The sequence below is a fragment of the Salmo trutta genome, chromosome 6, assembly GCF_901001165.1.
Source record: "Salmo trutta chromosome 6, fSalTru1.1, whole genome shotgun sequence".
In the NCBI taxonomy this organism is placed as follows: Eukaryota; Metazoa; Chordata; class Actinopteri; order Salmoniformes; family Salmonidae; genus Salmo; species Salmo trutta.
This window is the reverse complement of record NC_042962.1, coordinates 8,866,873-8,938,961: the sequence shown is the minus strand read 5'-3', so window position 1 is coordinate 8,938,961 and position 72,089 is coordinate 8,866,873. Positions and strand designations below refer to the sequence as shown.

The 72,089-nt window shown below is 44.4% G+C and overlaps 1 protein-coding gene across 1 annotated transcript in view; it reads right to left on the bottom strand.

Moving 5' to 3' along the window:
- Positions 1-70,405: 70,405 nt before the first annotated feature.
- LOC115195372 (mitochondrial import inner membrane translocase subunit Tim21) overlaps positions 70,406-72,089 on the bottom strand; it is a 2,593-nt gene continuing 909 nt past the window's right edge. The window contains exons 3-6 of the mRNA XM_029755168.1: positions 71,966-72,063; positions 71,645-71,718; positions 71,426-71,531; positions 70,406-71,290 (exon numbers count right to left, since the gene is read on the bottom strand). Of these exons, the coding sequence (XP_029611028.1) occupies positions 71,198-71,290; positions 71,426-71,531; positions 71,645-71,718; positions 71,966-72,063 (371 nt within the window). The 3' untranslated portion in view covers positions 70,406-71,197. The remainder of the gene's footprint in view (positions 71,291-71,425; positions 71,532-71,644; positions 71,719-71,965; positions 72,064-72,089) is intronic.

The following is a 72,089-nucleotide window of genomic DNA, read 5'->3' as shown; positions in this document are numbered from 1 at the left end:
ACAGTTTGTGGGGACCGTTTGTCACCGTTATAGTCCAATTAATGTATTATTTAGTGTTGTGTTGTGTTTGTAATGGCTTTGCTGGCATGCATAATTTTTTTAAATACATTTTTTGCGGCACCAAGATTTACATGCTGAAATCGCCACTGAATACGAGTATGGTCATTTCGGCACACCCCTAGTTTCAACGCCTCAATTTGAAAACAGCTCAAATAAAATACAAACAGACTCAAATTGGGTGAGAGAGAGAGTGGTTTGAAGTCCCTCTATTTTCACCTCGTTTCCATCCTGGTTTATCAGACAAACAGCTACCACTGTAATGAGGAAATTGCTTGTAAAATGTCATCTGCCAGTGTGTGTGTGTGTGTGTGTGTAATCACCTCAAATTAGACACATTTTGATTTTCAGTGCAGTTCGTAAAAAAAAATAAAAGCAGGTGCAAAACGACATGCAGCCAAAGTTTACGTCAACAGAGAAACGCAGAGCTTTCTAACCCTGACATCTAGACTGTGAATGTTGGTACTTTCTCTTGCGGGGACCCCTTTCCCTTCCCTTGACAATGACTTATTCTTCTGTAGATAGTCTGTGTGTATATGTATATGTGTGTGTATATGTGAGCAAGTGTGTCCCTGTCTGTGTGTGTGAGTGAGTGAGTGAGTGAGTGAGTGAGTGAGTGAGTGAGTGAGTGAGTGAGTGAGTGAGTGAGTGAGTGAGTGAGTGAGTGAGTGAGTGAGTGTGTGTGTGTGTGTGTGTGTGTGTACCATTGGGATGATTGTGCTATATGAGTGTGTCTGGAGTTCTCATATTCTCCTCCACCCTTCACTTTCATGATGACTGCAGACTTTCACACCCACAACGTCCACAGCAGTGTGTGTGGGCATACATGTCGTCTCCAGGTGTACAACGCCCTTCTACCTGCATACACACACGCACACACACACACATTCGAGCGCACACACACGCTCAAACAAACAGACAGGGACAGACACACACACCACATACGACACACACACACGCGCAAACACACACACGCACACACACACTCCTACAGTATAAGTACTTTTCGAGTCCGGTAGTCCAGTGGTCCAGTAGTCCAGTGGTCCAGTAGTCCAGTAGTCCAGTGGTCCAGTGGTCCAGTAGTCCAGTGGGCCAGTGGTCCAGTGGGCCAGTAGTCCAGTGGGCCAGTAGTCCAGTAGTCCAGTAGTCCAGTGGGCCAGTGGTCCAGTGGGCCAGTAGTCCAGTGGTCAGTGGTCCAGTAGTCCAGTAGTCCAGTGGTCCAGTGGTCCAGTAGTCCAGTGGTCCAGTGGTCCAGTGGTCCAGTGGTCCAGTAGTCCAGTAGTCCAGTGGTCCAGTAGTCCAGTGGTCCAGTGGTCCAGTGGTCCAGTAGTCCAGTAGTCCAGTGGTCCAGTAATTCAGTGGTCCAGTAGTCCAGTGGTCCAGTGGTCCAGTAATTCAGTGGTCCAGTAGTCCAGTGGTCCAGTGGTCCAGTAATTCAGTGGTCCAGTAGTCCAGTAATCCAGTGGGCCAGTAGGCCAGTAATTCAGTGGTCCAGTAGTCCAGTAATCCAGTGGACCAGTAGGCCAGTGGTCCAGTGGCCAAGTGGTCCAGTGGTACCACGTGTATACAGCCATGTTATTACCTCGTACCCCTGCACATCGACTCACTACTGGTACCATGTGTTTATAGCCAAGTTATTACCTCGTACCCCTGCACATCAACTCTACTGGTACCCTGTGTATATAGCCAAGTTATTACCTCGTACCCCTGCACATTGACTCACTACTGATACCCCGTGTTTATAGCCAAGTTATTACCTCGTACCCCTGCACATTGACTCTACTGGTACCCTGTGTTTATAGCCAAGTTATTACCTCGTACCCCTGCACATTGACTCTACTGGTACCCTGTGTTTATAGCCAAGTTATTACCTCGTACCCCTGCACATTGACTCACTACTGATACCCCGTGTTTATAGCCAAGTTATTATCTAGTACCCCTGCACATCAACTCTACTGGTACCCTGTGTTTATAGCCAAGTTATTACCTCGTACCCCTGCACATCAACTCTACTGGTACCCTGTGTTTATAGCCAAGTTATTACCTCATACCCCTGCACATCAACTCTACTGGTACCCCGTGTTTATAGCCAAGTTATTACCTCGTACCCCTGCACATCAACTCTACTGGTACCCTGTGTTTATAGCCAAGTTATTATCTAGTACCCCTGCACATCAACTCTACTGGTACCCTGTGTTTATAGCCAAGTTATTATCTAGTACCCTGCACATCAACTCTACTGGTACCCTGTGTTTATAGCCAAGTTATTATCTAGTACCCCTGCACATCAACTCTACTGGTACCCTGTGTTTATAGCCAAGTTATTACCTCGTACCCCTGCACATCAACTCTACTGGTACCCTGTGTTTATAGCCAAGTTATTACCTCATACCCCTGCACATCAACTCTACTGGTACCCCGTGTTTATAGCCAAGTTATTACCTCGTACCCCTGCACATCAACTCTACTGGTACCCCGTGTTTATAGCCAAGTTATTACCTCGTACCCTGCACATCAACTCTACTGGTACCCGTGTTTATAGCCAAGTTATTACCTCGTACCCCTGCACATCAACTCTACTGGTACCCCGTGTTTATAGCCAAGTTATTACCTCGTACCCCTGCACATCAACTCTACTGGTACCCTGTGTTTATAGCCAAGTTATTACCTCGTACCCCTGCACATCAACTCTACTGGTACCCTGTGTTTATAGACAAGTTATTACCTCATACCCCTGCATATCAACTCTACTGGTACCCTGTGTTTATAGCCAAGTTATTACCTCATACCCCTGCATATCAACTCTACTGGTACCCTGTGTTTATAGCCTAGTTATTACCTCGTACCCCTGCATATCAACTCTACTGGTACCCTGTGTTTATAGCCAAGTTATACCTCATACCCCTGCATATCAACTCTACTGGTACCCTGTGTTTATAGCCAAGTTATTACCTCGTACCCTGCACATCAACTCTACTGGTACCCCGCTGTTATAGCCTAGTTATCGTTACTCATTCTGTATTTATTATTACCTTTTATTATTATGTGTTTTACTTTTCTATTAATTCTCTATTTTCTTTCTCTCTGCATTGTTGGGAAGGACCCATCAGGAAGCATTTCACTGTTAGTCTACACCTGCTGTTTACGAAGCATGTGATGAATATTTAAATAAATATCTGACTTACCTTGTCATTTTCCTTTGTGGGTGTGTCAGTGGGAGTGAGAGAGATCACACAAACACGCACACACTGAAACTAACGCTGACTTCTCAGGCAGAAATAACAGAACATGCTTCCTAATTGTTTCTGTGGAACATTCTGTCGCTTAGAAATGGTTGTTACAAAGAGAGCTTGTGAACGTAACCCCAATTATTCCCCTCTACCCTCTCTCTCCTTAATGATCAGCCATGCCTTTGTCAGCTTGACTTAACTACCTGTTCTCTACCTCTCTAGAACATTCTCTATGTCTCCGTCATACTCACTATGGAGCTGTCTCTGTTCTCTACCTCTCTAGAACATTCTCTATGTCTCCGTCACTACTCACTATGGAGCTGTCTCTGTTCTCTACCGCTCTAGAACATTCTCTATGGTTCAGTCACTACTCACTAAATGACATGAGACTCAGTGCTTAACATCTACTAAAATCACACAAAGGTAAAAGGGCTCTTTAGTTTCATCAGTGATCAAGGTTGAGGGGGATCAGACATTACTACATTCATAGTTGGATGAGTTTTTTTAAAGGTTCGAAAAACCGAAAATGTACAGAAATTACAATCAAACAGTGGAAAAAGGAGGAAAAGGTGAACTTTAAAATTACAATAATTGCTTCTCGTACTGTATCTGGCCGCCCATGATGACACACACAGGCTGCGTTTACACAGGCAGTCCAATTCAGATCTTTCTTTCAATAATTGGTATTTTGAAAGATCTGATGTAAACAGATCTGATGTGATTGGTCAAAAGACCAATTAGTGGGAAAAATATCCGAATTGGGCTGCCTGTGTAAACGTCAGCCACAGAGACACAGCACATGCAAAGCCAACAATTACTGTGAGTCATTAATACCTCTTCATATCTCAATGGCCCAGGCCAGAAAGTAACCTACATTTGACTTACTTACTATTTAGTTGATGATTTGTGACTCAGAAGAGAGGAGAGAGCAGGAGTGTGGGAGGGAGAGGGAGTAGAGGGGGAGAGGGAGGGAGAGGAAGGGAGAGGAAGGGAAGGAATAATAAGGGAGAGGGGAGGGAGGGGGAGGGAGGGAGGGTAAGGGAGAGTAAGATAAGGAACAGAGAGGGAGAGGAAGGGAGAGGAAGGGAGAGGGAGGGAGAGGAAGGAAGTGAGAGAAAGGAAGGAAGGAAGGAAGGAAGGAAGGAAAGTAAGGAAGGAAGGAGAAGGAAGGAAGGAAGGAAGGGACAGAAGAAGGTGAGAGAGGGAGAATGAGAAGGAGAAAGTGGGGAGTGAGCCGAGAGAGAGAGAAAGAGACAGATCGAGAGAACGGAAATACAGAGTAGGCGTTTAGTTCCACAGATAACGACGACAGGTCTGAGTTTTTGTCTCTATCAAGTTGAGAGAGCTCAATTGAACTAGCTAGCTGAACCCAAGTGATCTAGCTAGCTGAACCCAAGTGAACTCGCTAGCTGAACCCACAAGTGAACATCACTAGCTGAACCCAAGTGAACTAACTAGCTGAATTCAGGCCCACTCACCCTTAACATATTATAACGACACAGCTTTTGGTTCAGGCCCACTCACCCTAAAATATGATGATTACTGAAGGAAGTGTTTATAAGTAAAACAAACACTTCCTCTCTGTCCTCAGCCTCTTTCTACGCCCTTAACCACTGGTGCCAGGAGACTTCTTTCACACCCACAAAACAAACAGAGAGAGAGAGCAACAGTGACAAAGACAATGAGAAAGAGAGAGAGGCAAAGAGAGAGAGACAAAGAGAGAGACAGAGAGAGAGAGAGAGAGAGAGAGAGACAAAGAGAGAGAGTCAAAGAGAGACAAAGAGAGAAAGAGAGAGAGACAAATAGATAGATAGAGAGTCAAAGAGAGACAGAGAGAAAGAGAGAGGGGAGGGGGAGAGTCAAAGGAATCACACACAACATGAACTTTGTTTCATAGGGATGCAGGTCTCCTGCTGGGGCGGGGAAGCTATTTCTAGTGGCACCAGTAAGGTGGTGCAGCAGGAGAAAGGCCCCCAGGTGGACAGGATATGGTTCCTCCTGAAGGACTTACTATTATTACACTACTATGCAATCACAACAGGTGTGGGAACCTTCTGCGGTGGGGTATAAAACACTCCAAAGTCAACCATCTCAAGGGTAAACCCAGTCTGGGGAATACCCAGTCCTTGTCCTCTCAGTACCATGGTCAAATATAGCCATGCCTGGGAAGTGGGAACCAGACTCTGTTGAAACCTGAGGCTGTCCTCCTGACCTCTCTAACCCAACCGTGAGACCTCAGGACCTCAGGATAACTGGTACAGTAAACAACTCTGAAAACAGAGACGCATGGGAAACAAACAGGATCTCTTTTAAAATGCTGTGTCATCGTCTGTACATCAGGCTTGTTTCAGACCTCTCAATGACACTGATAACACTGTGTTCTTACTGTAGCAGAAGGGAAAATGATGCATTAAGGGAATCCATTTCATTCAGCTATAGGTTATTTATATTCTTTTCATTTAAACTCACAGAGAGTTTAAACTGCATTTCACAGAAACACACCGGGATAGATTTACCGCTGGAAAACTATTTTCAGTCCTGAAATATAAGACAACGCCTCTCTGGAGAACAGATCTGGTATTGACTTTCTACATCAAATCAATGTTATTTGTCACATTCTTCGTAAACACAACAGGTGTAGTAGACTAACAGTGAAATGCTTCCTGAGGGTCCTTCCCACAATGCAGAGAGAAAGAAAATAGAGAATTAATAGAAAGTAAAACACATAATAATAAAAGTAATAATAAATACAGAATGAGTTAAGATAACTTGGCTATAAACACAGAAAGATAATAAAACAATAGCAGCAGCGTATGTGATGAGTCAAAATACTTAACCAAATTGCTACACTGACTATCTGCATTGACCCTTTTTGCACTAACTATTTAACTAACTATTTAGCAGTCTTATAATTTGGGGGTAGAAGATGTTCAGGGTCCCGTTGGTTCCAGACTTCGCTTGCCGTGCGGTAGCAGAAAGAACAGTCTAGATTTGGGTGGCTGTAGTCTTTGCAGCTGTAGAAAACTTTTTGAGGTCTTGAGGGCCCATGCCAAATCTTTTCAGCCTCCTGAAGGGGAAGAGATGTTGTCATGCTCCTCTTCACGACTGTCTTGGTGTGTTTGGACCATGATAGATCCTTAGTGATGTGAACACAGAGGAACTTGAAGCTCTCGACCCGCTCCACTACAGCCCTGTCGATGTGAATGGGGGCGTGCTCGGCCCTCCGTTTCCTGTAGCCCATGATCAGCTCCTTTGTCTTGCTGACGTTGAGGGAGAGTGTTTGTTGTCCTGGCACCACACTGCCAGATGTCTCCCTATAGGCTGTCTCACAGTCGTCGGTGACCAGGCCTCCCTGTTAGTGCTGTCTACGTGCTTTGTCTCTCCCAGAATCACACAGCTAGTGAAGTCACCTCTATCTACTGAGCTAAAGTCTGTTTTACATTTGAACTCTAATGGTTACGATAGCGATGGTCAACTGATCCTAGATCTGTGCCTAAGGGCAAATAGTAGCTACAGAGCCAGTCACAAAGGGGATTAGACATGTTTTGATAAGGTCCTTTCTGATGGGGCTGATCTGTGTGTGATTGCTTATGTCTGGAGGCTTTGTTGCAATGGAAAAGTAGGGCTGTTGATGATAGCATCAGAGTCATGCCGGTCATTCTGTTGGATTTGGATCAAATGTTTGGATAAGGGTTGGATGGTGTTTTAGCATAGTTTACACAAAACAGGAGAGCATATCTCTTTCGTTCTCTCTCTTCAATCTCCTTCTTATCTCCCTCCTCCACCACTCCTCCCTCCCATCCCTCCTCCCTCTGCCCCTTCCATCCCTCCTCCATCCTCCTCCCCTCCCTTCTCCATCCCCCTTCCATCCCTCTCCCTCTGCCCCTTCCATCCTCCCTCTCTCATCCTCTCAGATCTCCTCTGACTACTCTGTGGCCTAGGGCCTTGGTTCTGTTCAACCTGTCAGATACCAAGACAACTTGTGTGTTGTGTGTGTGTGTGTGTGTGTGTGTTGTGTGTGTGTGTGTGTGTGTGTGTGGTGTGTGTGTGTTGTGTGTGTGTGTGTGTGTGTGTGTGTGTGTTAAGAGTATGACAATCTCTCCAGCAGTTGTCAGAAAAAATGAAGAATCCCTTAAATAGCCCTGTTCAGTCCCTCAGCCACCCAGGTCTAGGACAGAACAGCAGAGGAAGCTTTTCAATGCATCTCCATCCAAATCTCAGGAGGTTTTAACTAGATTCTGAAACCAAAATAAAAAGAATAGGGATCCACATTCCTCTAGATACTTGACTGGAATTACTTGACTGGAATACTGACTAGAATACTGCCTGGAATACTTGACGGAATACTGACTGGAATACTGACTGGAATACTTGACTAGAATACAGTATATACATATGAAGTGAGTTAATAAACAAGTATGTAAACATTATTAAAGGTGATCAGTGTTCAATGACTCTAAGTATGTAGACGGGCAGCAGGTCTCTAAGGTGACAGGGTAGAGTACCGGGTGGTAGCTGGCTAGTAACAGTGACTAAGGTTCAGGTCAGGGTACTGGGCGAAGGCTGGCTGGTGGTGACTGTTTAACAGTCTGATGGCGTGGAGATAGGAGCTGTTTAAAAGTCTCTCAGTCCAAGCTTTGATGTACCTGTACTGACCTCGCCTTGTATATAGTAGCAGGGTGAACAGTGGCTCGGGTGGCTGAGGTCCTTGATAATCTTCTTGACCTTCCTGCGACACTGGGTGTTGTTTAATGTCCTGGAGGGCAGGCAGTATTCCCCCGGTGATGCTTTGGGCTGACCGCACAACACTCGGAGAGCCCTGTGGTTGCAGGCTGTTTAATTTCCGTACCAGGCGGTGATACAGCCCGACAGGATGCCTTCAATGGTGCATCAGTAGAAGTTTGTGAGGGTCTTAGGGGCCACACTTAATTTCTTTAGCCTCCTGAGGTTGAAGCGGTATTGTTGTGCCTTCTCCACACTCTCCGTGTGAAGGGACCCGCCAATATGAATTGGGGCGTGCTCTCTCTGCTTTCTCCTGAAGTCCACAATCAGCTCGTTCATTTGTTGACGTTGAGAAGTTATTTTCCTGGCACCTCTCTGCCAGGGCTCTCACCTCCTCTCTGTAGGCTGTCTCATCATTGTTGGTAATCAGGGCCTACCACTGTTGTGTCGTCAGCAAACTTAATGAATTAATTGGAGACGTGCGTGGCCACACAGTCATGGGTGATCAGGGAGTACAGGAGGGGGCTGAGCACGCAGCCCTTGTCTGGCCCGGTCTTGAGGATTAACGTGTGTGTGTGTGTGTTTCTCTTCTCTCTGTGTGTGTGTGTCTCTCTCCCTGTGTGTGTGGGTCTCTCTTTTGTGTGTGTGTGTCTCTCTCTCTGTGTGTGTGTGTGTCTCTCTGTGTATGTGTGTGTGTGTGTGTGTGTCTCTCTCTCTCTCTCTCTCTGTGTGTGTGTCTCTCTCCCTGTGTGTGTGGGTCTCTCTCTTTGTGTGTGTATATCTCTCTCTATGTGTGTGTGTGTGTCTCTCTGTGTATGTGTGGTGTGTGTGTGTGTGTGCTCCTCTCTCCTCTCTCTCTGTGTGTGGTGTCTCTCTCCCTGTGTGTGTGGGTCTCTCTCTTTGTGTGTGTGTATCTCTCTCTCTCTGTGTGCTGTGTGTGTCTCTCTTTGTATGTGTGTGTGTGTGTGTGTGTGTGTGTCTCTCTCTCTCTCTCTGTGTGTGTGTGTGTCTCTCTCCATGTGTGTGTGGGTCTCTCTCTTTGTGTGTGTGTGTGTGTTTATTAAAAAAAACTGCAACCAGACTACAGTAGCATTCAACTCCACATAACTATTTATCGTGAACGCAGCTCCCTATACTAACATCCTGTCAGTGAGAGGTGCGTTCCACACTGAGATGTGTATTCTCACAGTTAAAAATCCCCATGCCCACATGCAGAACTGACAGCAGTTCTTTCAGGGCAGAATATAGAAAGTGTTATCAGAGCCATTAATTCAGACATGCATCCTGCCTGTGGTTCAACCTTCAGGACAGAGGACACGCACACACACACACACACACACACCGCAGACATAGACCAATAAAGGGCATGACACACAGGAGCCTCTGTCTGGAGTGTGTTTGTAGCGTTATGTGTGTGTGTGTGTGTGTGTGTGTGTGTGTGTGTGTGTGTATATGGGACAGTGTGGGGAATACAATGGGAGGGTGTGTGTGTGTGTGTGTGTGTGTGTGTGTGTGTGTGGGTGTGTGTGTGTGTGTGTAGTGGTGTGTATATGGGACAGTGTGGGGAATACAATGGGAGGTGTGTGTGTGTGTGTGTGTGTGTGTGTGTGTGTGTGTGTGTGTGTTGTGTGTGTGTGTGTGTGTGGTGTGTGTGTGTGTGTGTGTGTGTGTGTGTGTGTGTGTGTGTGTGGTCTCTGTGAAGTATGCAGGGAGTGTCTGGTGAAGTTTGCAGGGAGAGGTGTATAAAGTATGCAGGGAGTGTCTGTGTGAAGTTTGCAGGGAGAGTGTGTATAAAGTATGCAGGGAGTGTCTGTGTGAAGTTTGCAGGAGAGTGTGTATAAAGTATGCAGGGAGTGGTCTGTGTGAAGTTTGCAGGGAGAGTGTGTATAAGTATGCGGGAGTGTCTGTGTGACGTTTGCAGGGAGAGTGAGATGTGTATAAAGTATGCAGGGAGTGTCTGTGTGAAGTTTGCAGGGCTGAGTGTGTATAAAGTATGCAGGGAGTGTCCTGTGTGAAGTTTGCAGGGAGAGTGTGTATAAAGTATGCAGGGAGTGTCTGTGTGCCCTGAGAGTGTGCTTGTTAGTAGAGCAGACTTTATTTAAAGCCAGACCACCTGCCACCTGCCCGCTCCCTTCATTAATGAGTCTCTCTAGACAAGGATTTTACAAAACTGGGTCCTCGGGACCACCAGGGGTGCACGTTTTGGTTTACGTAACTTACACATCTGACTAAAGTAATCCACTAATCATCAAGCTGTGATAATTTGAATCAGCTGTGTAGGTTGGGCAAAAACATTGCTCTAGAGAGAGAGCTACTCCCTCCCTCCCTCACACCTTTCCTCCATCTCTCCATCCCTCCTTTTCTTCCTTCCTACCGCTCCCCTCTCCACCAGTGTGGGTTTATGTCAGTGATAGATGGAGGTCTACAGACAGAGATGGGCCCCTACCGAGCAAGCTGGGGCCCCCTTCCCTCCCTCTCACCATCTTTATCCTTTTCTCCCCTGACTCCCCTGACTCTATCCCTCCTGAGGAAACTACAAACACCCCCTGACTCTATCCCTCCTGAGGGAAACTACAAACACCCCCTGACTCTATCCCTCCTGAGGCAAACTACAAAACCCCTGACTCTATCCCTCCTGAGGAAACTACAAACACCCCCTGACTCTATCCTCCTGAGGAAACTACAAACACCCCCTGACTCTATCCCTCCTGAGGAAACTACAAACACCCCCTCGACTCTATCCCTCATGAGGAGGAAACTACAAACACCCCCTGACTCTATCCCTCCTGAGGAAACTACAAACACCCCCCTGACTCTATCCCTCTTGAGGAAACTACAAACACCCCCTGACTCTATCCCTCCTGAGGAAACTACAAACACCCCCTGACTCTATCCCTCCTGAGGAAACTACAAAACCCCCTGACTCTATCCCTCCTGAGGAAAGTGGGGGGAAGAGGGGGCAGGGGTGGGGTGGCACCAAAACAATGTCATAGCACGACTCACTTCACATCAGGGGAAACCTCAGAAATGGAACACTGGTACCCAATCAATCAACATGCATCTTTACTTCTCCTTTCCCTCTCTGTCACTCCTTTTCTTCCTCTCTAACTCTATCCCATTCCACCTATTTTGCATAAACTGCTCCCTTATCCACTGCCAGAACAGAATCTCAGTATTTTACTAAATATCCTTCATATATTCACAGACATGCTGATTTTCTTCAAATAGCACTTGTGGCCGTAGAATTATCATCATCCGACCTTGACTTGAATGAACCACGTGTTGTGCCATCCATATGACAACAATAGGTGTTGGCAGTGTATGGACGAATGCCAAACAAAACAAACAAGTTCACACAACATGTATTCAGCCAGGATCACAACAATAGAAGGTACTCAGAAAACAACAAGAGGCTGACAACATGTTATTCAGGCCAGGATCACAACAATAGAAGCACTCAGAAAACAACAAGAGGCTGACAACATGTTATTCAGCCAGGATCACAACAATAGAAGCACTCAGGAAAACAACAAGAGGCTGACAACATGTTATTCAGCCAGGATCACAAAATAGAAGCACTCAGAAAACAACAAGAGGCTGACAGCCTGTTATTCAGCCAGGATCACACAATAGAAGCACTCAGGAAAACAACAAGAGGCTGACAACATGTTATTCAGCCAGGATCACAACAATTAGAAGCACTCAGAAAACAACACGAGGCTGACAACATGTTATTCAGCCAGGATCACAACAATAGAAGCACTCAGAAAAACAACAAGAGGCTGACAGGCATGTTATTCAGCCAGGATCACAACAATAGAAGCACTCAGAAAACAACAAGAGGCTGACAACATGTTATTCAGCCAGGATCACAACAATAGAAGCACTCAGAAAACAACAAGAGGGCTGACAACATGTTATTCAGCCGGATCACAACCAATAGAAGCACTCAGAAAACACAAGAGGCTGACAACATGTTATTCAGCCAGGATCACAACAATAGAAGCACTCAGAACAAACAAGAGGATGACAACATGTTATTCAGCCAGGATCACACACATAGAAGCACTCAGGAAACAACAAGAGGCTGACAACATGTTATTCAGCCGGATCACAACAATAGAAGCACTCAGAAACAACAAGAGGCTGACAACATGTTATTCAGCCAGGATCTGTCACGGTTGTTCTAAAGGAGCAGACCAAAGTGCAGAGTGGTTGTAGTTCCACATATTATTTAATCCGTGAAACTTTGCAATACATAAATAACTGAATCGACAAAACAACAAACCGTGACGCAGAGAGAAAACAAACGTACTCAAAATATAATAACCCACAAAAACCCAGGAAGAAAACCCCTACTTAAATATGATCTCCAATCAGAGGTAACGAGGACCAGCTGCCTCCAATTGGAGATCAACCCAAACAACCCCAACATAGAAATAGAAACACTAGAACTTAAACATAGAAATAGAAAACATAGAAAAAACACAAAACACCCCCTGTCACGCCCTGACCTACTCTACCATAGAAAATAACCTCTTACTATGGTCAGGACGTGACAGGATCACAATACTGGAAGCACTCAGAAAACACCAAGAGGCTGACAACATGTTATTTAGCCAGGATCACAACACTAGAAGTACTCAGAAAACAACAAGAGGCTGACAGCATGTTATTCAGCCAGGATCACAACAATAGAAGCACTCAGAAAAACAACAAGAGGCTGACAACATGTTATTCAGCCAGGATCACAACAATAGAAGCACTCAGAAAACAACAAGAGGATACAGCATGTTATTTCAGCCAGGATCACAACAATAGAAGTACTCAGAAAACAACAAGAGGCTGACAACATGTTATTCAGCCAGGATCACAACAATAGAAGCACTCAGGAAAACAACAAGAGGATGACAACGTGTTATTCAGCCAGGGATCCACAACAATAGAAGCATCAGAAAACAACAAGAGGATGACCAACTGTTGCATCCTTCTGCAAGTAAACTATGGTAACCACTGACCAGCCACTCCAACAATGCTGGCCTTTAGTCAGGGAGTGACGGATGGTGAAGTTTCATTCTGTCAACATTTCCATTTCCCCATTGTATCCCACGGAAACCGCAATCACCTCCCCGACCCACGGGGGGGTAGTCATGGGAACGTGCACATCTCGGAAATTGATAAATAAACAAGGGTGATGAACAGAAGAGAGAAGAAAATAATCATGGCTTATATTTTCACATTTTACTTTTCGTGACAAATACAATTGAAAGTAACGGTGCTTTATCAGGTCAGGTCATGCCAACCTGTCTCTACAGTCTTATAGTTAAAGTTAGGTTTTAGGGGTGGGGGGAAATGCTGCTAGATCCGTGCTGATGTCTACCCAGATCCACAAAGATGGTTTCTCCATCACCCATCTTTACCCAACATCCCTAGGGGTAGGATGTCTGTGCCAAGGTAATAAGCCACTAGCCGGACGGCTCTTTGATACTTCAGTGTGTACTGGTATCATCCTACAGAAGGACCTGTACTCTAGCCAGAAGAGGCTACAGGACAGGGAAGAGAGGAGATGGGGACTAAGTAGATCTACAGTATATCTAAACTAAAAGGGGGGGGGGGGGGGAGTGTGATAGAAACAGATCACTAGAGGGTTGGGGGGTCAGGGAGGAAGTAGGTGGTTTTTAGTGGAATATAATGTTTTGCTTCGACAGCATTAAATCAATGCCTGGGAGAATGTGTGTGGGATTAAAACCCCATTTCAAACCAATGATTACAAACTCATCTATTATGTTATTGGAAGGGTTTTCTATGTAAGGTCAGTTTCTTTTAGTGGTCCTCTCCAGCCCGTGTCAGTCGAATTAGTAACACAAGAATTTTTAAGAGCACTGAGGAACAGAGGGTAATGTCCGTTTAGATCACAAGCAACATGCACAATGTCTTCTTTTAATCCTAAACAGCATTCGTCCTGCTCCCAACCCAAGTCCCTTCCCAAGAGATGCACAATCACAAAGCGGCGTCAACAATGGTGCTGTCGTCAATCTGTCTCTATAGTGACCGCAGAGAACGCCGTGGTCCGTGAGGTCACTTCATTCCGGAATTCTCCAAACAGCCCGACTAATTGCTTTGTTTGTGCTGGGGTTCCTTGTCAGCGAGCAGGCAAATTCCCAGCACAGAGCAAATATCAATCACACCAGCTAATCATATGTTGCTATTCACACCCAATGACTGGAGAGAGAGAAGGAGCGGGATAGAGAGAGAAAGAGAGAGAGAGATGGAGCGAGAGAGAGGAAGGAATTAGCTGAGAGCGAAAGACAGAGAGAGAGAGAGAGAGGAAATGAGATGAGAGGAGAGAGAGAGATGAGAGAGAGAGAGAGAGAGAGAGCTTGAGAGAGCTGATGAGAGAGAGAGAGAGAGAGGAGAGAGAGGGGAGATAGAGGATACCCACAAAGAATTCTAAACAAATCCAATTTTGATAAACTCCCATATCTATTGGGTGAAATACCAGTGTGCCATTACAGTAGCAAGATTTGTGACCTGTTGCCACACCTGAAAAGGTCAACCAGTGAAGAACAAACGCCATTGTAAATACAACCTATATTTATGTTTATTTTTTATTTTATTTTGTACTTTAACTATTTGCACATCATTACAACACTGTAAATAGACATACTATGACGTTGGAAATGTCTTTATTCTTTTGGAACTTTTGTGAGTGTAATGTTTACTGTTCATTTGTATTGTTTATTTCACTTTTGTTTATTATCTACTTCACTTGCTTTGGCAATGTTAACATATGTTTCCCAATAAAGCCCTTTGAATTTAATTTAATGACATGAGAGAGAGAGAGAGAGAGAGAGAGAGAGAGGCTCAGCTGCTCTACTTCTCTGTAAGTAAGTTCACACTTCAGTGGTTATCTTTGTGATGGTGCTTGGGAGTAGAAAAGGAAGGAGGTAGGGTTGTTTTTCAGCATATATTGTGTTTTCTCTGTCTAGTGAGTTTTCCTTGTTGAAACAGCTGTAATATAAACCCAGTAACTTTGCAGAGCGGTATCCCATCAGATCAATTTTCCCCCAACCCCTTATCTCCCACCGTCTCCCCCTCCACTCTCTCTTCTCCCTTTATCTCTCCCTCTACCTCTCTCTCACTTTCTATCGTGTTTTCAGGGATTTTAACGGGCCGAGCCGAGCAGGCCTTTCTGAGAGGTGAACTCTGGGAACTCTGCCAAAACTCTCAGAGTAATTCAGCCATCTGGATGGAGGTCACTGTTAGTCGTGGGGTGCAGAGTATGAGACGGCAGCATCCGCACAGCAGAAAGGCTCTGGGATTACAGCAGGCCTATTGCCGTGTTCATCACTTCCTTCAGGACAAAAGATACATTCAGAATTATTTGAAACATCCATCATTATGACAAAGTACAGTAGAACTGTCACAAAGACCTGTATATTGTTGAGTTGCGATATAAAGAGATATTTCTGAGGTAATTTCCACAGCCGCATTCATATTCATGTTGGTCTGAGGGTTTCTGAATGCTCTCAGCAGTAAAATACAGCGGATAGCTCATCCTCCTACACCACCTAATATGATGGAAAGAGACACTCAGGATGAATCAGATGTAGGGATGGAGGCCAATAAGGAGCTGATGTCAGGAGATAGACGGTTAGGTTCTGAGGTGAGGTGAACTCACGCAGTCACACACTGAACAGGTCATACACACTGTCACCTCTTTAAAACAGCCCACCGTTGGGATGCGTCTTATAGACAAGGGGTATTCAACTCTGACCCTACGAGGTCCGGAACCTGCTGGTTTTCTGTTCTACCTGATAATGAATTGCACACAAATAGTGTCCCAGGTCTAAATAAGTCCCTGATTAGAGAGGGAACAATGAAACAATGCAGTGGAACTGACTTGCAAGTCCAGAGTTGAGTTCAAAGATTACAGGCTAAAGCCTGTTTCGTAAAAGACAATGTGTTGGAGTGAATAGTTTGTCTTCAAAAAAGTATTGAAGCACAAGTGTGGACAATGAAATCGTTCATTATATCTCCTTGTCTTTGTTTTCTTATGAAGCTTTAAATTTGGCAATACAGACCTACTGTAAGCGATTCCAGTCTCAATATGAATGCCCTTTATACTACCTAAAGGTTAGTATAACGTAATGGGCTGACAAGACATAATCTGTGGTGTTGAATTAGAATGGATAGCAATGTAGAGTACTGTTACTGAGGACTACAAAGGTAAAATGTTCCCACGCAGCAAAAGTGCCAATCCTGATGCATCAAAGTCAACAGAATGGAAACACCTGCTGTATATCATCAAATAACTGGCAAGTAGTCAACAGTAGTCAACAACAACAAAACTGATATCCAGGGTTCCATAACAAAACAAGACCTTACATCCACCTCCTGTTCCCATTTGGAAACATTGTCCAACAGGATAGTATCCTGGCAAAAATCCTATAGGATTAGTGATTTTCCAAAAGAATCCTATAGGATTAGTGATTTTTCCAATAGAATCCTATAGGATTAGTGATTTTTTTCCAAAAGAATCCTATAGGATTAGTGATTTTTCCAATAGAATCCTATAGGATTAGTGATTTTTCCAAAAGAATCCTATAGGATTAGTGATTTCTCCAATAGAATCCTATAGGATTAGTGATTTTTCCAAAAGAATCCTATAGGATTAGTGATTTTTTCCAAAAGAATCCTATAGGATTAGTGATTTTTTCCAAAAGAATCCTATAGGATTAGTGATTTTTTCAATAGAATCCTATAGGATTAGTGATTTTTCCAATAGAATCCTATAGGATTAGTGATTTTTCCAATAGAATCCTATAGGATTAGTGATTTTCCAATAGAATCCTATAGGATTAGTGATTTTTCCAATAGAATCCTATAGGATTCCAATGCAACAATCCAATTGAAAAATACTATCAGATTTTGGAACCAGTCCCATTAGACTCTAATGGGATTATATCCTTTAGGATTATATTTTATAGGATCCTATAGGATTCCAATACAGGAATCCAAATTAAAATCATATAGGATATGTTCCAAAATATGATTTTCTATTGGATTCTAATCAGATTTTTTCTAGGATATTTTTTTACTAGGAAATAGTTTCTTACCAAAGTCAATTACAATAATTCACACAAAATCGAACTACATTTCACACCAAATATGTTGTAACTAATGAGTTACTGTGCTTCAATTAAAGCTTAATTACTTGACTGTTGATTTGTACACATGTAATGGGGTCGATAGGTACAGAGAAGAGGCAGAAGGTAAGACTGCCAGTGTAATCATAGGATGGGACAAGTAGGCCTACCTATGTATTTGCACAGACCAAAACACCATGACAAACGAGCCTTCACTACCAGTGGATATTTTATTATACAAATGAATACTTGAATCGCAATGTATCGACCTACATAGCGCAGAGGCGAGAATGTCATGAAGCGCGTGTGAGGGGGACATAATCACAGCGTCAGCACCACCAAGCGGTACTAAAACCTTTCACATAAACACTGCAAACTCTACACCCCGGATATTCTTATTCTTTTGTGAATAATAATATAATTATTGTTAAATGGTGAAAGTGTTATATATATTATTGTAGGTATTTAAACAGCTGAATTGTGCACAACAATTAGAACAGAGCAGGTGGAAACGTTTAATCTTTCTCCAGTAAAAAAACTCCCGAGGTTGCAGTATTTAGACTGCAAGACTGCACTTTAATACCCAGTTCAGCATGTCCAGTGAAAGGTATAATTCGGAAAGAAGAAAATATAGTCAAGGTAATGCAAGTCAGGCGCCAAGATTTGTAAACCACTCACCAAGTTAAGTCTCCAACTACTCCGTTCATCTAGCAGGAGCGAAGCAGCGAGTTTCAACCAGTCTGAAGAAGAAGATGAGCGTTGGCGTGGCTCAGGGAAATGAAGGTAAATATAGAGTAATCACAGTTTGCGTTCTCATATTCAAAACGTCCAGTAACTCAGGTCTCTCTCTCTATGCGTCTCTCCAGGGTTGTATATTTTTCTGTCCTCGTGTCTCCTCGCGCAGCGCGCTATGTAACTGGACACTGCGCCGCACTGCTGAGCTCCGCTCCAGCTCACAGACAATAGCCTCGGTCACTGAGACAAGGGACCAGGACGCAAACCAAGCGACGCGTACGCTTTAAACTTTGTTATAACTGTAGCACGAAGGGTGATCTGGCGGCGCTTTGCAGAGTGCGCGGCTATGTTGGTTGCTGCGTGCAAAGCAAGAGCTCTGTGATAGACATGGGGTTCGCAGGATTTTTAAAAGGAACTGAAGGACCAGTGCGCCCCTACTTTGCTTTTTAAAAATGTTTACATTGAAAACCATACATCTCCGTTTCGTTTCTCTTGAGATACAGACAGTTGTTTGCCTCACCTCTTGATTTTGTTGTTGTTATTTTTACTTTAATATCTTATTTAATATATCCTCTGTCGGGTGGCCCTTTACATTCCCTTTGCATACTGAGTTGGCAGACATATATTTCATCATGATCATGAAACTTGTTGGGAACACATAGGCTGTCATAGCGTTCCATAAGTATGTTCTCTAGATGAAGTCAAAAGCCATCTTTTGGTCAAGAGCACTTATGTAAAAGCCATGTTCTTCTTCTTTGTTTTTTTGTTTTTTTTGCTCAGGATCTCTGCCTCCATTCATTTACATTTAGCATTTTAGTCATTTATCAGATCCAGAGGGACTTACAGTTAGTACATCCTAAGATAGCTAAGTGAGACACCACATATCACTGTCATAGAAAGTCCATTTCACCTCAATAAATGCTGTGGGATTATTTAAGATACTGTTTGAAGAGGTAGGGTTTCAGATGTTTTGGGAAGATGGGCATGATGCTGTCCTAACTTCAGGGGGGAAAGATGGGCATGATGCTGTCCTCAACTTCAGGGGGAAGATGGACATGATTGCTTGTCCTAACTTCAGGGGGAAGATGGGCATGATGCTGTCCTAACTTCAGGGGGAAGATGGACATGATGCTGTCCTAACTTCAGGGGGAAGATGGACATGATGCTGTCCTAACTTCAGGGGGAAGATGGACATGATGCTGTCCTAACTTCAGGGGGAAGATGGGCATGATGCTGTCCTAACTTCAGGGGGAAGATGGACATGATGCTGTCCTAACTTCAGGGGGAAGATGGTCATGATGCTGTCCTAACTTCAGGGGGAAGATGGACATGATGCTGTCCTAACTTCAGGGGGAAGATGGGCATGATGCTGTCCTAACTTCAGGGGAAGATGGACATGATGCTGTCCTAACTTCAGGGGGAAGATGGGCATGATGCTGTCCTAACTTCAGGGGGAAGATGGACATTATGCTGTCCTAACTTCAGGGGGAGATGGACATGATGCTGTCCTAACTTCAGGGGGAAGATGGACTGATGCTGTCCTAACTTCAGGGGGAAGATGGGCATGATGCTGTCCTAACTTCAGGGGGAAGATGGGCATGATGCTGTCCTAACTTCAGGGGGAAGATGGTCATGATGCTGTCCTAACTTCAGGGGGAAGATGGTCATGATGCTGTCCTAACTTCAGGGGGAAGCTGGTTCCACCATTGGGGTGACAGGACAGAGAAGAGCTTTGACTGGATTGAGCGGGAGCTGCCCTCCCATAGGGGTGGGAGGGCCAAGAGACCAGAGGTAGCAGAACGGAGGTGCTTGGGTTAGGGTGTTGTAAGGTTTTGAGCGTTCGTTCACACTGTGGATTAATTGGTCATGGAATAGTGGGTGGCAGAGCACAACAGCTCTCCTCTAGGTCATGTTCGTACTGCAGACGGACATTATAGAGAAACATTGACCCATGAAATCCCAATGTTTTTGTTGACTATGCTAACATTTATTATTTCATATCTAGTCTCTACACTCAATTTTACCATGCCAAGTCCAAGTTGGAGACATGTCGTGTGCCAGGTAGCCTTGAGTGAAACAACAGTTCTGTGAATATTTTTTATTTATTTTATTTTATTTAACGTTTATTTAACTAGGCAAGTCAGTTAAGAACAAACTCTTATTTACAATGACGGCCTACCCCGGCCAAACCCTGACGACACTGGACCAATTGTGCGCTGCCCTGTGAAACTCCCAATCACGGCCTATTGTGATACAGGATAACGGCTCCTACTTTTGACAGATATTGTTTGGGTGAAAACAGCACCATGTTTAAAAAGGCCTTTCAGAGAAGCAGCAAAATACAGCCTACCTCCTTGTGAATAGAAATATCAATAAAACCAAAAGAAATACATTTCTACTCATTTTAATTCTGTCAAAAGTAATAATCAACTTCTCAGACATTGGTCCATTTCAAATCTTACCGCACATCCACACCTTGCCAATCAGCATGTAGCAAATACTATGCCCATATAAACTGTCAAAATGTGTATACATGTTCATGCCTTGAGCGTGACATCTTCAATTCAAGACCTTATTTGTCTTTTTTTTTATCCCTGCAGCCAAATGAACATGTCAGTCAAGCTGTTCACAGACACGGCCTATCTATGACAGTCATCCTGTGTTGAGACTTGACAGAGAGGTGACGTCTGCTGCTTTGACAGATGCATTTAGTTATTAAGTCAACAACAGACTGTTAAATAGACCTCTGCCTCTTCCTGTACTGGCCTAGCTGAACACAGATACAGTAGGATAGTCTCTTTGTACCCACACATCTACATTCAAATCAGGAAACTTTCATAAAAATGCAAACCGCCCACAATAGAGGATAAAGTAAAGCTGAGATTTACATTTGAAGTGGCAATCCTCCAACTCACTAGCTTTCGCTCTCTTTCTATTTCTCTTTCTCTCGCTCTCTCTTATCTCTCTCTCTCACCTCTCTCTCACCTCTAACGCTCATCTCTCTCTCTCTCTCTCTCTCTTGATATGGGAAGTGTGTGGGTAACCTTTCCCTCCTCTATCTGCCAAGCGATGCACTGGGAGCAACCCTTCTTTCTTTAAATACGGAAAAGTTCCAACGCAAAATGTCAAATTTGTCAGAGAACGTTAGCATATTTACAAGGCTGAGACTTGGCATGGTTTTAGGTAGTACAATATGTATGATGCATTTGTTTGATGCCAGGGAAGGACAAAGACTAGACAGGACACATGGGGAGCCTGTGTTTCATCCTATACATCCCATGGTGACTTGTACATATTACTCACTTCACCTGTCGAATAGTTTCTAAGAACTTACTAACTCAACATCAGTGAATTCATCTTCAATTGTGTCACGCTGGCTGGATGTCCTTTGGGGTGGTGGACCATTCATGTTACACACTGGAAACTGTTGAACGTGAAAAAACCCAGCAGCGTTCGCCCTCTGAATGGCACACACACACAATCCATGTCTCAATTGTCTCAAGGCTTAAAAAAATAATTATTTAACCTGTCTCCTCCCCTTCATCTACACTGATTGAAGTGGCATCAATAAGGGATCATAGCTTTCACCTGGATTCCCCTGGCCAGTCTGTCATGGAAAGAGCAGGTGTTCTTAATGTTTTGTAAACTCAGTGTACATTTTGACATGTTTACATAACGTAGAACCTAGAATGATTTGAATTAATATCGCAGCTATCACAAGGTCTAACATTTTAGATTTTAGTCATTTAGCAGACACTCTCATCCAGAGCGACTTACTGGAGCAATTAGGTTGAATTGCCTTGCTCAAGGGCACATCGACAGTATAACCAATGCTCTTAACCGCTGGGCTAAAGCACATGTAGGTAGTAACTCTCTGGATTCAGCACCACTGTGTGTCACCTACTGTTTGATTCCATCTCAATCTGGATCTAGCTCTTACTCCAACTAAAGCCTCTCCACTTGGAGATCCTAAAACCCCCGGAAGTGTTATTTACATCGGCTTCAAGTTAGATTCCAGACAATGGTGGGTCTTGAGATAAATAAGCCAAGTTAGATTCCAGACAATGGTGGGTCTTAAGATAAATAAGCTTCAAGTTAGATTCCAGACAATGGTGGGTCTTAAGATACATATTGGATGGCTGTGCATCAGGGTATGGATGGTAGATGGAGAGGGGAGGAATCACCTCTGGTGTGTGTGTGTGTGTGTGTGTGTGTGTGTGTGTGTGTGTGTGTGTGTGTGTGTGTGTGTGTGTGTGTGTGTGTGTGTGTGTGTGTGTGTGTGTGTGTGTGTGTGTGTGTGGTGTGTGTCTGTGTGTGTCTGTGTGTGTGTGTGTCCCTCTCCTTAAACAGCAGACATACTGTATTCCATAGGTGCAAGAGTCAGTCAAATAAACTGGAGTTGCCAGGCAACCCACACCAAAAATCTAGGCTAGGCATAAGTCCCTTTCTGCTCTTCGCTCCATCCCTTCCTCCCTCCATCCCTTCCTCCCTCCATCTCTTCAACTGTCCCCAAATGTGTTTGCTGTTGTGAAGAGAGTGTGTGTGTGTGTGTGTGTGTGTGTGTGTGTGTGTGTGTGTGTGTGTGTGTGTGTGTGTGTGTGTGTGGGTACATGTGTGTGTGTGTGGGTACATGTGTGTGTGTGTGTGTGTGTGTGTGTGTGTGTGTGTGGTGTGTGTGTGTGTGTGTGTGTGTGTGTGTGTGTGTGTGTGTGTGTGTGTTTGTACCTCTGCCTTCCCTCCTACAGCAAACAGTCCATCTGTCATACTGCTGTTGCTACAGAGACGCTGGTCAGCTCAGGACTGGATGGCCTCTGGGAACCCTAAGAACAAACAAGCCCATGCATGTATGCCACACACACACACACACCACACACACACACACACACACACACACACACACACACACACACACACACACACACACACACACACACACACACCACACACGCACACACACACACACGTGTACACACACACCGAGTTTAAAGCAGCTGACTCAATCACCTAAGAAAGACTATCCTCTGGGGATGGGGTGTGTGCATATATATGGACTGAGGGTCAGTTTGGATAGGGTGATGGAGAGGAGGTGATGGAGAGGAGGTGATGGAGAGGAGGTGATGGAGAGGGGGTGATGGAGAGGGGGTGATGGAGAGGAGGTGATGGAGAGGGGGTGATGGAGAGGGGGTGATGGAGAGGAGGTGATGGAGAGGGGGTGATGGAGAGGAGGTGATGGAGAGGGGGTGATGGAGAGGGGGGTGATGGAGAGGAGGTGATGGAGAGGGGGTGATGGAGAGGGGGGTGATGGAGAGGAGGTGATGGAGAGGGGGTGATGGAGAGGAGGTGATGGAGGAGGGGGTGATGGAGAGGAGGTGATGGAGAGGGGGGGATGGAGAGGGGGTGATGGAGAGGGGGATGGAGAGGGGGATGGAGAGGGAGTTGGAGAGGGGGTGATGGAGAGGGGGTGATGGAGAGAGGGTGATGGAGAGGAGGTGATGGAGAGGGGGATGGAGAGGGGGTGATGGAGAGGGGGATGGAGAGGGAGTTGGAGAGGGGGATGGAGAGGAGGTGATGGAGAGGGGGTGATGGAGAGGGGATGATGGAGAGGGTGTGATGGAGAGGGGATGATGGAGAGGGTGATGGAGAGGGTGACAGAGAGGGGGTGATGGAGAGGGTGACAGAGAGAGGGTGAGGAGGGGGTGATGGAGTGGGTGATGGAGAGGGGTGATGGAGAGGGGGTGAGGAGGGATGACAGAGAGGGGTGAGGAGGGGATGATGGAGGGGTTGTGAGGAGGGGCTGAGGAGTGGGTGATGGGGAGGGGGTGATGGAGAAGGGGGTGAGTAGGGGGGTGAGGAGAGGGGTGAGGAGTGGGTGATGGAGAGGGGGTGATGGAGAAGGGGTGGGGAGGGGGTGATGGAGAGGGGGTGATGGAGAGAAGGTGATGGAGAGGAGGTGAGGGAGAAGGGGTGAGGAGTGGGTGATGGAGAGGGGGTGAGGAGGGGTGATGGAGAGGGGGTGGGGAGGGGTGATGGAGAGGGGGTGAGGAGGGGTGATGGAGAGGGGTGATGGAGAGGAGGTGATGGAGAGGAGGTGATGGAGAGGGGGTGATGGAGAGAGGGTGATGGAGAGGAGGTGATGGAGAGGGGGATGGAGAGGGAGTTGGAGAGGGGGTGATGGAGAGGGGGATGGAGAGGAGGTGATGGAGAGGAGGTGATGGAGAGGGGGTGATGGAGAGGGGATGATGGAGAGGGTGTGATGGAGAGGGGATGATGGAGAGGGTGATGGAGAGGGTGACAGAGAGGGGGTGATGGAGAGGGTGACAGAGAAGGGGTGATGGAGAGGGGGTGAGGAGAGGTGACAGAGAGAGGGTGAGGAGGGGGTGATGGAGTGGGTGATGGAGAGGGGGTGATGGAGAGGGGGTGAGGAGGGATGACAGAGAGGGGTGAGGAGGGGATGATGGAGGGGTTGTGAGGAGGGGCTGAGGAGTGGGTGATGGGGAGGGGGTGATGGAGAAGGGGTGAGTAGGGGGTGAGGAGAGGGGGTGAGGAGTGGGTGATGGAGAGGGGGTGATGGAGAGGGGGTGGGGAGGGGGTGATGGAGAGGGGGTGATGGAGAGAAGGTGATGGAGAGGAGGTGATGGAGAAGGGGTGAGGAGTGGGTGATGGAGAGGGGGTGAGGAGGGGTGATGGAGAGGGGGTGATGGAGAGGGGGTGATGGAGAAGGGGTGGGGAGGGGGTGATGGAGAGGGGGTGATGGAGAGAAGGTGATGGAGAGGAGGTGATGGAGAAGGGGTGAGGAGTGGGTGATGGAGAGGGGGTGAGGAGGGGTGATGGAGAGGGGGTGGGGAGGGGTGATGGAGAGGGGGTGAGGAGGGGTGAGGGAGAGGGGGATGGAGAGGGGGATGGAGAGGGGGGTGATGGAGAGGGGGTGATGGAGAGGAGGTGATGGAGAGGGGGTGATGGAGAGGGGGATGGAGAGGAGGTGATGGAGAGGAGGTGATGGAGAGGGGGTGATGGAGAGGGGGATGGAGAGGGGGTGATGGAGAGGGGGATGGAGAGGAGGTGATGGAGAGGAGGTGATGGAGAGGGGGATGGAGAGGAGGTGATGGAGAGGGGGATGGAGAGGGAGATGGAGAGGAGGTGATGGAGAGGGGGTGATGGAGAGGGGGATGGAGAGGGGATGATGGAGAGGGTGTGATGGAGAGGGGGTGATGGAGAGGGGGTGACAGAGAGGGGGTGAGGAGGGATGACAGAGAGGGGTGAGGAGGGGATGATGGAGAGGTTGTGAGGAGGGGCTGAGGAGTGGGTGATGGGGAGGGGGTGATGGAGAAGGGGTGAGTAGGGGTGATGGAGAGGGGGTGATGGAGAGGGGTGATGGAGAGGGGGTGAGGAGGGGTGATGGAGAGGGGGTGAGGAGGGGTGATGGAGAGGGGGTGAGGAGGGGGGTGATGGAGAGGGTGTGAGGAGGGGTTATGGAGAGGGGTGAGGAGGGGTGATGGAGAGGGGGTGAGGAGGGGTGATGGGGAGGGGGTGATGGAGAGGGGGTGAGGAGGGGGTGATGGAGAGGGGGTGATGGAGAGGGGGTGAGGAGGGGTGAGGAGGGGGTGATGGAGAGGGGGTGAGGAGGGGTGATGGGGAGGGGGTGATGGAGAGGGGGTGAGGAGGGGTTGATGGAGAGGGGGTGATGGAGAGGGGGTGAGGAGGGTGTGATGGAGAGGGGGTGAGGAGTGGGTGATGGAGAGGGGGTGAGTAGGGGGTGATTGAGAGGGGGTGATGGAGAGGAGGTGAGGAGGGGTGATGGAGAGGGGGTGAAGAGGGGTGAAGGAGAAGTGGTGAGGAGGGGGTGATGGAGAGGGTGTGAGGAGTGGGTGATGGAGAGGGGGTGAGTAGGGGGTGATTGAGAGGGGGTGATGGAGAGGAGGTGAGGAGGGGTGATGGAGAGGGGGTGAAGAGGGGTGAAGGAGAAGTGGTGAGGAGGGGGTGATGGAGAGGGTGTGAGGAGGGGGTGAAGAGGGGTGATGGAGAAGTGGTGAGGAGGGGGTGATGGAGAGGGTGTGAGGAGGGGGTGAAGAGGGGTGATGGAGAGTATATTTCCTGAAAGGAGGAGAAAAAGGGAGGAGGGTAGAGTGGGAGAGGAGTGCTGGCCAACTGAATCTCTGCAGTCATCTTTCACCCTGCTACTGTATCTGCGTGGGCCCAATGAGCCATCCCACACTGCACTGGGGTCAAGGCCAGGCGATTTCTCAGGCTTACCCAGCCTTGACTTGCCCCTGCGGTGGCGGGGGAGAGGACCCTGTAGTGTCGGAGCTCCAGAATGTCTGCTGTAATGGTAACTGTCACGGTCCAGAGGAAGAAGGATTTGTCTTTTGATGTCAATGATGTCATAAATGTCAAGGTTCTCCATGAAGAATTTCTGCAGTGAGGGGAAGTGATTGAACCAGATAGACCTGGAGTATAACAACATACACCTGAAATACACAGACACAGAGCTCAGCAAAATCTTGGTGAGATTTAATTTTCTAATGGCTGCCATATTATTGGCACAAAATGTGCCATTCTGGAATGCTAATTAGAATGTTTTCTCATTGAACACTCCATCCAAACATGGAGGATTGTGTGCAGAGCTGTGGTTAGTAAATCTATGCTATCCTATAGTTAGTTCTCTTTCATGACACCATCATTGTCCAATCCATCTTTATCTCATCCACAGGTCTGTCTAGGGAATCGTCTTGTTCTCATATAGTGCGTGTGTGTCTATGCAATCGTGTGAATGCATTGCCTATAAGTGTGCCCTCTGTCTTGTCTTGTGGCTTCTACAATGTGATGGAGTGGAGCTTTTGCCCCCTCCAACCCAGCAGTCCCAGAATGAATGGATAGACTGACAGAGAGAGAGAGAGACAGAGCGAGAGGTAGAGAGAGACACACAGAGAGAGAGAGAGAGAGAGAGAGAGAGAGAGAGAAAGAGACAGAGCGAGAGAGAGAGGGAGAGAGAGGCACAGAGAAAGGGAGAGAGAGACAGAGAGAGAGAGAGAAAGAGAGCGAGAGAGAGAGAGAGAGAGAGAGAGAGGCACAGAGAAAGGGAGAGAGAAAGAGACAGAGAGAGAGAGAGAAAGAGAGAGAGAGAGAGGGAGAGAGAGGCACAGAGAAAGGGAGAGAGAGAGACACACAGAGAAAGAGAGAGCGAGGGAGAGATAATCAAATGCAGTGCTCAGCCCTCAGTCCATCTTCCCTTACTTTACTGATATTCTGGCCGGCTACATCCCTCAATGTCCTCCCCTCCTTCCACCATGATGGATAATAACCCTCTCTCCCTTGGATGTGAAATGAAGTGGAAAAGTTAAGAGCGGTAGAGATGATAAACAATAATAGTATTGGTGTCAATAGTTTTACTATCCATAAACACTGATAGTATTGGTGTCAAGGGTTTTACTATCCATAAACACTGATAGTATTGGTGTCAATGGTTTTACTACCCATAAACACTGATAGTATTGGTGTCAAGGGTTTTACTACCCATAAGCACTGATAGTATTGGTGTCAAGGGTTTTACTATCCATAAACACTGATAGTATTGGTGTCAATGGTTTTACTACCCATAAACACTGATAGTATTTGTGTCAAGGGTTTTACTATCCATAAACACTGATAGTATTGGTGTCAAGGGTTTTACTACCCATAAACACTGATAGTATTGGTGTCAAGGGTTTTACTACCCATAAACACTGATAGTATTGGTGTCAAGGGTTTTACTACCCATAAACACTGATAGTATTGGTGTCAAGGGTTTTACTATCCATAAACAAATGATTGCCACACCCTGATTTGTTTCACCTGTCTTGGTGATTGTCTCCACCCACCTCCAGGTGTCTCCTGTTTCCCCATTAGTCCCCAGTGTATTTATCCCTGTGTTTCCTGTCTCTCTGTGCCAGTTTTTCTTGTTTTGCCAAGTCCACCAGCATTTCTCCTAGCTTCTATTTTTCCCAGTCTCTGGTTTTTCCTAGCCCTCCTGGTTTTGACCCTTGCCTGTCCCGACACCGTTTCCGCCTGCCTGACCACTCTGCCTGTTTTGACCTCGAGCCTGCCTATCCCCTTGTACTGTTTGGACTCTGACCTGGTTTATGAACTCCCGCCTGTCCAGGACCTATCTTTCGCCTACCCCTGTTTGGTATAATAAATATCGGAGCTCAACCATCTGCCTCCTGTGACTGCATTTGGGTCTTGCCTTGTGCCTTTATAATGATAGTATTTGTGTCGACGGTTTTACTACCCATAAAGAAATAGAAGAAACCTGTTGATCTCTTCGTATAGACTACAAAATGTGTTTAAAAATATATATATTTGGCAATATAACAAATAAACTCAGAAAAAAAAGAAATGTCCCTTTTTCAGGACCCTGTCTTTCAACGATAATTTGTAAAAATCCAAATAATTTCACAGATCGTCATTGTAAAGGGTTTAAACACTGTTTCCAATGCTTGTTCAATGAAACATAAACAATTCATGAACTTGCACCTGTGGGTGATGGTCGGATTCGTGTTTATCGTCGAAGGAATGAGCGTCACACCAAGGTGGAGGGTCCGTCATGGTCTGGTGCGGTGTGTCACAGCATCATCGGACTGAGCTTGTTGTTATTGCAGGCAATCTCAATGCTGTGCGTTACAGAGAAGACATCCTCCTCCCTCATGTGGTAACCTTCCTGCAGGCTCATCCTGACATGACCCTCCAGCATGGCCACCAGCCATACTGTTCATTCACTGCATGATTTCCTGCAAGACAGGAGTGTCAGTGTTCTGCCATGGCCAGCGAACAGCCCGGATCTCAATCCCATTGAGCACGTCTGGGACCTGTTGGATCTGAAGGTGAGGGCTAGGGCCATTCCCCCCAGAAAGGAACTTGCAGGTGCCTTGGCGGAAGAGTGGGGTAACATCTCACAGCAAGATCTGGCAAATCTGGTGCAGTCCATGAGGAGGAGATGCACTGCAGATCTTAATGCAGCTGGTGGACACACCAGATACTGACTGTTACTATTGATTTTGACCCCCCCCCCCTTTGTTCAGGGACACATTATTCCATTTCTGTTAGTCACATGTCTGTGGAACTTGTACAGTTTATGTCTCAGTTGTTGAATCTTATGTTCATACAAATATTTACACATGTTAAGATCAACGCAGTTGACAGTGAGAGGACGTTTCTTTTTTTGCTGAGTTTATAGTGGGTGTTATTGTGTCTGCCACACACACTCACAACCCCTTGTCCTCAGTGTCACCGGGGTCACACACATACAACACCCCTCCAACAGCACTGTAAACACAGTCTCACACACACACACAGGCAAGAATGCATACACACTCAGGAACAGAGCTGTGTTTGTGTGTATTTGAATGGTGATGCCCTCTGATCAGTTGTGCACAGCAAATCAAGATTGGGCTTCCTGCTACACTGTCTGTGTTTCTCTGGAGTTTAGTCAGTCTATATTTATGTTCTTGGCCTCTGCTGAAGCACAGAAAAATGTCAGAAATCTGCAGAGTTTTTTTCACAGTGGGGACTGATGTATACATTGACTGTCTATGTGCCACAGTGAAGAAATATATGGAATTTGACGCTTTTTTCTGGATCACCCATAGGCTTCTGTATACCGGTATTGACAATCCTCTTTTCATGGTAAATGTACTGTAACACTGTCTTTATGCAACCAATTTGTTTTCACATTTATCAAACTTCTCATCTATCTTCTGTCTCACCCATTGAGAAATAAAGTACAGAAAAAACCTCCTAAAGAGCAAGAAAAACAACAACGACCAGGATAACACCAAAAACGAGCCCTAACCAATAATCATCATCCTCGTTACCTAGTCATGATCCTCTTTAATTACCGGGGATAAGCTCTCTCCTTTTTAGAATAACGAGGCGACACTATGATGTTGAAACTCATTAAAAACAAAACCCTACATCCATCACACATCACGGGCACACACACACACACACACACACACACACACACACACACACACACACACACACAGACACAGACACACAGACACACACAGACACACACACAGACACACACACAGACACACAGACACACAACAGACACACAGACACAGACACAGACACACAGACACACACACACACACACACACACACACACACACACACACACACACACAGACACAGACACACAGACACACACAGACACACACATACACACACAGACACACACACAGACACACAGACACACACAGACACACAGACACAGACACAGACACACAGACACACACAGACACACACACACAGACACAGACACACAGGCACACACAGACACACAGACACACACACAGGCACACACAGACACACACACCGGACAAGTTCATTAATTGTAATTACTGGCAGGGATCCGCTTGGGGTTGAATGGAGGGAGAGAGACTGAGCGACAGACCAGATAGAAGTACAAAAATACAACAACAAAAAACATGTTTGTGGTCTGTTAGGTTGTTTCTGTTCTTCCTCAGAAAGGACAGTGGAATGTAACTCAGTCTGACATCCAGGGCTCTGATGGGCTGATCTGAGCTGGGCTGCTCTGATGGGCTGAGCTAGGCTGGGCTGATGGGCTGAGCTAGGCTGGGCTGATGGGCTGAGCTAGGCTGGGCTGATGGGCTGAGCTAGGCTGGGCTGGGCTGGGCTAGGCTGATGGGCTGAGCTAGGCTGGGCTGATGGGCTGAGCTGAGCTGGACTGCTCTGATGGGCTGAGCTAGGCTGGGCTGATGGGCTGAGCTAGGCTGGGCTGGGCTGGGCTAGGCTGATGGGCTGAGCTAGGCTGGGCTGATGGGCTGAGCTGAGCTGGACTGCTCTGATGGGCTGAGCTAGGCTGCTCTGATGGGCTGCGCTATGCTGGGCTGATGGGCTGAGCTAGGCTGGGCTGGGCTGGGCTGATGGGCTGAGCTGGGCTGCTCTGATGGGCTCAGTTGAGCTGGGCTGATGGACTGAGGTAGCCTATTGGGTTTATACAAGGACAAAAGATTATGGGTTAGCTTCATGGGTAAGGGTTACCCAGAGTGAGAATATCCATTCACAGCAGTACTATAACAGTGAAGGAGCACCAGACCAAACTGGACCATCACAGCAGTACTATAACAGTGAAGGAGCACCAGACCAGACTGGACCATCACAGCAGTACTATAACAGTGAAGGAGCACCAGACCAGACTGGACCATCACAGCAGTACTATAACAGTGAAGGAGCACCAGACCAGACTGGACCATCACAGCAGTACTATAACAGTGAAGGAGCACCAGACCAGACTGGACCATCACAGCAGTACTATAACAGTGAAGGAGCACCAGACCAGACTGGACCATCACAGCAGTACTATAACAGTGAAGGAGCACCAGACCAGACTGGACCATCACAGCAGTACTATAACAGTGAAGGAGCACCAGACCAGACTGGACCATCACAGCAGTACTATAACAGTGAAGGAGCACCAGACCAGACTGGACCATCACAGCAGTACTATAACAGTGAAGGAGCACCGTACCAGACTGGACCATCACAGCAGTACTATAACAGTGAAGGAGCACCGTACCAGGCTGGACCATCACAGCAGTACTATAACAGTGAAGGAGCACCAGACCAGACTGGACCATCACAGCAGTACTATAACAGTGAAGGAGCACCAGACCAGACTGGACCATCACAGCAGTACTATAACAGTGAAGGAGCACCAGACCAGACTGGACCATCACAGCAGTACTATAACAGTGAAGGAGCACCAGACCAGACTGGACCATCACAGCAGTACTATAACAGTGAAGGAGCACCAGACCAGACTGGACCATCACAGCAGTACTATAACAGTGAAGGAGCACCATACCAGCCTGGACCATCACAGCAGTACTATAACAGTGAAGGAGCACCAGACCAGACTGGACCATCACAGCAGTACTATAACAGTGAAGGAGCACCAGACCAGACTGGACCATCACAGCAGTACTATAACAGTGAAGGAGCACCAGACCAGACTGGACCATCACAGCAGTACTATAACAGTGAAGGAGCACCGTACCAGACTGGACCATCACAGCAGTACTATAACAGTGAAGGAGCACCAGACCAGACTGGACCATCACAGCAGTACTATAACAGTGAAGGAGCACCGTACCAGACTGGACCATCACAGCAGTACTATAACAGTGAAGGAGCACCGTACCAGACTGGACCATGACAGCAGTACTATAACAGTGAAGGAGCACCGTACCAGACTGGACCATCACAGCAGTACTATAACAGTGAAGGAGCACCAGACCAGACTGGACCATCACAGCAGTACTATAACAGTGAAGGAGCACCGTACCAGAAATCCATTTCAAAAGGAGAAATGTGTGAAAATAGGAGACAGCAGTGACAAAGAACACATTGTAATCAGAGACATGCCTACAGGGTCTACTAGTACTTACCATAAAAACAATGAATTGGGTCTCAAGTCTCTGATGACCCATTGCAAACTACAGGGCACCTCCACACGGTTAGCTGTAAAACACCCAACTAAATGTGACAAAGGGTTTCGAGTCAGGAGTGTGTGTGTGTGTGTGTGTGTGTGTGTGTGTGTGTGTGTGTGTGTGTGTGTGTGTGTGTGTCTGTGTGTGTGTGTGTGTGTGTGTGTGTGTGTGTGTGTGTGTGTGTGTGTGTGTGTGTGTGTGTGTGTGTTCTTAATGAAGCCAGCTTGGGGCCACTGTGTTTAATGTTGTTATTGTCCAGTTGAGGGTCGACTATTATGGTACTTTATGAATGATAGTCCACAGGCACAGGAATATTACAAGTTATTTGCTTTAGGAATGACCTTAGGAATGAAAAATTCATTCACCGCTGATTCATTATGTATGTATATATTCATCAGGTTTGGAGTAGAGTCAACAGCAGCTTTGGAGGGTATATTAGGAGGCAATTGTGTGGCTGGTTATTTCAACAAATCCATTGTTTGACCTATAGGAGAGCTGTGTATTTGTTATATTGGTATAAAACAGCTTGACACCTTCTTATTGTTCAAGTTATGTTTCTCCCTTAACAACCTGTCTCACCTGTACTTCCCTGAACAACCTGTCTCACATGTACCTCCCTGATCAACCTGTCTCATCTGTACCTCCCTGAACAACCTGTCTCATCTGTACCTCCCTGAACAACCTGTCTCATCTGTACCTCCCTGATCAACCTGTCTCATCTGTACCTCCCTTAACAACCTGTCTCACCTGTACTTCCCTGAACAACCTGTCTCATCTGTACCTCCCTGAACAACCTGTCTCATCTGTACCTCCCTGAACAACCTGTCTCATCTGTACCTCCCTGAACAACCTGTCTCACCTGTACCTCCATGAACAACCTGTCTCACCTGTACCTCCATGAACAACCTGTCTCACCTGTACCTCCATGAACAACTTGTCTCATCTGTACCTCCATGAACAACCTGTCTCACCTGTACCTCCATGAACAACCTGTCTCACCTGTACCTCCCTGAACAACCTGTCTCACCTGTACCTCCATGAACAACTTGTCTCATCTGTACCTTCATGAACAACTTGTCTCATCTGTACCTTCATGAACAACCTGTCTCACCTGTACCTCCATGAACAACCTGTCTCACCTGTACCTCCCTGAACAACCTGTCTCACCTGTACCTCCCTGAACAACCTGTCTCACCTGTACCTCCATGAACAACCTGTCTCATCTGTACCTTCCTGAACAACCTGTCTCACCTGTACCTCCATGAACAACCTGTCTCATCTGTACCTTCCTGAACAACCTGTCTCATCTGTACCTATCCTGAACAACCTGTCTCACTGATCAACCTGACTTCGGCGGAAGTCGTGATAACCTCTCCGAAGCACATAGTCTCATCTGTACCTCCCTGAAGTACATTGTCTCATCTGTACCTCCCTGAAGTACCTAGTCACATAGTCTCATCTGTACCTCCCTGAAGCACATAGTCACATAGTCTCATCTGTACCTCCCTGAAGCACATAGTCACATAGTCTCATCTGTACCTCCCTGAAGTACCTAGTCACATAGTCTCATCTGTACCTCCCTGAAGTACCTAGTCACATAGTCTCATCTGTACCTCCCTGAAGTACCTAGTCACATAGTCTCATCTGTACCTCCCTGAAGCAAATAGTCACATAGTCTCATCTGTACCTCCCTGAAGAACATAGTCTCATCTGTACCTCCCTGAAGTACCTAGTCACATAGTCTCATCTGTACCTCCCTGAAGCACAGTCTCATCTGTACCTCCCTGAAGTACCTAGTCACATAGTCTCATCTGTACCTCCCTAAAGCACATAGTCTCATCTGTACCTCCCTGAAGCACATAGTCTCATCTGTACCTCCCTAAAGCACATAGTCTCATCTGTACCTCCCTGAAGTACCTAGTCACATAGTCTCATCTGGACCTCCCTGAAGTACCTAGTCACATAGTCTCATCTGTACCTCCCTGAAGTACCTAGTCACATAGTCTCATCTGTACCTCCACATTTTTCTTATGTGATTGTCTTTTATCTGATTTACTGGCACTCACTTCTCATCACCCATCCATTCCTAATATATACACAAATTCCCATTAACCCCTATGAGATCGAAGTCCCACCCACGGGACGGTTGACCTAATGTAGGCTAATGTGATTAGCATGAGGTTGTAAGTAAAAAAAAAATCCCAGGTCATAGACACATCTGATGTGTGCAGAGAGCATAAATCAAGTTTGTCCTTTCAAATGGTACCAAGAATATGCCTGTCCTTGCTTCTGGTCCTGAGCTACAGACAGTTAGATTTGGTTATGTCATTTTAGGAGAAAATTGAAATAAAGGGTTGGATCCTTAATTAACTCTATAATTGACTGGGTAATTGGTTGGTTAATTGATTTGCTCATTAATTGGTTAATTTCTTGGAATCCCTGATCTGTGCCCCTCCGGCCGACTGGAGACACACTAGGGATTTGGGGAATTATGTCAGCCCCCCCTGCCGCCCCCACACTCCGTCTCTTTCATTCATTCCTCTCTCCACTCCTCCTCTCCAGACTGTGAAGCATGAGATTGGATTTATTCTGTAATGGAATAAAGCACATTGTTTCACATTGGTGGAGAGAAAGGGAGGATACATACAATACAGCACCGACTTGCCTGGTCGGAAAAGTTGATCAAGAACAGTGTTTCCTCCAGACAAAATCCATAGAGTGTTTTACTATGAAACAGGTCATCTCCAGGAGATCGAAGAAAAAGCTTGACTCAAATATATCCAGGTACTTTAACAAATTCTACAACGATAAAGATGAAGTTTACAAGACACTAAGTTCAGTTTGGGGTTTTCCCATGATAACAGATTATTCTAGATCTGTGTTTACAGGCAACTTCCTATTCAGGGCAGAGGAAAATATTGAAATTCATACCGTGATGTCGGCCTAGTTTTGTGGAGGAAGAATAACTTGCATTGTTCACAACTCTATCTGTGGTTTTAATTGAACACGTTTCTCTGTTATCTCTAATGTCCGTTATTCTGTCAGCCCTTCAGTCTTCTTCTCTGCCTCATAGTCTCACTGAATGGAGACACACTATCAGTTAATTAACTATTATCTTACAACGACACCATCCTAATAGCATCTTTCAGTGTGACACCAATCCACGGCCAACTGCTATTTAATGTTGCATATACATTTTCATATTTACATGGGAAGGGTAAGGACAGTGTATTAAATGTTTTGTTTTATTTGAAGTGATGCGATTGAGAAGGTCAGGATATATGGTGTGCTTTATGCAGTATCTTAATGACTATCTTCTGGAAACTGAGAAAGTAGCCCCGATGGCTCTAAGTTCAATTTTAACTCTAGACTTTTATGGGCAACACAGTTCATAGAAAATCTGTGTCTTTATCTCTGCTAGCACATTTGAACAGTGCCCCAACTCTTGCTCACTCGGTTGCATGCACAAACACACACACGCGCATGCACGCACACACGCACACAAACACACACATGCACGAGCACACACACGCACATGCACGCGCACATGCACAAACACACACACGCGCATGCACGCACACACACGCACATGCACATGCACACAAACACACACATGCACACACACACGTGCACACACACACACACACACACACAGACAGACAGACAGACAGACAGACAGACAGACAGACAGACAGACAGACAGACAGACAGACAGACAGACACACACACACACACACACACACACACACACACACACACACACACACACACACACACACGCACACACACAGCTAGACCAGACATTATCAATACCCCCTGTCTCTCACATCAGATGAACAGCTCTTGGTCCTGGAGTGCCACATTGTCTGCAGCCTAAGGTTCATGCCAGACACGTACACCTCCTCATTTAGCCAATCACCATCCTGATTGAACCACTTATGATGCTCATTCAACCAATCACAGGTCCTGATAGAACCAATCTAGCTCCCTGTCTCCCAGGGTCAGGTGTCAATCAGGTAGTTCTCCCTGTCTCCCAGGGTCAGGGATGAATCAGGTAGTTCTACCTGTCTCCCAGGGTCAGGGATGAATCAGGTAGTTCTACCTGTCTCCCAGGGCCAGGGATGAATCAGGTAGTTCTACCTGTCTCCCAGGGTCAGGGATGAATCAGGTAGTTCTACCTGTCTCCCAGGGTCAGGGATGAATCAGGTAGTTATCCCTGTCTCCCAGGGTCAGGGATGAATCAGGTAGTTCTCCCTGTCTCCCAGGGTCAGGGATGAATCAGGTAGTTCTACCTGTCTCCCAGGGTCAGGTGTCAATCAGGTAGTTCTCCCTGTCTCCCAGGGTCAGGAATGAATCAGGTAGTTCTCCCTGTCTCCCAGGGTCAGGGATGAATCAGGTAGTTCTCCCTGTCTCCCAGGGTCAGGGATGAATCAGGTAGTTCTACCTGTCTCCCAGGGTCAGGTGTCAATCAGGTAGTTCTCCCTGTCTCCCAGGGTCAGGGATGAATCAGGTAGTTCTCCCTGTCTCCCAGGGTCAGGAATGAATCAGGTAGTTCTACCTGTCTCCCAGGGTCAGGTGTCAATCAGGTAGTTCTACCTGTCTCCCAGGGTCAGGTGTCAATCAGGTAGTTCTCCCTGTCTCCCAGGGTCAGGGATGAATCAGGTAGTTCTACCTGTCTCCCAGGGTCAGGGATGAATCAGGTAGTTCTACCTGTCTCCCAGGGTCAGGGATGAATCAGGTAGTTATCCCTGTCTCCCAGGGTCAGGGATGAATCAGGTAGTTCTCCCTGCCTCCCAGGGTCAGGGATGAATCAGGTAGTTCTCCCTGTCTCCCAGGGTCAGGTGTCAATCAGGTAGTTCTCCCTGTCTCCCAGGGTCAGGGATGAATCAGGTAGTTCTACCTGTCTTCCAGTGTCAGGGATGAATCAGGTAGTTCTACCTGTCTCCCAGGGTCAGGTGTCAATCAGGTAGTTCTACCTGTCTCCCAGGGTCAGGTATCAATCAGGTAGTTCTCCCTGTCTCCCAGGGTCAGGGATGAATCAGGTAGTTCTACCTGTCTCCCAGGGTCAGGGATGAATCAGGTAGTTCTACCTGTCTCCCAGGGTCAGGGATGAATCAGGTAGTTCTACCTGTCTCCCAGGGTCAGGTGTCAATCAGCTAGTTCTCCTGACCCTGGGAGTTAGGGAGTTATCAGGAAGTTATATTGGTCAAACACTGAATGTGAATGAACCTGTATCTAAACTAACCTTTATTACAAAACAGCACTCAACTCAAAGGAAACAACAGCAAGGGTTCTCTTCAGAGACGTTCACTCTGTAGGTAGAGTCAGGTAGAGTCAGAAAAATACTGCAGTCACTCAGGACAATCCTAACAAGTGTTTCTCCCCCCAGTTCTCTTCCTCTCCAGCGTTCTACAGTACTGTCAATATGAGACATCAACTCAATCACAACAGACAAAGGAGCTGACGAATCACATCTGTTTAAGGTTTCTTGTGTCTTAGAGTCTTATTAGAGTCTTATTAGAGTCTTATTAGAGTCTTATTAGAGTCTTCTTTAACTTCAGCAGAGTTAGTGAAGGTGGCGTGTCAAAGAAACAGCTGGAGTGGACGCATCGTCTTCAATCAACAGGAGTGATGGGTCAGAGAATGCACACACACACATTCTCATACACAGGTGTGGATGCACGGAAACATACGGACACACAGAAAGAAGGGCAGATGCAGACACACTGACACACACAGGCACACTCACACACACACACACACACACACACACACACACACACACACACACACACACACACACACACACACACAGGCACGCTCACACACTCACACACACATAGGCACGCTCACACACTCACACACACAGGCACGCTCACACACACAGGCACACAGGCACACTCACTCACACACACATAGGCACACACACACAGGCACACTCACTCACACACACATGGACACGCTCACACACACAGGCACGCTCACTCACACACACACAGGCACACTCACTCACACACACATAGACACGCTCACACACACACACGCAGGCACGCTCACACACACACAGGCACGCTCACACACACACACACACAGGCACACTCACTCACACACACACATAAGCACGCTCACTCACACACACAGGCACGCTCACACACACAGGCACGCTCACTCACACATACAGGCACGCTCACTCACTCACACACATAAGCACGCTCACTCACACACACAAGCACACACACAGGCATGCTCACACACTTCTCCAAGGCCCTGCTCTAATTCGGCAGGTCTCTTATATACACACTTCAATGATATCCCTCTAAAACCCCTGAGAGTTAGTCTGTCAGATATTAGTTGGATTATGTATGGCTAATGTGAGTCAGTCTGACTGCCTGTCATCTTCAACCAAATCATAATAACGCAGCTCTATAACACTACCCTCCGACTTGTGTTTATGTTATGCAGGGCGTCTACGACCACATCATGATCCAATTAAAAATGTGAATTCAACATTCCACTGATAACTGAGGACAAAAGGACTTCAGTTCCACTGGTCACTAGACAGGATGTATGTTTTACACAGGGTTCCGTTGTGTCTGTAAACACACACCGGAACCCTGGAGACAGTCTGAAGCCTTTCTGGCGAAAGGTCAGCTTAGCGTAAGTAAGGTCATTGGCATTCAGGTGTCGCTCAGACAAGATATGGGCCACTTTAAGGGATCAGCAGATGATCTTTGACTCTACTCTCGTTCCCCTTTCAGAAACACGTTTTATCTTTGTCTAGCCTGTTGAAAGCTTTGCGATGAGACCTAAACTGCGCTCCACACCTTCTGTACACCTGGTGAGCCTTTAAAATATGTAACGTGTAGTGAAATGTTGTTCTCTTACACATGACAGTGATTTAAAGCGGTTGAAATTTCACCATTACATTACACAACTGTTTTATAAATAACAGGATATCCAGTGAATCTTCACACCCACTAGAGTGATGTGTCACTTCCACTCTCTGTTAGACCTATGGAGTACTTTGCTTCTCTACTTCCACACTGCAGAGGGAAAAGCAGTAGAGTACATGAATGACTAATGCATTAAGCCGCGGAGGCTCTCAGCCTCTGACCGTTTTTAATTTCCACCCGTGATTCACTGTAAGCTTCATCATAAGTCACAAATCCACTCGCTCGGACGACAACTTTTCGCTCAGGGGAAATGTTTGGGATAGCTTATGCACAACATATCGGTTCCAAATGACCAACAAATGACCACAGGCCAGTGGTATTGCTGCTATAGCACAATACATGCTTCAGTGCTAGTCTGTGGGTGCCGGTGACGGAGTAATCAAACCAAGACTAGAGCATATTCCTACTTCTGACCTGATAAGATACTGTCTTAGAGCATTGAGTATATTGCATAACAATGATATAACATGATACATCCTCCTTACTCCCCCATTTCCTTAAGTCTATCTGGAGCTGTCATTGAGTTTTGTGTTGTCTTTGAAGGATCTGTCTTCATCTCCAAACAACTTTCTCTTCTATTCTCCGTGTTCATACGTCTTTTATGAATCTCAGACGGCTTCACTTCTCCTGTCATCACACACAGACACTGAGTCTTATCCCAGACCTATATGTTAGATCTATTGTGTCTGGTTAGTAGAGCGGTGAGGTGGTTATTATGCTATCAACACTTGATGTTCATGAGGGCTCACTTGGTCCCCGTGCCTCCTCTCAGATCCCTGGGTAGACAACAGGGCAATGTGTGTGTAGGTGTGTGCTGCAACAAGCTCTCACAGTCTCACGTTAGAATTCATTGTCTCCTGAGTGGTGCAGTGGTCTAAGGCACTGCATCGCAGTGTTGAGGCGCCACTACAGCCTCGGGTTTGATCCCAGGCTGCGTCACAGCGGACTGTGACCGGGAGACCCATGGGGCGGTGCACAATTGGCCCAGCATCGTCCAAGGTTAGGGGACGGTTTGGCTGGCTGGGATTTCCTTGTCTCGTTGTGCTCTAGTGACTCCTTGTGGTGGACTGGGCGCCTGCGACTTCGGTCGTCAGTTGGATAGTGTTTCCTTCGACACATTGTTTATGCTGGATTCTGGGTTAAGCAAGCAGGGTCGTGTTTCGCAGGACGCATTGCTCTTGACCGTTGCCTCTCCCGAGCTCCTTGGGGAGTTGCAGTAATGAGACTAGATTGTAAATACCAGTTGGGGAGAAAAAAAGGATAAAGAGAATTATATGTTCATCCATGTTTCTCAAAGTTTTTAAGGTTAGGGTGAGGCATTGACTCAGAAATGTTGAGGCATTGACTCAGAAATGTTGAGGCATTGACTCAGAAATGTTGAGGCATTGACTCAGAAATGTTGAAGCATTGACTCAGAAATGTTGAGGCATTGACTCAGAAATGTTGAGGCATTGACTCAGAAAGGGTGAGGCATTGACTCAGAAATGTTGAGGCATTGACTCAGAAATGTTGAGGCATTGACTCAGAAATGTTGAGGCATTGACTCAGAAATGTTGAGGCATTGACTCAGAAATGTTGAGGCATTGACTCAGAAATGTTGAGGCATTGACTCAGAAATGTTGAGGCATTGACTCAGAAATGTTGAGGCATTAACTCAGAAATGTTGAGGCATTGACTCAGAAATGTTGAGGCATTGACTCAGAAATGTTGAGGCATTGACTCAGAAATGTTGAGGCATTGACTCAGAAATGTTGAGGCATTGACTCAGAAATGTTGAGGCATTGACTCAGAAATGTTGAGGCATTAACTCAGAAATGTTGAGGCATTAACTCAGAAATGTTGAGGCATTAACTCAGAAATGTTGAGGCATTGACTCAGAAATGTTGAGGCATTAACTCAGAAATGTTGAGGCATTGACTCAGAAATGTTGAGGCATTGACTCAGAAATGTTGAGGCATTAACTCAGAAATGTTGAGGCATTAACCTGTCTGGGCTAGGGGGCAGTATTTTCACGGCCGGATGAAAAACGTACCCAATTTAAACAGGTTACTACTCTTGCCCAGAAACTAGAATATGCATATTATTAGTAGATTTGGACAGAAAACACTCTGAAGTTTCTAAAACTGTTTGAATGGTGTCTGTGAGTATAACAGAAATCATATGGCAGGCAAAAACCTGAGAAAAAGTCAACCAGGAAGTGGAGGATCTGAGAATTGTAGTTCTTCTTTCTAGTCCCTTTCAAAACTACAGTATCCGTGGGGTCACGTTGCCCTTCCTAAGGCTTCCATTGGCTGTCAAAAGCCTTCAGAAAGTGGTTTGAGCATTCTCCTGTCACTGGGCAGATAATAGGAGCTCAGTTTCTGAGTGGACTGCCTGGCAACAGGGATTGGATATGCGCGGTCACGTGAGCACGCTGTTCCTTCTTTTTCTCCTTGAATGAATATGCTATTGTCCGGTTGGAATATTATCGCAATTTTACGTAAAAAATACCATAAAGATTGATTTTAAACAGCGTTTGACATGCTTCTAAGTACGGTAATGGAACATTTGGACTTTTTGTCTCTGGTTCCGCGCTCGTGCGTTATGCCTTTGGATAAGTGATCTGTACGCACGAACAAAACAGAGGTATTTGGACATAAATATGGATTATTTGGAACAAAAACAACATTTATTGTGGAAGTAGCAGTCCTGGGAGTGCATTTTGGCAAAGATCAGCAAAGGTAAGAGAATATTTCTAATGCTAATTCTGAGTTTAGGTTGCCCCGAACTTGGCGGGTGTCTGTATAGCTCACCGTGATGGCTGAGCTATGTACTCAGAATATTGAAAAATGTGCTTTCTCCGTAAAGCTATTTTAAAATCTGACACAGCGGTTGCATCCAGGGGTAGTCTATCTATAATTCTTAAAATAATTGTTACATATTTTGTCAACGTTTATGATGAGTATTTTTGTAAATTGATGTGCACATTCACCGGCAGTATTTGGTGGGAATACATTTTCTGAACATCACGCGCCAATGTAAAATGCTGTTTTGGATATAAATATGAACTTTATCGAACAAAACATACATGTATTGTGTAACATAATGTCCTAGGAGTGTTAGTGCTTCATTTAGCTGTGTTTTGGGTTTTATTGACACATGTCCTTGCTTGGAAAATGGCTGTGTGATTATTTTTGTCTATGTACTCTCCTAACATAATCTAATGTTTTGCTTTCACTGTAAAGTGTTTTTGAAATCGGACAATGTGGTTACATCAAGGAGAAGTGTATCTTTAAAATGGTGTAAAATAGTTGTGTTTGAGAAAGTTGAATTATGACATTTTGTTGTTTTTGAATTTGCCGCCCTGATATTTCACTGGCTGTGTCCCGCAGTAGCCCATAGAAGTTAACTCAGAAATGTTGAGGCATTAACTCAGAAATGTTAAGGTAAGGGATTATGGTTTGGGATAGACAAAAAATAAATAATTATATTGCTGGATTTGGACATGCAACATTTGGCGCTTTGGCACCCGAGGCGGATGCTTACGCCCCTCCACCATCCCTGTCCACAAAGCCATAGCAAACCCGAAAGCTACTTGAAGGTAACAGAGCTCACCGTTTCCCCTAGTGGCCTGTTTCCATGTCATCTCCCGACGTCCTCACACATGGATGGACGTTCAATACTGACTTGTATCACGGTGACCTGGCTGGTGTTTGCTGTGCCGCAATTGTTTGTGACATTTTCAGCTGAAAATAGGTCCACAGATGGTGCCACAGAAGTGCCAATGTAATGGCACTGATTAGAGGAGCTTGTCACTCCTCTTTCTCTCTCTCTCAATCTCTCTGTAAAACATAACTCACTCTCCCTTCCATCCCTACAGCATCATTCTCTCCCACTCTCCTCCCTTAAACATAATTATCTTTCCCTCATTCCTTAAACATGACTCTCTCTCTCATCTGTCCCATCACAATCACTCACTTCTGCACGCGTTTCTTAAACATCTCCAATCATTCCAGGATGGGCCTCCAGACATGACACAACGAGCACTGATGTCTCATCAATATAGCTGGCGATGGAGCACAGAGTCATGAAGATGGATCAGGAAGATCCTGGACAAGTCAAAACAGAGACCAGGGGAATCTACACATTGATAGACTTCTACAGATCTGTTCATTCTGTTGCATTATCTCGCATTTTATTCCATTTGAAAAGCCTTGAGAGGTCAAACTTGTATAAAAAAACAGTGTTTATTAATTATTTACCATTTGCTTGTTAAATGTTAGTTCTGGAAATACACATTAGCATAACAACTAATAAAGGGCAAAAAGGTTGAAACACATTTATTACATGAGGTGAATTATTCAGTCTAATTACTGATATTGAGATGTTTTGCATATCGGTAGGTAGTCTGTTTCTATTAAAACTGTATACACATAACAGTATAGTATCAGCTCACAATTAGGTTATAATTGTGCTCAGTCGTAAAAGGTCTCAGCTGCTTTTAATGCAGAAAGGTCAGGCTTGTGACTCAATATTCCATCTAATTACAAATTCTGTGGTACTTAGCATAGTTTGTTTACATAACGATTCATATCACATATGGCCTCCAAAGCAATTAAGTCTGAATCTACAGCCTGTAGTCACATGGCAAGCTCTATATCCCTCCTGAACTCTCTAGTGTCACAGCCTCAGCAGAGACAAACTCTGTTTCCACTTTCACTTGTAATCCTTTAATACCAATGTTAATGAACAGGCGATAACAGGGCTAATGAACAGGCGCTAACAGGGCTAATGAACAGGCGACAACAGGGCTAATAAACATGCGCTAACAGGGCTAATGAACAGGCGACAACAGGGCTAATGAGCAGGCGATAACAGGGCTAATGAACAGGCGATAACAGGGCTAATGAACAGGCGATAACAGGGCTAATGAACAGGCGATAACAGGGCTAATGAACAGGCGATGACGGCTAATACACATGCGATAACAGGGCTAATGAACAGGCGCTAACAGGGCTAATGAACAGGCGATAACAGGGCTAATGAACAGGCGATGACGGCTAATACACATGCGATAACAGGGCTAATGAACAGGCGCTAACAGGGCTAATGAACAGGCGATAACAGGGCTAATGAACAGGCGATGACGGCTAATACACATGCGATAACAGGGCTAATGAACAGGCGCTAACAGGGCTAATGAACAGGCGATAACAGGGCTAATAAACAGGCGACAACAGGGCTAATGAACAGGCGATAACAGGGCTAATAAACATGCGCTAACAGGGCTAATGAGCAGGCGATAACAGGGCTAATGAACAGGCGATAACAGGGTTAATGAACAGGCGATAACAGGGCTAATGAACAGGCGATGACGGCTAATACACATGCGATAACAGGGCTAATGAACAGGCGCTAACAGGGCTAATGAACAGGCGATAACAGGGCTAATGAACAGGCGATGACGGCTAATACACATGCGATAACAGGGCTAATGAACAGGCGCTAACAGGGCTAATGAACAGGCGATAACAGGGCTAATGAACAGGCGATGACGGCTAATACACATGCGATAACAGGGCTAATGAACAGGCGCTAACAGGGCTAATGAACAGGCGATAACAGGGCTAATGAACAGGCGACAACAGGGCTAATGAACAGGCGATAACAGGGCTAATAAACATGCGCTAACAGGGCTAATGAGCAGGCGATAACAGGGCTAATGAACATGCGATAACAGGGCTAATGAACAGGCGATAACAGGGCTAATAAACAGGCTATAACAGGGCTAATGAACAGGCGATAACAGGGCTAATGAACAGGCGATAACAGGGCTAATGAACAGGCGATAACAGGGCTAATGAACAGGCGATAACAGGGCTAATAAACATGCGCTGACAGGGATAATGAACAGGCGATAACAGGGCTAATAAACAGGCGATAACAGGGCTAATGAACAGGCAATAACAGGGCTAATGAACAGGCGACAACAGGGCTAATGAACAGGTGATAACAGGGCTAATGAACAGGTGATGATGGCTAATAAACATGCGCTAACAGGGCTAAAGAACAGGCGATAACAGGGCTAATGAACAGGCGATAACAGGGCTAATGAACAGGCGATAACAGGGCTAATAAACAGGCGATAACAGGGCTAATAAACAGGCGATAACAGGGCTAATAAACATGCGCTGACAGGGCTAATGAACAGGCGATAACAGGGCTAATGAACAGGCGATAACAGGGCTAATGAACAGGCGATAACAGGGCTAATGAACAGGCGATGACGGCTAATAAACATGCGCTAACAGGGCTAATGAACAGGCGATAACAGGGCTAATGAACAGGCGATAACAGGGCTAATGAAAAGGCGACAACAGGGCTAATGAACAGGCGACAACAGGGCTAATGAACAGGCGAGAACAGGGCTAATGGACAGGCTATAACAGGGCTAATCAACAGGCGATAACAGGGCTAATGAACAGGCTATAACAGGGCTAATGAACAGGCGATAACAGGGCTAATGAACAGGCGATAACAGGGCTAATGAACAGGCGATAACAGGGCTAATGAACAGGCGATAACAGGGCTAATGAACATGCGCTAACAGGGCTAATGAACAGGCGCTAACAGGGCTAATGAACAGGCGATAACAGGGCTAATGAACAGGCGATAACAGGGCTAATGAACAGGCGATAACAGGGCTAATGACAGGCGATAACAGGGCTAATGAACATGCGCTAACAGGGCTAATGAACATGCGCTAACAGGGCTAATGAACAGGCGATAACAGGGCTAATGAACATGCGCTAACAGGGCTAATGAACAGGCGATAACAGGGCTAATGAACATGCGCTAACAGGGCTAATGAACAGGCGATAACAGGGCTAATGAACATGCGCTAACAGGGCTAATGAACATGCGCTAACAGGGCACTCATGAGCTGAAGCAGGAAGAAGTGAGAATGAGAAAACAGAAAAAATAAACATTCCCTTGGTTTGGTTTGGTTTGGTCATACTTTTCCCACCCTGCACTGTGAATGTTTACACGGTGTGTTCAATAAAGACATGAAAATGTATAATTGTTTGTGTGTTATTAGTTTAAACAGACTGTGACCAATTTATGCAGAAATCCAGGTAATAACGAAGGGTTCACATACTTTGTCTTGCCACTGTATACTCACTGGTAATGTATATATACAGTACCAGTCAAAAGTTTGTCCATTGATCAGCACAGCAAATGATAAAACAGGACCATGTTTGAAATAAAAGTGGTTTTGAGCTTATGTCAATACTGCACAGGTAAGAAAACAGTTACAGAAATCAAGAATGCAGACAGGCTCTATCTATCTGAGCTACTGTGTCCAACAAACCACCAGCAGTCGTTATGATGGGCACCTACTGACCCCAAAAAACATTTTATTATGACTTTTTTTTGTTCAAAGACATGTTTAAGAGTCTGATTGCTGTACTGTCCCTGTTACCTGTATGTGCTCGCTGTACATAACTTCCTGTGATGCAGAGTGAAAGCTTAAAGTGTCTGTTGGCAGGTGGTCTAAGGAGAACACTGTGATTTGATAAAGTGTCTGTTGGCAGGTGGTCTAAGGAGAACACTGATTTGATAACGTGTCTGGTAGAAGTTGGTCTAAGGAGAACACTGTGATTTGATAAAGTGTCTGTTGGCAGGTGGTCTAAGGAGAACACTGTGATTTGATAACGTGTCTGGTAGAAGGTGGTCTAAGGAGAACACTGTGATTTGATAAAGTGTCTGTTGGCAGGTGGTCTAAGGAGAACACAAACTCTTCAAAACACTGCAGTTACATATCAAATACACAAGCCAATAAATTGCTGAGTGTGTGTGTGTTTCAAAAACCAATAAATGACTGCCCAGAACAAACAGAGCTGGCAGGAGTTTGGCTGGCAGTCTCTTAGCTTAGTTGTGTTTGTGTGTGTGTGTTTATGCGTACATGCTTTTCATTTCCAAAAAGGAACAATGACTGCAAATCAAACAATTACTAAAAATGTGGTGCTGCTGACAGCCTAAGGACATTCTTGGGTTCATATTTGGACAAGTTTGATGTTATTTCATATATGTGTCAGCCAGTGAAATAACAGCTTAAACCATTTATCTTTATCTTTAGTCATGGCCCCCCAACTGAAATGATTTAGGGGAGAAAAAAATACACAAACTCCGTAGACCTTAGTTTAGTTTAGTTTATTAATTCGACCATTTAAAAAAAACAAGCACACATAAAACGTAAAAACCATACATGCACATGAATAAAATCATCGAGGATAAATCCACCAAATAAAGTCTGGGACTTATTTCCATTGTGGTCCTCTTGAGACAAGATGGCTAAACAAGATTGAACACAGTATGGCAGTGAAATAAGCCTTTGCAGGAATGTGCTCTCGTGCAGAATTTACAAACACAAGGTGTGGTATTTTCCACGGACGCCAAATACCTCTCCAAAAATACTTGACATTTGATAGGTAACTTAGGCAGGTTATTTGAGAGCAATACCCTATGCTGAGCCCCAATGACAAAAACAAAACTACATTTGAATTTTATGTCTATGATTATTAATTGATTCTGAAGCGGTCAATGATTCTCTAAGGATGTATACAAATGTCATCTGTGGAGACGTGTGCTGTGGAGCTGTAAGCCTACCTCTAATGCCTACCTCTAACGCCTACCTCTAATGCCTACCTCTAACGCCTACCTCTAACGCCTACCTCTAATGCCTACCTGAAAATACCCTCAGAACTCTCATGTGCCACCTTTTAACATATTGCCTATGAAAGAAATGCCATGTTGAGTGAGTATGGATCGCTGGCTTGGTTTTTTCACAATGTAAACATTTCACACCTAAACTAAATTCCTAATATTTCATGTGTGAGTCAGTGATGTGTACTGCTGAGGTGACGAGCAGTACACCGATGTTCTCAAGAAGAGGCATCAAAGACATTGAAGTCGGTGGCCTTGTGTGTCTGTCTGAAACACATTCAAGTCACTGCTGTGTTTCCGAGACTTTTCAGCCCTGAAGATGGCCTTAAATATCTCCCAAACACAGCACACACAACTCATTACTTTCTACGCCACCTAACATTGATGTGGTTGATTAATGTGAATTTCAACTAGATAAGATGATTATTTAAAATAGCCAAGGGCAGTATGTCATATTCAGAACCTCTGAGAGGAATGACAACTTAAAGAGAAGAGAGAAAATATTGAGATATATGTGACATTTAATTTGTTTCAAGCAACACGGCCAGTTTGTAAAGTTTTCACCAAACAATTAGGTGTCTCAACTGAAAATGTTTTTCTCAAAAATATTCAGAGACACCTCTTACTAATTGGATATGTGATTGTATTATTTTGGGGTAATTTATTTGTCCTGCTAATTAAAATAAAACATTGAGTGGATTTGAACAGGAGGCAGACAGTAGCATAGGCATGATGGCTGGGTGCCATTCACACCTAACTGCCATTCACACCTCAGTCTGGCATTGTCTGTTTACTGCTCATTATAGCCAGAACTCACGTCACACACACACACACACACACACACACACACACACACACACACACACACACACACACACACACACACACACACACACACACACACACACACACGGGCTAGAGATCTGTGTAGGACAAAAACAGTGGGTAGAGTTAACTATTTGTTTTTGACTGAAATGAGCCATCGTTTTAAAATCCACTATTCATGAATAAACTGAGCATTCTGAATAGAATTTTCTCCATCCCTCATGGGGAATACAAAACAGACATGCCAAGTATCATACCCTAGAGACTAGCCTTGAGGAACACTGTGGGTGGAACATCTTGTAGAGCAGTCTACAGAGGCCCTATAGACTAGCCTTGAGGAACACTGTGGAACATCTTGTAGAGCAATCTACAGAGGCCCTATAGACTAGCCTTGAGGAACACTGTGGAACATCTTGTAGAGCAGTCTACAGAGGCCCTAGAGACTAGCCTTGAGGAACACTGTGGAACATCTTGTAGAGCAGTCTACAGAGGCCCTATAGACTAGCCTTGAGGAACACTGTGGAACATCTTGTAGAGCAGTCTACAGAGGCCCTATAGACTAGCTTCGAGGAACACTGTGGAACATCTTGTAGGGCAGTCTACAGAGGCCCTAGAGACTAGCCTTGAGGAACACTGTGGAACATCTTGTAGAGCAGTCTACAGAGGCCCTATAGACTAGCCTTGAGGAACACTGTGGAACATCTTGTAGAGCAGTCTACAGAGGCCCTATAGACTAGCCTTGAGGAACACTGTGGAACATCTTGTAGAGCAGTCTACAGAGGCCCTATAGACTAGCCTTGAGGAACACTGTGGAACATCTTGTAGGGCAGTCGACAGAGGCCCTATAGACTAGCCTTGAGGAACACTGTGGAACATCTTGTAGAGCAGTCTACAGAGGCCCTATAGACTAGCCTTGAGGAACACTGTGGAACATCTTGTAGAGCAGTCTACAGAGGCCCTATAGACTAGCCTTGAGGAACACTGTGGAACATCTTGTAGAGCAGTCTAGAGGCCCTATAGACTAGCCTTGAGGAACATCTTCAACAGGTGGTTCATGTAGAGCAGGCCCTGCCAGAGGCTTGGTTGAAATAAAACTTGGAGCAATACTCCCCCCTAGTGGCTCAATATAACACTACTGGTTGAGGTTGAATAGTGGACATTGGGGGGAGGAAATATTAGCTCGATTATCAACAAAACTGGAAGGAATTTTTGGAAGGAATTAAAATAAAGCGATGGATACCAAATGATGAAACCTTTAGAATTGTTGGTAGAATAACGGCCTCATTGTGAAAATTACATTTGCCCTGTGAAAAGACGGACACACCAGAAACGATATATGAACATATGTTTAATGTACAATTAATTACTCCCCAAAATTCCCAACAATAAAATCAAGTCTCTAAAATGCAGAATCAAACCCCATAACGCATATGGCTACCTGTTTGGGATGGTTTGATATGTCTAGCACTTAAACCACAGGAATGAACATGAAAAAACATTTTCAAATAACCTAGCTTGTTAAACGGCCAGAAACCTGCTATATTACCACGTGTGTAAATCAAGGTGTTGGTCTTTATTTGGTTCCAACCATTGTGCAGAGATGTTGAATGAAGTAACTCAATACTAATAACTGTATAGAGTAAGGCCAATGAGGCGAGGTTACGAATCTGGAAAAGGACACACACCAAGTTGTTATCACAAAACGAAGGACAATCATGTAACAATAACATGTAAAACCATCTTAAACGCATCGACAACCATTCTATTCTTATAGACATCTTTCAAATGGGTCTCATCAGTAAACTTTCCCATAGTACTTCTTACAACACATATACCATTATTATTGTTTGTGGGGTCATCGTCAGCTCTGGAGAGGGGTCATCGTCAGCTCTGGAGAGGGGTCATCGTAAAGCCCCTTAGCTCCTCCATTACCAGCCGTGGCAAGGAAGGAACCAAATAGTTGGGATACTTAGGGTGCGTGCCAATATCTAATTTCTCCTGAATAATGCACTCTTTCACTATTTCCCATAAAGCATTGGATTGGTGGAGGCATGGGCTAGAGGGAGTTTCCAACCTAAAACTGGTCATTTCCTTTCAAATCAGTGAAGAGAACAAAATGCACCCTTAGAGAGAAAGGAGATGTGATTGGGACATAACTATAGTCTATACATTCCAATGGGGTTATGGTAAATGCAATGGCCCTGTAGCAATCGCATGACATCTCCAATATTCAGTGACCGGAGTGGACTAGGGCTTAACAGTCTCTCCTGAGTACATGACCTGATCAGGAAAAACTCTGGACCCTAGTTATAGGCTTTAAGGTCCAGAAGTTTCACGGTGAGACAATAACAGAAAAGGACATTCTACAGGTTTAGGTTCTAACCAAGCCCGATAGTGACGAGACTACGATGGACTACAGACACTAGTCATTAACACGATGATTGTAGTATAAACATTATGATCCAGTAGTTTATTTCCAACATTCTTTTCAGTAGATTTCTTGGAAATTAAATCGACATCCCTCTCTAAATCTCCAAGGAAAATGCTGTTGGACGTTCTGAAGACCTGTAGAACAGTGTTTTAGTCAGCTCTGAGAGGGCAGCGGATACACACCTCTGATAGGGAGCACTAGACTGGAGGACGCACACTAAAGGCCATTATGGACTCATTGGATATCGGACATGATTGTGGCCTCTCCTCTCCGTTGCTGGCGGCTGTGTACATCTCCTTCCATCGCTCCCCTTCCCATGAGGCAGTGGGGTGTTCCACAGAGGAGCAGTGGTATAGCAGAGTCAAACTCCCATCAACTCCACATGATCTTTTATTCATTTATCATATCCATGATCACAATAAATCACTTTCAGACAGTAGAAAATAGAAAACAACCTTTTTAAAACAAAAACAAAGTCTGCCCTCTCGGTTTAGTGAGGGCATAGCTGGCAGGGATCGCTGAGATTAGAAGGCAGCACTTGGAAAGGAGGTAAAGAGTCAGTCGGCATCAGGGTTCGATTGGTCTAGTTGGGTCGGTCCTCTGAATGCGATTGGCTGGGGTTGACGGGACCCTCCTGTCGATTGGGGCTGGGGGTGTATGGAGGCGGGGCCTCGCTTATGATGCTGGCAGAGTCTTCACCCTCAAAGAGAGGGGGAGGGAGAATGGGGAGAGGGGCGGGGCGAGATGCGTCGACGTCGTCGCTCTGGGCAACCTCGCTGTACGGAGGAGGCTTCAGGTCATCAGCTGTGGGGTCAGAGGTTAGAGTTCAGTAAGCAGAAATACAGGAAGTGAAGTGAACGTCGAGTGCCGTCAACAGGGAAAGCAACTAAAGAATGTTGCCTTGGTAGGATGCACACCACAGGGACTTCAGAAAGTATTCAAACACCTTAACTTTTTCTACATTTTGTGTTACAGCCTGAATTTTAAATTTAGATATTTTTTGTCACTGACCTACCTACACGCAATACCCCATAATGTAATTATGTTTTCTGAAATGTTTACATATTAGTCAATACATACTCAAACCCTTTCTTATGGCAAACCTAAATAAGTACATGAGTGAAAAGTTGGACTCTGTGTGCATAGTATTTAACATGACTACCTCATCTCTGTACGCCACACATACAGATCATTCAGGTCACTCAGACAAGCAGTGAATTTCAAACAGATTTAACTACAAAGGGAGGTTTTCCAATGCCTCGCAAAGAGGGGTTGGTAGATGGGAGAAATATAATATATATATATATATATATATATATATAATCCCCTTTCGAGCATGGTGAAGTTATTAATTACGATTTGGATGGTGTAGCAATACACCCAGTCACTTCCCAACTCAGTTGCCGGAGAGGAAGGAGACCACTCAGGGATTTCACCATGAGGTGACTTTAAAACAGTTAGAGTTTAATGGCTGTGATAGGAGAAAAAGAGAGGATGGATCAACATTGTAGTTACTCCACAATACTAACATAATTGACAGAGTGAAAAGGAAGCCTGTACAAAATAAAAAAAAATTTGACCAATCGATTGGTTGAAATGTTAAAACGTGTATTTTTGAGGGGTGAGGCTGTCTTTAATACGGCAGACACAGTCACTGAGGGTGAGGTGTTGGCAGGTGATCTAAGCACTAAAGATCTAAGTCCCAGTGAAGCCAAGCAGGGAAGTCCTCCTCCATTTTAAATGGGGCTAGCTACCACAGGTCAATTTCTTGACCTCCTTTGTTCCTATAGTGTTGTGTCTCAACAACAACAAAAATGGTCAGGTTCCACTAATGGAATCACACAGGAGTGGGACAGGTGGAAAAAAACAGCCTCTTTAGCATCGGTTTAGAAAAAAAACGTTGGCATCGGTTAGTTGTGAAAATATTTTAAACTGACAAAGACCATCCTGATCTAAATAATGGTGTCATCACTAAAGAGCCCTTCTGGGACTCATCTTTTTGCTCCCAGCTCTGTTAAGTCTGGATGTGCATAATCACTCTTCTCAACAGGGGTAGAATACACCCCCTTTGGCAGCAGAGTGGTTGTGACGGGGTTAAAACAAGCCTGTTGTCAGTGGTACCACAGAGCCAGCCAAGCAGGGCTATTATCCTGGGAGATGTGGGCCTTTTCTCTCCTGGGTTATGTTCACTAGGAACCAAACTGAAGCAAACAGACAGAAAAGGGAAGGAACTACCTAAACTTGTCCAAAAGAAAAGCCGTTTTCTGATGCAAAATGTTTTGCTACGGTATGCACTAATGAATAAGACCCTGTTTGGCCCCCTGCTCTCTAAGGCTGCCTCAAAGACCCCCTGCTCTCTAAGGCTGCCTCAAAGACCCCCTGCTCTCTAAGGCCGCCTCAAAGACCCCCTGCTCTCTAAGGCCGCCTCAAAGCCCCCCTGCTCTCTAAGGCTTCCTCAGGGCTCAAGCCCCCCCTGCTCTCTAAGGCTTCCTCAGGGCTCAAGCCCCCAGGTGCAGCCCCTTCTTATGACAAGTATGACCGTAGGTGGTGTTTCTTTTATCCATTTCCTGCAGAGCCATCTTCTCACCTAACCATATCCTGTGTCTGTGTCTGTGTCTTACCTCCGGAAACAGCTTGGTATGGAGGTGGCATGTCCAGGTGAGAGAAGGATACTGCTGCCGGGGGGAGTGAGGCAGAAGACTCGCCCACTGATCCCTCATCCTGAACCCCATACCAACTGGGCCAGATAGACGTCTGGGGAGAGATGGAGAGAGAGACAAAACAGGAATTTTTACCACATAGGCACACAGTGTACACACACACACACTTACTTTTGGAGCATGACAATGAAGATAGAATCTAAAGCTCACTAGTGGGTGAAATAATCTACACCCTGCATCTCCATCCCAAATGGCTCCCTATTCCTTACTTAGTGCACTACTCTATGGGCCCAGGTGGTCAAAAGTAGTGCACTACTCTATGGGCCCAGGTGGTCATTTGAGACACAACCTCTGGTCTCCCCCACCCACCACCCTCTGGTCTTCCCCTGGTCCCTTTCCCCCCCCCCCCCCACCCTCTGGTCTCCCCACAACCTCTGGTCTCCCCCTGGCCTCCCCCCCCCCCCCGGTCTCCCCGCAACCTCTGGTCTCCCCCACCCACCACCCTCTGGTCTCCCTACAACCTCTGGGCTCCCCCTGGCCTCTCTCCCCCCCCCTCTGGTCTCCCCCACCCACCACCCTCTGGTCTCCCCACAACCTCTGGTCTCCCCCTGGCCTCTCTCCCCCCCTCTGGTCTCCCCGCAACCTCTGGTCTCCCCCACCCACCACCCTCTGGTCTCCCCGCAACCTCTGGTCTCCCCCCCCCCGGTCTCCCCCTGGCCTCTCTCCAGGGACCTTTCAGGGGGGCTGCTGCCTGTCTGCTGGAGTTATGGATGGCTCTGGGGCCTCCTCGCTGCACATTCCATTAAAATCTAAACAGGGAGCATCATGGTTTAGACTAGAAGACTAAAGGGAGATACGAGGAAAGAAAAGTAGGGGGAGGAGAGCAAGAGAGGGATTGTACTAAAGCACTGAGGCAGTGGAGACCAACAGGTCATTAAAGCTAGCTCACTGGGGTGCGGCTGAGAAGGATGGAATCACAGGGTTACGACGCTCAATTATACTTGGGTTCTGTTCTGTCCAGAGCACACAACTACATTCTAATTCCAGCCGAACAGAACTGTGGGGGTTGTTTCTCCTCTACAATGACCTAGTTACTTGAGCTTGGTTACCCAATAGAGCCGTTTCAGGTCCAAACACAGTAACAGAATCCAAGCCAGAAGTGGCTTGCGTGTGCATTGTCTCCAGCATCTTCAAATCAGATGAATTGTAAAGCAGCTGCAGTAATGTCATTACTGGGGGCAGCTTCCTAGGAGAGCTAGCTCGAGGCTGGAATCTCCTCTTAACCACAACAGGCCTCATTCTTAGAATGGAGACATTTCCACTATGAGAAAGCTAGTCCTAACACTATAAATAGCCTAAAACAAAGGCACCTATACTGATTCAGTAAATGGCAGGGACTGCAATAAAGCATAATTGGTATGGTGTGTTATGGTGTGCATGTCGAGCTAATTAGAAGACCATTTACTCTGAAAGTAGTCTAACGACTTGGGGCCCTGACAAACTTGGAGATGCTTGTTTGAGTAAGCATAGCATTTACAGTCCTTCAAGCACTATTGCTTAGCATAACACTGCTCTCTCTAGCCAGTCAATTAGAAGGATGGCCTAGGCCAGGCTAGTATGGAACGGATTTTTGAGCACTATTAAAAAGTAGGCACAGCAGAGTCAAGTTGGAGAGAAAGATGACGAACGTGTTCCCTCAGAATGTTGGAGCCAGGGCCCCGATTCACGGAGCCAGGGCCCCGATTCACGGAGCCAGGGCCCCGATTCACGGAGCCAGGGCCCCGATTCACGGAGCCAGGGCCCCGATTCACGGAACTAGGGCCCCGATTCACGGAGCCAGGGTCCTGATTGGGGCGGCAGGTAGCCGAGTGGTTAGCGTCGGACTTGTAACCGAAAGGTTGCTAGATTGAATACCCGAGCTGACAAGGTAAAAATGTTGTTCTGCCCTTGAACAAGGCAGTTAACCCACTGCTCCTAGGCTGTCATTGAAAATAAGAATTTGTTCTTAACTGACTTGCCTAGTTAAATAAGTATTCAGAAATCTGCCTATCAAACCAAATTATCAAATAAATTGCATTGGTCACATACACATGTTTAGCAGATGTTGCGGGTGTAGCGAAATGCTTGTGTTCCATTTTAAATGCAATTCTATCCATTTTTAGATATGTAAACAATTTAGTGGTAAGAAAGCGTTCCAAACTTTCCTAAGATTCCATGGAACCTTTGAGAAGAGGAACTCCCCATCTTGTTTCCTGGAGGTTTCAAAGTGACGTTCATTAAACTTTCCTCTCTGCATTCCTTTGTTGTGCTGGTCAGGGACTCCCAAAACGCAAACTGTTACCTCGTGTTGTGTTTTATTGTCCTCTGTGGACTAATATCTCCAGAACTATTGACCCGTGACTTTTGATGTTTTCATAAACAAGTCTGGTAGAAGACTTCAATACCCAGAATGCATTATACAAACTCCTTCCAGTTCTGCCTTCGTGTTAAACTGCTCCAGGAGTTCTAGGAAGAAGCCATCTCCGTGAATCTTTTTATTATAACCTTTATTTAACTAGGTAAGTCAGTTAAGAACAAATTATTTTCAATGTTCAGGGGCAGAACGACAGATTTGTACCTTGTCAGCTCGGGGATTTGAACTTGCAACCTTTCGGTTACTAGCCCAACGCTCTAACCACTCGGCTACGCTGCCGCCCCAAGATCAGGGGAACTATTATGGCTCGCCACTTCTCTGGAGCTCTTCTCTTTCCATGTCCATTTTAACTGTTCCTATTGGCTCAAAGACTTTCACAGGCTTTTGTTAGATTTGACAAGTGCTGTACAGTCACCCGTAGACAAACCAACTCCAACACTGGCTCTCACACATTCACTGTAGCCCTTACACTGCTTCACACAAGTTCTGAGGCCTGCCAGAGCCCTGACGTTTTAGCAAGGTCACTCACACACACAGTACCAGTCAAATGTTGACACATTTACTCAATCCAGGGTTTTTATTTTTTACTATTTTCTACAATGTAGATTAATAGTGAAGATATCAAGACTATGACATAGCACATATGGAATCATGTAATAACCCAAAAAAGTGTTACCCAAATAAAATATATTTTTATATTTGGGATTCTTCAAAGTAGCCTCCCTTTGCCTTGACAGCTTTGCACACTCTTGGCATTCTCTCAACCAGCTTCATGATGTAGTCACCTGGAATGTATTTCAATTAACAAGTGTGCCTTGTTAAAAGTTAATTTGTGGACATCCTTTCCTTCTTAATGCGTTTGAGCCAATCAGTTGTGTTGTGACAAGGTATGGTTGGAATACAGAAGATGCCCTATTTGTTAAAAGACCAAGTCCATATTAGTGCAAGAATAGCTCAAATAAGCAAAGTGAAATGACAGTCCATCATTACTTTAAGACATGAAGGTCAGTCAATACAGAACATTTCAAAAACTTTGAAAGTTTCTTCAAGTGCAGTTGAAAAAACCATCAAGCATTACGATGAAACTGTCTCTGATGAGGGCCGCCACAGGAATGGAAGACCCAGAGTTACCGCTACTGCAAAGGATAAGTTCAGAGTTACCAGCCTCAGAAATTGAAGCCAGAATAAATGCTTCAGAGTTCAAGTAACAGACATCTCAACATCAACTGTTCAGAGGAGACTGCATGAATCAGGCCTTCATGGTTGAATTGCTGCAAAGAAATCACTACTAAAAGGACATCAATAAGAAGAAGAAACTTGCTTGGGCCAAGAAACACGAGCAATGGACATTAGACCTGTGGAAATCTGTCCTTTGGTCTGATGCATCCACATTTGAGATGTTTGGTTCCAACCGCCATGTGTCTTTGTGAGATGCAGAGAAGGTGAACGAATGATCTCTGCATGTGTGGTTCCCACTGTGAAGCATGGAGGAGGTGGTGTGATGGTGCTTTGCTGGTGACAATGTCAGTGATTTATTTAGAATTCAAGGCACATTTCAGCATTCTGCAGCAATACGCCATCCCATCTGGTTTGCACTTAGTGGGACTATCATTTGTTTTTCAAAAAGACAATGACCCAACACACCTCCAGGCTGTGTAAGGGCTATTTGACCAAGAAGGAGAGTGATGGAGTGCTGCATCAGATGACCTGGCCACCACAATCCCCCAACCAAATTGAGATGGTTTGGGATGAGTTGGACCGCAGAGTGAAGCAAAAGCAGCCAACAAGTGCTCAGCATATGTGGGAACTCCTTCAAGACTGTTGGAAAAGCATTCCATGTGAAGCTGGTTGAGAGAATGCCAAGAGTGTGCAAAGCTGTCATCAATGCAAAGGCTGGCTACTTTGAAGCCTCAAAAATAAAACATATTTTGATTTGTTTAACACTTTTTTGTTTACTACATGATTCCATACGTGTTATTTAATAGTTGATGTCTTCACTATTATTCTACAATGTAGAAAACTGCTAAAATAAAGGAAAACCCTTGAATGAGTAGGTGAGTCCAAACCTTTGACTGGTACTGTAAGTGCACACAAACAATTACTGATGCCCACATACATGCGCATATACGAGTGCTGAGCCATTGCCAAAATGTCAGTTTATTTTATTTTTTTAAATAACTAATTGACTGACTGACGTCAGTTCAATTATTTGAATTCCGTTTAGTTTTTTTTCCTGAGCTCACAACTCTCGTTTCTCTAGAGGTGAATCAAATAAAGAATAAACTATAGGATGTTGTAGGAAATTGTATTGTTTACACCAAAATACACCATAGTATTTAACTATAATGGCAGCAATCCATTGTCCTATAGATGCCTGTTCAAAGGTTCTTGCCCAGGCAAGCCTGTGTGGCTGGCAGACAGACACAGAGATTAAGGGTTTCTACTAGATAGCAGATACAAAGTCAACATTGGCTATATCGTAAGAATTCTTGAACAAATATTAGCCTTTTGGTCTTAATATAAAAGTTAGCAGTGTGGTTAAGGTTAGGTTTAAAATAACATTTTAAGAAGATAAATTGTAGAAATAGGCGGGGTTTATGACTTTGTACCTGTGGTAACTAGTGACGACCCGGAACGGCGGGACAGATCAAGTGGCACACGACAGGGAGCGCTTGGATTTTTAATTGATAGTTGTTATTCAGCATAAATAGGATGACTCTTTAGGGACCACAGAGATAAATGGCTGGCTGCTACTGCCTGAGCAGAGATTAGATGACTTGGAATTAAATAATAAGTTATACATACATATACATACATAAATAATAGACCTCAACTGCAATATAATATTAAACTAATGTAAATTAAGGATGGTTTATTAATAAGTGATAGGCAGAAATGGACAGTCACTACCATCATTGGGGTTTTATTAATGAAATAATAAAGTCACTAACACACAAACCAAATATTTAAGTAATTTAAGGTGAATAAATGACAGCTAGAGCCTAATAAGTGATAAGCAGTAACCATCTTTAATTATTTTACTATGTGTTGTTAAAGCATTCAACCCACAATGCAATTTATTGTTACATTTTATTTGAAACCGTTATATTTTTTTTTACCGAATCCTCAAAAAGCAAGTACGTGTATTACGTGCACACACCACGCCCACTAAACAATCTGCTGTTAACCACAGGACGGGTGGGAAGCTGAGTAATGGACACAGTGACAAAGCATCCCATTCTCACTCAGTCATTCACAGTGGAAAGTGACTCATCTAACCACCAAGCAGTGAGGAAAGCAAACAACTCTTCCCCCACACACTGACACACACCGCTGAAAGGGCAACCTTACTGAACTCTTCGAGTCTGAGTCTATAGGATATGCTTCCCTGTGCACGACTGGAACCAGAGTCTATAGGATATGCTTCCCTGTGCACGACTGGAACCAGAGTCTATAGGATATGCTTCCCTGTGCATGACTGGAACCAGAGTCTATAGGATATGCTTCCCTGTGCACGACTGGAACCAGAGTCTATAGGATTTGCTTCCCTGTGCACGACTGGAACCAGAGTCTATAGGATATGCTTCCCTGTGCACGACTGGAACCAGAGTCTATAGGATGTGCCTCCCTGTGCACGACTGGAACCAGAGTCTATAGGATGTGCCTCCCTGTGCACGACCGGAACAAGAGTATATAGGATATGCAGCATTTATTTTACATGTGATCATACTTGACTATTTTTATTAATAAATGTGAGTGAAAGGCTCCCACTGAGGAGCCCTGAACACCCGCCAACAATGCTGGTGAAATAGACATACCTGCCAATGCCAAAATCTACCCACATTTGGCAGGTGGCGGTTGTTAAATTTAGGCCTGGGACAGCCATGCCTCAGACAGGATGGATGACAGCCATGCCTCAGACAGGATGACAGCCATGCCTCAGACAGGATGACAGCCATGCCTCAGACAGGATGACAGCCATGCCTCAGACAGGATGACAGCCATGCCTCAGACAGGATGACAGCCATCCCTACGACAGGATGACAGCCATCCCTACAAAAACTAAAATTGGATGCCAATTCATACACAATGATATGATTATCAGCTCAGCCTGTGTTTTGTGGTCTGTCAATAACAGGGGAATCCCTGCACACTTTGCTACTTACATTCTGTCTCTCACACATCTGATGCAGGTAGGCCCTCCCTCCCACGATAACTATCTGCGAATTACGAGGGTTGTTGAGGTACGCGGCCAGTTGTCTCTGACGTGAGCGGTACCAGCACACGTAGAAGAAGATCTTGATGACGATGAATATGATGACCACTCTGGAAGAGAGAGAGAGATGAACAGTAGCAGCAAACAATGTCTTATGTTGAACTCAACGTTGTTCAAACCACAGAGTCAAGTGTATGAAAGTGAATATAATAATTTTTAAAAAGTTACTTACATGTACCAGTACAACTCCATATTGAGATGACTAATCATCAGATCATAGTCAAAAAACACTGGTGCCTGAAACACAAAACCAAAGTGGTGTTTTAGACATTTGAGGCACAGCCCAGTGTGTGTTATTCTGAAATAAGATGGCTGAGAGAAATTGTTTACTATAAACCCAAATGGAAACCATGGCAACCTCACCTCTGAAGAATAAACGAGTCCCCTTTGATCTGCAAGAGACGTGTGGCACAATGTGAGCGACAGTTCAACATCCGATACAAGATATATTGCGTGGCTTTAAACACCCTTAACTCTTGGAAGAGGCACTTCAAACTACAGGCTGTTATTTAGATAGTTCCCCTAAACAATGAATGTAATGTTAGCTTCATAATCCATGTAGCTAGCTAGCCTGTCAACAACTGAAAGCAAAACCAGTTAAAAAGTAGTTCACAACTTCCTCATCCTGAAAGTAGTGTGTGTGTGTGTGTATGTATATATATATATATATATATATATATATGCCAAGAGAAACTGTAATCCAAGGTTCAGTTCCTTAGACACTATAAACTTCAGCTACATTTAGTCACCCACCATAAGCTAGCAATCAATGGAAGTGATTTGGGAATGTGAGCAAATCTCCTGAAATCAATTCCAATCACTTAAGGTGATTTAGCCATTTTAAAACAAAACAAACATGCCCCCCATCACTTCCATTGATTGTTTGCTTGTGGTGGCTAAAGTTAGCTGACGTTTGTAGTGGCTGTGTAAAGCAAACTGAACCATGGATTAGTTTCTCCTGGCCCATGCACTACTTTCAGGGTGAGAAACAATCCAACATCAAATTAGAAAACTAGAAAAGTCCAACCAACATGTGAAAGTTGGTTTGGTGTCTCTAGTTTGAATAGTTCAAGAGTTACCGGTGGTGAGTTATTTATACAAATGGATGTACATTTGTATAGTTATAGCTGATAAAAGTTTAAGAATTAAGTTAGGATAGCCTGAACATTAGGAAGTTGGTTTAGTATCTCTAGTTTGAACAGTTTATGAGTTACGGTTGCTGATTTACTTTATGCAAATATTTTTAAATTCTAGTTGATAGAATTGAAATAATTACAATTTAGGATAGCCTGAGCATTTGAAAGTTGGTGTGGTGTCTCTACATTGAATGGTTTAAGAGTTACTGTGGGTTGGTTACTATATGCTAGTTTGTACAATTATAGTTGATAAAGATCTTTCAGAATTTGAAGTTAGGATAGCCTGAATGTTTTAAAAAGTTGGTCTTATAGCTTAATTGGCCAAGGAGTAGTTAGCTATTTAACATGTAACCAACACTATTACTGTTCCTAATTCAAACCCATGTTAATTTATGCACATTTTAAATGGTTCTAATGAAAAAAATGTATAAATATTTTAAAACCCTGAATTCAAGCTCTCTAAATTGGGTCAGTCTGAACATATCATCATTGATGGCGTAAATCGTGTAAGAGGAGATAAACGACCAAATTTCCCAATTTTGCCCATGTAAATCCACGGTACTTTCATTGCCATTGAAATGTATTGGGAACTAATTTAAATGTTGTAGTACAAAAACTATAAAATATTTTCAAGCTATGTAAATTGAGACAGTCTGCATATTTAGAAGATGGTTTCGTGTTAATAGCTTAAGTCGTTTAAGCGCTAGAGAGAGCAGAATAAATACAATAATTGTGAGTATGTAAGACATCTAGAACGGATAATGAACCATTTACTCAATTATAGTTAACTGTTAACTACAGTATAAAAATAACGACTGCCAGCTAGGAAACTAGCTCGCTGTAGATATCAAAAGCAATCTAAAGAGCAGCTAGCTAGCAAACACTTAGAAGAAAGGGTAGCTAACGTAACTAGCTACAGTAGCTAACTAGCTAGATACTATTTCGTTAAACAAGAGCCAACGGTCAGTTGGCTACTAAAACGTAGGTAACCAGCTATTTAGTTAATACAATGGTAACGTTAGCTATATTAAAGACATGAAAATAATCTGGTTTAAGTATTTGTGGCTAAACATAACTAACAACTTACCGTATCAAAGTAATTTAGCTAGCTAACGTTATATCATCCGGAAACCGCTATCCAGGCTTGTCATGTTGTTTTCCTTTATCCGGCTGTGTGGTTTACAGTGCATTAGCTCATGTTAGCCAGCTAGCTTAGCATCAACGATTTAATCAAACACCGTCTGATGTTATCCTTTATGCCGAGGTAATCCAACTACCTGTCAATTTCCGAAGTGTGTATATAATCTTTCCCAAAAAAAAATCTGAATTTAAACACAGTTCGAAGCCCCGAAAGTAAAGACGGCACTTTATTTAGCACCCATTTGTTTCACGATCCTACCTTGACTGCTACTCACGTTTGAGCGCTGTGCTGGTCAGCGGTGAGGTAAAGGGGGCGAAGCTCTGGCTGCGGACTGAAGTCACAACAAGAAACGCCCCACATGAAACGTCATTAGCATTGCGTCACTACATACCACACCCACTACCATTGACGCCGCTTGTAAACAGTGTGGAAAATACCGTACCTGTTGACCTGGTGTATTTGAATTTACTCCCGATAAACCAGGAAGATTATGAAAAATACTTGTGGATTTTATAACTTTTTTTGGGGGGGGGGGGGGGGGGGGGGGTAAACTGAACCTTTCATATTAGAAGTAACAGAAGGTGATTGGAAAAACACGGTTCAAATAAAAATGTATTGGTCACATAAATATGGTTAGCAGATGTTATTGCCAGTGTAGCGAAATGCTTGACGCTGCTCCCGAGTGGCGCAGCGGTCTAAAGGCACTGCATCTCAGTGCTAGAGGCGTCACTACAGACCCTGGTTTGATTCCAGGCTGTATCACAACCGGCCGTGATTGGGAGTCCCATATGGCGGTGCACAATTGGCCCAGCATCGTCCGGGTTTGGTCGGGGTAGGCAGTCATTGTAAATACGAATTTGTTCTTAGCTGACTTGCCTACCTTCGTACCAAATACAGGGTAGTGTTACCATATGGAGCGTTACCATATGGAGCGTTACCATAGACATTCTAGAACAGTAACACCCAGGATTCGAGATAAGCTCCCGGATGTCGTCAACATGGTGCACCACCTGAGAAAGTGAAGGGATGACGGATCTCCGCGGACAACCATCAAGCGGTTCACAATGATAATCTACAGAGATGTCGTATGGAAAGAAAGAGAATGGGGAAAGGGGAATAACTAGTCAGAAGCCAAGGAGTCCAGCTCTCACTCCAGAAGATGCTGCTGCAAGAGAGCATAGAGAAGAATGGAAGAGAGCCTATTTCAGCAGACCTTTTGCATTTATTGATGGAAAGAAGATCGATTGCCAAGAATTCAAGTGAATGTCTCAATCTGACATGAGAGCACTGAATGACTTAAACACTGTGCTCAGGTATATAGCTACAATGACTTGAAATCAATGTGGTTCTACTCTTTCTAAGTCAAATTAAAATGCTAAGAGTTAACTAAATTACTCTTGAGAAATAAGTCAATTGTCAATTTTACATTTACCCAGTTTTATATCACCAGGTTCCTAAATGTGAAAACGGGCTCATCATCTTGATCACAACTACCTTGGTTTAGGGTAATGTTTGTCCAGTTCTTTCTCTAAGCTCAGGTTTCCTTACTGGCTAACGTTACCTAGTTTACTAGTTCAACTAGTTAACCTGTTATTCATATCACTACACTGTATTTGTTTTCTCATAAAAAATTAAAAAATAAGTCAGGTTATGCAAAGTTTTTAATTCTATGCACTAAATGTTGTATATAAATGCCAGGGGTTTACGAGACCTAAATAAAATAACTTTTTTTTTTTGTAAAGACTAATGCAGATTTCACTTCAGGAGAGAATGGGGAAATACTGTTTATTATAGTCACGGGTCTAACCACTCTGCTGGTATGATGAAATTGCTTCATAAATTTAGAGATTATATTTCAGTCTTTTTTGTCCAAAGATGTGAGATGGGTTATATTGATCTTCAAACTAGATAATGCTTGTTTTATTATATGCTAAATCTATGGGTACATTTGTCAGACCTCAAATTAGACTTTATTTTCGGATCTTGCTGATAAGCTTACTGAGCTGCAAAACAAGTATACACATGCATGGCTTATAATCGTTGGAGTCTTCAATGAAACACCCGATAACTCTTCAGATTTTCCCCTGGAATAGCTCAGAGATCTCAGAAATGTGACATCATCACCTCATTTTGCAGTAAACTGACTGTGATTGATACTTGGCGTTTCTTTAATACGAACATAGTCTGTTTGTAATTTCTCCCCCACTGTTACAGAAGTAAGTTATGAACATGCTACTTTGACTGATCATAAAATTATATTACTGAAGTTAGAATGTTCTGAAAAATCTAGTGGCAATCGAGGACACTGGAAACTTAATAATTCACTCCTAAATGATCCAGCCAGTCTTTAATAAGAGCATAAAGAGCTTAATCAGGGAGGATTTAGAACCAAAGCATGGAAGTAACTGGGAAATATTTAAATTCAAAGTAAGATCCATCTCCATTACACGCAGTAGGGAACTAAAGAAGAAAACATGTTTGAAAGAAGATGAGCTTATGAATTGAATTTTCTTTTAGAAAAGGATACTCTTTCAGCAGAGGAAGAAACAGATTTGAATACATCTCAAATAGAACTAGATCAAAATGTACATCAATTTAGCTATTTCACACAAGCAAGATCTCTCCTAGAGGGAAATTCTTCTGAATGCACATACTACTGAAATTGAATGGAAGAAAGCTTGGCTGCTCCCTCACAAATTTTGTATATCAAATAAAGTAAATTCACTTTAAAAACTTGCACAAAATATACCCTTGCAATAACTTCTAAATTCATGGACTTAGAGGACATATGCAAGGGGAAATAGGTGACAGCCTTATTCTAAAGTAGATTAAATAAAAATGGCCCTCATCAATCTACACACATTACCCCATAATGACAAACCGAAAACAGTTTTTTAGAAATGTTTGCAAATTTACAAAAAATCAAAAACAGAAATACCTTTTTTACATAAGCTTTCAGACCCTTTGCGATGAGACTCGAAATTGAGCTCAGGTGCATCCTGTTCCCATTGATAATACTTCAGATGTTTCAACAACTTGATTGGAGTCCACCTGTGGTAAATTCAATTGATTGTACATTATTTGGAAAGGAACACACCTGTCTATATAAGGTGCCACAGTTGACAGTGCATGTCAGAGCAAAAACCAAGCCATGAGGTTGAAGGAATTGTCTGTAGAGAGAGGTTTGTGTTGAGGCACAGATCTGGGGAAGGCTACGAAAACATTTCTGCAGCATTGAAGTTCCCCAAGAGCACAGTGGCCTCCATCATTCTTCAATGGAAGAACTTTGAAACCATCAATACTCTTCCTAAAGATGGCCACCCAGCCAAACTGAGCAATCGGGGAGAAGGGCCTTGGTCAGGGAGGTGACCAAGAACCCAATGATTACTCTAACAGAGCTCCAGAGTTCCTCTGTGGAGATGGGAGAACCTTCCAGAAGGACTACCATCTCTGCAGCACTCCACCATTCAGGCCTTTTATTGTAGAGTGGCCAGACAGAAGTCACTCCTCAGTAAAAGGCACATGACAGCCCACTTGGAGTTTGCCAAAAGGCACCTAAAGGACTCTCAGACCATGAGAAACAAGATTCTCTGGTCTGATGAAACCATGATTGAATTCTTTGGCCTGAATGCCAAGAGTCACATCTGGAGGAAAACCTGGCACCATCCCTACAGTGAAGCATGGTGGTGGCAGAATCATGCGAGCCAGGATTGTGGGAAAGATGAACGGAGCAAAGTACAGAGTGATCCTTGATGAAAACCTGCTCCAGAGCGCTCAGGACCTCAGACTGGGGCAAAGGTTCACCTTCCTACAGGACAATGACCCTAATTACACAGCCAAGACAATGCAGGGGTGGCTTCAGGACAAGTCTTTGAATGTCCTTGATTGGCCCAGCCAGAGCCCGGACTTGAACCCAATCGCACATCTCTGGAGAGACCTGAAAATAGCTTTGCAGTGACGCTCCCCATCCAACCTGACAGAGCTTGAGAGGATCTCCAGAGAAGAATGGGAGAAACTCTCCAAAGAAAGGTGTGCCAAACTTAATACCCAAGAAGACTCAAGGCTGTAATTGCTGCCAAAGGTGCTTCAACAAAGTACTGAGTAAAGGGTCTGAATAGTTAAGTAAATGTCATATTTCAATTTTTATTTTTTATATATTTCTAAAACCTGTTTTTGCTTTGTCATTATGGGGTATTGTGTGTAGATTGAGGGGGGGGGGGGGGGGGAAACTATTTAATCCATTTTAGAATAAGGCTGTAACGTAACAAACTGTGGAAAAAGTGAAGGGGTCTGAATACTTTCCGAATGCTCTGTAGATGGGAGTGGTTGAGGGTAGCTGAAGGACGGGACTAAAAACAAACAAAAGATAACTCATGTAAAATATACTATGTCCGTAAAATCTATATATTATTTAAAAGCCTAAGTGTTGTTGTCCATTAGTTTACTCCAATTAGGAGAGGGGTGGTAGGGTTAGGGGAAAATATTATAGGAAAATATATATTTTAAATATATGGGGGATTGGAAATGATGCAGACAATTACATTGATAGATTGTGGCTTCTATCTGCAATATTAAAGCTGGGATACCCCCATTAATTTCTTAATTCTCACTGGTAAATTGTACATACACAAAAACTAGTATTTGAAATCTGTCCCCAAATGCAATATAGTTTTACTTGAAATCCAATATTTAATACAAATATTGTTTCTTGAACTTTGAATTACTTCTTCCATAATAGTCAATTTATATTTTGTAGCTAGTTAATTTTGAGGTAATGTTCACTTTGGTGCTGTTGACCTAAAAATGAGCTACTGGGCTACTAGAGGGATTTCCAGTTCACAGTAAACCTCATTTTTAGTTCAGTTTATGAGCTTTACAGACATTTGTCTCACATTCTTGTGAACGTTGTTTAAAAGAGAACAATCCTTTATGATGTGATAATCACAAAAGTCTAGGCTCCAACCAGATACAACAGTAGATTGAAAACTGTAGTATGTGTGTCCTACACAAACAATAAAGGCCCAAACTCCAAAGGCTTAACTTACTTCCACTGTGGTCCTTCTGACAACACGATGGCATGTGGGAACGAGTGACACTACACTCACTGCCATTTGCAAACAATAACAACAGCACTAATGACTATCATAACATTATTAACAATAGAAAAATACAGAGGTACCCATTAATAATGGTTCACTTCCAGAAAAGATACCCTATATCAATCAGCCATGAAACTTCTCAACCAATTGTATATGTACAGTCAGGTCCTAAATTATCGGCACCCTTAATAAAATGTGCAAAAAAACACAAAAATAAATTCAACTACGGAGCTATATCGTATGCTCCAGAAAAATTGGGAAAATTATATTTTATACTAATACATATAATTGCTCAGAGAAATAGATTTTGTTTACCAAGTAATATTTGTTTTATTTATTTTAAAAAATGGGTGTCAAAAATTATTGGCACACCTCTTTTCAATACCTTACCTTGTGAGGACATTGGCACTGAGCCTTTTTCTAAAATGTTTTATGAGATTGGAGAACACATTGGGAGGGATCTTAGACCATTCATCCCTACAGAATCTTTCCAGATCCTTGATGTCGTTTGTCTGCGCTTATGGACTGCACACTTCAATTCAAACCACGTTTTCAATGGGGTTCAAGTCCGGAGACTGAGATGGCCATGGCAAAATGTAAAGTTTGTGGTCAATTAACCATTTATTTTTGTATTCTGATGTGTGCTTGGGGTTACTGTCTTGCTGGAAGATCCACTTGCATCGGCAACCAGGTTTTTGGCTTAAAGGTCCTGGTACTGGGTAAAGTTAATGATGCCGTTGATCTTAACAAGTGCCCCAGGACCAGTGGAAACAAAATATTCCCATAACATCAAAGTTCCAAGACCATATTTTACAGCAGGTATGGGGTTCTTTTCTGCTTATGCCTCTTTCTTTAGACTCCAAACCCACCACTAGCGTGCTTGGTCAAAGAGCTCTATTTTCATGCCATCCAACAAATGTAAATGCCTTGGAGACTGCTAAAACGGTATTGGCACTTGGATTGGAACCTGTGCTATGGTCAGATGACATGTCTATAGGGAGGAGAATGTAGGGAAGAGTTTTGAGAAAACACTCCAATAAATCTAGACTGTTCTATTTCACTAGCACCACAACGACAGAGGCAGAGCAGGCAGATATCTGCCAATAACAATTCTAAACTCTTATATAGGCTGTGTTTTTTCTTTTAGAAAACTCTGCAATGTGATCAATAGTTACATTATATTAAGCTTTGTTAATTTTAAGTCAAATGAAAATAACTAAATGACATACAACAGAGTGCCTATGAAATTCCTACCATACTCTTTTGGCTTATTCTTGTTGGCCACCTTGGTAAGTAAAAAAAAATATATATTCCAAACACTTAATTGTAGCTTCTATTAAGACAAGAAGAAAAAAACAAACATAAAAGCATGTGATCTATTAAGAAGTAAATAGATATTTCCAAAAAAGTCCACTTGCTTTGCCTTGATTGAGAAGGATTTATGTAATGGTTTTCAGTCAATGACTCAGATGGACTGATACACTAATACTACTGTCTATTCTATAAACCAGAGACAGCGTTTAATGATTCAAAATTAAGATAAACAGTTAGTTTGACAATCTTCATTGCCATTGACCTTTGCCTTTCATTTGACATCGGAAAATATGTTGAATTTCCCTCAAAGCACACAATACTTACCTGTTACTTTTACTTCCGTTCTGGATACTTCAGTCCACAGCCTAGAAGCTACCGTTAGACTGGTTATTGAAATTGTATAAACTGAAATTGGTTAATGGGTTACATATGGAGTGGCCTAGTTGCCACAACTATCAAACTCTAATTGAAGTTGAAGTTATATGGCCCTGAACAGTCATCTCCACTATTATGTTAAATTATAACAACAGACAACTGGAGCACTGACTTGACACAGCTCTGCAAATACAGGGGAAGCACACTACTGCCTGTGCCAAAAACATCAGACCTCTTGGGAGAGGTATAGCGCACATAGCCACATTCGCTTATGCTTTTGATAAAGTAATCCTCCATTTATTGGAATTGGACTGGCGAAAATGTGAGCATCTGACTGGAAATGTGAGCAGGCCTGTGGACATGTGAGCAGGCCTGTGGACATGTGAGCAGGCCTGTGGACATGTGAGCAGGCCTGTGGACATGTGAGCAGGCCTGTGGACATGTGAGCAGGCCTGTGGACATGTGAGCAGGCCTGTGGACATGTGAGCAGGCCTGTGGACATGTGAGCAGTCCTGTGGACATGTGAGCAGGCCTGTGGACATGTGAGCAGGCCTGTGGACATGTGAGCAGGCCTGTGGACATGTGAGCAGTCCTGTGGACATGTGAGCAGGCCTGTGGACATGTGAGCAGGCCTGTGGACATGTGAGCAGGCCTGTGGAAATGTCACCATCTGGTGTCCATATACACAAAATCAAAGAGATATCAATTTATTAAAAGTGTAATTTCTTTCCCCAATACACTTGAAGGTGGGGAACACAATTGCAAAAAGTGATTGACATACCCCAAGGGGTATAAATGTCAAAGCAATATTTAGCTCACGAGATGTGAAATCTCATCGCAGGAACACACTCAAAGTTGACAAATCATTTCTCAACTTTTACTTTAACACCAAATTGCCTTAAGCAAAATCCCAATGATCTCTGACAGGTTTGTATCTTCGTTTAGTACAGATCCACAACCAAGAAAATCGGCTACATTCTCACTTTTGAGTGTCAAAACACAAATAGCATCTGTGCAACAGTTTCCATGATTTCACAGAAAAAGCGTATAATTCTTTCACAAACACCTTTTATCCTCTGGAACATTAACACTGCATAGCATGGGTTGGCAATCAGCAGGCAACAGCCACAAAGACAGATCATCCAACATGCTCTCTCTCGTCTCAAAATAAAGAAATTGTCCTGAGCGTTGGCTGTAGAGTGATCTGTTTTGCTTACAATCATCTTCTTGCCCCATTTTTCTAAAATCACCCAACATATCTATGACAATGCTATCAACATTAAAACTAATACTAAACCAGACATCGGGAGATAGAGACTTGATTGCCATCTGCTATTTTGGTGTTTAAACTGATACTGTGTAAAACTGTATTGGCATCTGTTGAGAAGACATTGTGTCACAAATATTACTCAGCAACAAATTAATTTACTGCCTGCACCAGCTGCAGCACCTTTTCAGACTGGTAAAAGAGTCAGCCTCAATCTTATCTGTTGTCCTCGATGACGATGGTTCTCCTTGGGTAGGTGTCTACTTCCACGAAGATGTAGCGAAACTCTAACTTCCCAGTTTCAGGATTCTGTCAAAAGAGGACAAAAGCACGTTAAACTTTTATCACAACTTAAACAGCCCCTATGCAGAAATTGAGTTAAGATCAATCAACCAGATTATTGACACACGAAAGACAAAATAATACATGAATAGTATGTCTAACCTCTTTGGATTCTGTGTGCACCGTTCCCTGACGGCCTGGTTCGTCCCCTTCAATGTAGAACTTCAGCCTCATGTGCTTTAGTCCATCCTTCATATACTCTACATGACTGAAGAAAATATGCTAGTAATCACACTTACAAAAGTCAGTCTGTTTTAATGAGGTCATTTTGTATTCCTAGTGTATGAAGAAAGACCATCTTGGTAAAAAGTGAATTCTCACCCGACTTGCTGTCTTCTACCACGACGGGACGTCTCACCAAAGCACTTGATTGGCTCCCCAAACACTGCAATCACCTGTGGTTTAACAAGATGATAGACAAGAGCAATCAGCTTTACACCATATTGCTTTAACCGACCCTGTGTTTTCAGATCAGTGCAGATGCAAGGAAGGAGACAAGACTAATGACGGTTAATGTCTAACTCAGTGCTCTTGTATTCCAAGACACAGTCCTGTGAAAGGCCAATACATAAATGAATTGAACTGAAACACAGACTAGATGGTTTTGTTGATGTTATGTTTTTGTGCTTGTTCTAATCTCACCTCTGGGTGTAACCTGGTTTTGTTGAAGGCTTTGCTGTAGACCTTGCTGGGGCTGGAGGAGGACAACAGCTCCTGAAACACCACGTACAACAACCCACCTGGGAACAAAACACACAGGTTTCAA